Source organism: Crinia signifera, chromosome 2 (assembly GCF_055691185.1).
Source record: "Crinia signifera chromosome 2, ASM5569118v1, whole genome shotgun sequence".
Classification (NCBI taxonomy): Eukaryota; Metazoa; Chordata; class Amphibia; order Anura; family Myobatrachidae; genus Crinia; species Crinia signifera.
The window spans coordinates 348,766,239-348,838,327 of NC_139218.1; the positions used below are offsets into that span (position 1 = coordinate 348,766,239).

General features: G+C 44.4%; 2 protein-coding genes across 2 annotated transcripts; one reads left to right on the forward strand and one right to left on the reverse strand.

The window, feature by feature from the left end:
• Positions 1 to 11,589: 11,589 nt before the first annotated feature.
• On the forward strand, positions 11,590 to 41,845 carry WDFY2 (WD repeat and FYVE domain containing 2). Its single transcript, XM_083169709.1, has 10 exons — positions 11,590 to 11,682; positions 22,366 to 22,420; positions 23,386 to 23,536; positions 24,653 to 24,765; positions 31,737 to 31,863; positions 34,286 to 34,391; positions 36,455 to 36,556; positions 37,899 to 38,029; positions 38,163 to 38,271; positions 41,195 to 41,845. Exons 1-10 carry the CDS (start codon positions 11,623 to 11,625, stop codon positions 41,222 to 41,224), a joined length of 984 nt encoding a protein of 327 aa, XP_083025835.1. The 5' UTR covers positions 11,590 to 11,622; the 3' UTR covers positions 41,225 to 41,845.
• Positions 41,846 to 51,887: 10,042 nt separating this feature from the next.
• On the reverse strand, positions 51,888 to 72,030 carry DHRS12 (dehydrogenase/reductase 12). The gene is made up of 10 exons (XM_083169710.1): positions 71,866 to 72,030; positions 64,347 to 64,480; positions 62,970 to 63,052; positions 61,856 to 61,948; positions 59,703 to 59,784; positions 57,379 to 57,440; positions 56,779 to 56,883; positions 55,595 to 55,685; positions 54,737 to 54,874; positions 51,888 to 53,143 (listed from the first exon to the last, which is right to left on the reverse strand). Exons 1-10 carry the CDS (start codon positions 71,919 to 71,921, stop codon positions 53,025 to 53,027), a joined length of 963 nt encoding a protein of 320 aa, XP_083025836.1. The 5' UTR covers positions 71,922 to 72,030; the 3' UTR covers positions 51,888 to 53,024.
• Positions 72,031 to 72,089: the final 59 nt, after the last annotated feature.

Sequence of the window (72,089 nt, forward strand, 5' to 3'; positions counted from 1 at the left end):
AGGTTGACACAACACAAAAGCACATGAGCACACATGCTAGATAACATGTAAAGTGATATGCAATCCTGTCATAGGTATGTATTTAAACGTACACTCACATGTACAGGGAGACCTATGTCACAGAAAGCCTGTGCATGTAGGTTTAACATTGCAATGACTGGATTGTATATGACAATGCTATGTAACACACTAAAGTGACATACTAATACACTCCATATTAATAGCAGTAAAGCATTAGTTGTTTTAAATTAATGTGAACACAAAATTAGAATCAGAAATCATGGAATCATTCCTGTATCAGCATCGATTTATATTAAAAATCGCAGTCATTTCATATAATACACACACTTAGGAGATTGCCACATTAATATCCCCGACATTTGTGGAACACCTATTTACATTTACTTGTGGAAGTCAAACATTAACAACCCAATAATCAGGCATGTAATAAAGGTTAACAGAAAAGACAAGATACCCAGAGCAAAAGTCCTCAATGCAATATAGCAAAGAAGATATTTTTCACCTTTGGTGCTGCAAATGACTCGAGCAGCAATAAGACTATAAATGTGGTCACCTGATCACCAAAAGACAAATGGAAAAAACAGGAATAGTCTCACTTGCGCTATGAGTAAAGTCCCAATTGGAATTTTTATCCACGTGATAAAACACCTTCCTCTCCAATCCAGATGAAATAACATGTGCACACGTGACAATCCCTAGTGTACCTTGGACGTTTGGATATACCTTGGGAGCACCGTTTCCATACTATCCCAACACTGAGAGGAAGAATATAGACTTTCTTCTATTTTTGCAAAATTACATCGGTTTGCTATTTTTACTTTCTCCACATGTTATTTCATCTGGATTGGAGAGGAAGGTGTTTATCACGTGGATGAAAATTCCAATTGGGACTTTACTCATAGCGCAAGTGAGACTATTCCTGTTTTTCCCTCAATGCAAAATGTCCACAATGTCATTCAATGTGTGCAATCTTCTTCCAGAAGGATCATACCAAGATCCGAGTAGTACATTTGCAAAAAGAAACAGAGAAGAGACGCGACCATGAGCAATTTTACTGCCCAATAAGGCTCACGTACATTGAAAGTTTAAATGAATATGCTTGCCAGCCTAGTAGAAACTCAGTCACAGTGGACCTCCTCGAGACGTCCTTTCTTCCACCTGTGGTCCCGGTGATCCTGATCGTGTGTCGAGGTTTCTGCGTCTTGGTTCAAAGATCCTTGGGTCTGCGGCTGAGTGGCGGTACTCCTGTATATCTCGAGGAGGTCCACTGTGACTGAGTTTCTAGTAGGCTGGCAAGCATATTCATTTAAACTTTCAATGTACGTGAGCCTTATTGTGCAGTAAAATTGTCTTTAATTATTTGCTCATGGTCGCGTCTCTTCTCTGTTTTTTTTTTTTTGCAAATGTAATAAAGGTTAATTATGATTTTGAATTGGGGAGCCAATTAGTAAATTGAATCCAATAAACACCATGAAATGAGGGTAACTTGTTAATGGTTAAAAATTACTTGTGAGCGAATTGTTCCTGTTGTGAATGAAATCACCCGCAGAGCCTGTTGGCTTGCTCGCCCAATGGATGGCCGAGCGAGCAGGCCGAGGTACGTGCGAACAGTTTAGTGTGCGTGCCCTGTCAGTCCACTCCTCTTTGGCTATCGTTGCGAACAACAACATGAGTTTGCATTGGTTATAGGCGTGCCTTCGCTGCCGTGCGCGAGAACGAATCAGCCAGAATGACCCCCTATATACATTTAGATTAGTTATTACTGTATACTCATTTGTACTAATAGTGGGTAATTGTATTTACTAAACACCATTTTATATTACCCTTTTTGCAGACTGAGTGGGTTCCCGCCTCTTTGCTTGCTCACTATTCTGTTTTTGTTCTTTACTTATCTCATGTTGCCACAGTAATGTTCTAACCCGCTCCCAATGTCTCCTATGCCTTACCACTAGGGCACATGCCCAAGCTATTGTATTCAGACTATTCTCTCACTCCATAAATTTGGTTGGAGAGTTGTAGAATTAGCAGATTATGGGAAGGAGTCCGTGTCTCATGCAAAGTATTTATACACATACAGGATACCACCGCACTCGCCAATCCTATGAAGGGTACAAACAACACTCGCCATTCCCAGGTTGGGGTGCAGTGGCCTGTGACCACATGCTCTAATACATACAGATACAGGGGGCTCAACACTCGCCATAATTAACTAACCTTGAAATACAAATAATCAAATAAATAATGGGGTTTTAGTTCATGAATTAATCAATACATTTAAGCTTGCAGCCCATCGCCAAGGGAGCTCCTTTCACTGCAAGTCCTACACTAACAATCAGTCTATTAAGAACCTGTATATTAAGGTGATTTACTTTATTATGGTGAGTGTTGAGCACTACATCTATCTATCTATATATATATATCTCTATATCTATCCGGACAAAGGCAATGTGCACACTCCTTGAAAGTCACCGGGTGGGTGCTCAGACCATATAGAAAGGTTGTAGCTTGGTAATTAGAGGCAGGCACACTATATATATATATATATATATATATATATATATATATATATATATATATATATATATATATATATATATATATATATATATATATATATATATATATATATTATATATTGCTGTAGTGAGCCCGGCACTCACAATTAAAAGATTAAAAGCTGGTATACTTGCTGCGGTGCCAAACAAAACTCACGCCCACCCTCCGGTTAACCCTGTACCTGCCAAACAACACGTGCATGTAGATCTCCGCCCGCCATTGTAGAACTGGCAGTCCGCCTCACTGCACAGGCAGACGCCGGCGGAAGTCTATCTCACCTGACCTCTGCTGAGCGCCGCCCTTCTCACAGCCGGCTTCCTCCAGAGCACATGTCACCGGAAATACATCAAATCATTGACCAGGATACAGGAGTACAGTTACTACCGTGTTACCCCGATAATAAGACACTGTCTTATTTTTTTTTTTTCACTCAAAAAATACCATAGGTCTTATTTTCGGGGGAGGGCTTATTTTAAAAAAATGCCCCAGTCCACATCTCAAAATTCCCATCCCAGTCATCCATCTTCCACATGCCCCCACCTGTTTGTGTACCGGATCTCCGTACGGTACAGTACCAGTATTGATGGCCCCGTCGGCGCTGTGTGCACTGATCAGCAGCCTCGTGATGTGCGCGGCGTGATGTACGCGGCGTGACGTCACGCCGCGCCTACCGCAATGCATCCCTGGGAATGGGAGCCGCGATTTTACCGTACAGGCGAGGTGAGCGGGGCTGAGCAGGGCTTCACTTTGACAACTCCAAAAAAATACATGGGAAATTTCATAGGTCTTATTTTCGGGGGAGGGCTTATTTTGGACAAATGTTGGGTAGGGCTTATTATCGGGGTAGGTCTAATTATCGGGGAAACACGGTATGTAAATAAAAATAACGATAACATCATGTTATAATACAAATACATTTGTATTATAACATGATGTTGTTTTTATATATCTATATTTATCTTATTTTGAATGGGAGTAAATACAGCAACAAAAGAGCAACAAGAGTTCAATTCAAATTGAAAAAGAAAAAAAAAATTACCTCAAGGAATGACCAAATAGTAAACTAAAAGAAAACCACAAAAGACAAGTGATTAAGAAGAGTGAGAGGGGTGTACAGGGGAGTAGGGCCAGAGTATGATAGGGGGAGGGTTTACAAACCAATACTTTAAGGCAGGCATGTCCAAACTATGGCCCTCCAGCTGTTGGGAAACTACAAGTCCCATGATGCATTGCCACAGTATTGCTATCAGGGAATGCTAAAACTATTACAAGGCATGCTGGAATGTGTAATTTCACAACATCTGGAGGACCATATTTTGGACATGCCTGCTTTAAGGGTAAATACATGACCAGCATCCATAAAAAAATGAGAAAACATCAGCATAGGGCCTTGATGTCTAACCTTGACACTCCAGCTGTTGTTGAACTAAACATATGAGGTTAACACTGATGAGAGGGAGGGGTGGGGCCTACACTCTGCGAACAACCAGTGAGCCCAACATTGTTGAAAAACATCTCCTCGATTTGTGAAGGTTCTTTATTCATTTTTATGTAGAGACAGTAAACCTCTTTAGCTTTGACTATAACATGATATTGGGGAAGGAATAAGAGGGTCTGCAAGGGTATTTTAACTACCACCATACATACTACCAACGTATTTGGATATGCATCAATTATTGTTTCTGGTTCACTCGCAAAGGCAAATTGCGAGTGCACTGCAGGGGGGGCAATGTAACTTGTGCAGAGAGCATTAGATTTGGGTAGGATTTTACTTCAAAGTGAGATTATAAATTGCAGTGTAAAAATAAAGCAGCCAGTATGTTCCCTGCACAGAAACAAAATAATTAGCCCAAATCGAATTCTCTGAACCAGAATAACGGCCACTATGTAGCAAAGCAATGAGGAAGGCTCATCAGATAATTGGTTGCATAGGGAGAGGAATCAGTAGCAGAAAAAAAGAAGTAATACTGGGCCAGATGTATCAAGCCTTAACAAGAGATAAATGCAAGAGTGATAGGGCGGGAAGTACTAACGGGAAAATGCGGTAAAACACCCGTTTTACCGCATTTCCCTATGTATTAAAACCCCGCCGCCCCGTCAACGCATTGTAGGGTATCGCCACCCTCTGGGTGGCGATACCCTATAAAAGCCTATGGGCCTATGTTAGTACATATGCGGCAGCATCGCGGCGGCTGTTAGGCGAAGGGCGGCGATGCATATTAATACATCCCGCCCTCAAGAGATAAACATCCAGCCAATCAGCTCCTTACTGACTTTTTTCAAATACAGCCTGTAACATGGCAGTTAGCAGGTGATTGGCTGGATGTTAGTCTCTCTTTATCAACCTTGCATTTATCTCTTGTTAAAGCTTAATACATCTGCCCCAATTACACTTTATAGGTCATTGGTACGACCGCATCTGGAATACTGTGTCCAGTTCTGGAGACCATATCGTCAGACGGATATAAATACATTAGAGAGTGTACAAAGAAAGGCAACTAAAATGGTGCATGGCCTACATCACAAAACGTACCAGGAAAGACTAAAAGATGTTAATATGTATAGTTCAGAGCAGAGCAGCGAAAGGGGGACATGATAGAAACTTTCAAATGCATCAAGGGTTTTAACATGGTACAAGTTGGAGACATTCTTCACAGGAAGAGGAGCAGCAGAACACGAGGACATGCGCTGAAACTGGAGGGAGGTAGGTTCAAGGGAAATTTGATGAAGAATTACCTCACAGAAAGGGTAGTGGATAAGTGGAATTGCCTCCCATCAGAGGTGGTAGAGGCAAATACAGTAAAGCAATTTAAACATGCTTGGGATAAGCATATTGCTATCCTTACAAATTAATAAGGATCAAATATGGCTTGAGGTAACATGCTTAAAATAGGGGGAGATTTTAGTAAATATACCCCTAAATCTCTGTAAGTGTGGGGCTTTCACTCTCCTGGTTTTACTCCTAGAGCGGTCCAGATTTAGATTCAAATAAAGGTTTACATCTACTCCAGTACATAACTGACTATCCCCCACAAATATAAAACATTAATGTAGTGTATTTGCAGTGTTATTTAAAATACAGGTTGAGTATCCCTTATCCAAATATCCATTATCCAAATTATTCTGAAAAACTAGAGTTTCCAGAATGTACTATATATTTTTTTTTCTGAAAGCACTACTGGTACGACTGGGGACCCCTGTAACTGGCACTATTGGGACAAGATATGTAACTGGTACTAAATATGTGCAAGAAAATGATTGCTTGGCATTCAGTGCCTGAGATAGGACACAAACTTTGTTTCATGTTTTAAAACCTTGATTTTTAAAACACACACAAATAAAATATTTGTGTGTGCATTTCATGTGTTTGATGTCCTTATAAAACATAAATGCAAGATACCTCATTGAAACAGAAAAAAAATCCCAAAATACTGAATAATCCGTTATCCAAAATGCTTCTGGTCCTGAGCATTTTGGATAAGGGACACTAAACCTGTATATGGATCTATGCCTGAACAAGTGAGGATATAATGTATCTGTGTAGAGGTGAGTGCTGCCAGCCATATACAGGGTTAATGCGTAATCCCAACACACAAACATTGACTTGCTGAACCGGTTCTATTGTTCTTAATAAAGGAACAATAAAAGGACAACGTCGTTGCAAAAAGTGTAATCCGGATCTAACCCCTATAATATTCCTTGTACAGAGCGCTCCTCACAGCGAGTCATTATTCTGCAGCTTCAGAGGCCTTTTTACTGTCTTGGAACCACATCTAGATCATATATCCTATAGTTCTTTCCATTCATGTCTACATCAGAACCTTGCAGCTCTGACTAGTAGCATATGTCTTTATTCAGTTCTTTGAATGAAATACTTTTTTAGAATTTTTCTTACAAAACAAAAACTAACCACAGTATACCCCTGTACCTCAGTGCATGTGGTGTGGAAACGTTTACCATCATAGCGGGGAGGTGAGCAATATTTCTGAGAATCCCCCTTTCATTTCTGCTTCCCTTATGCTGCCCATACACCATGAGATACATCTCACAATCAGAAAGAGACCATTATCTGACATTAACAGACACTTCACTTTTTACTGTCGGCCTAATGGCTGGTGTTGTCATTTTGACCTTGTCGTCATTTTGCCTGTGTCAACCTAAGGCCTATCGACATTCATAGGTAGACCCAATGTATGTCGACACCATTAAGGTGTCGACCTTACGACTGTTTCCTGCTTTGCAGATCCATCTGCTGAAACAGCAAATGCAGAAGGCGTCACTTGCGGTCCCAGCACTGCGACCAAGATTTCCAGCAGATGGCCTCAGCTTATGCCGGCTGGCTGCCGCATTATGCCCCCAGAGACGCAGACCCTGGTCTTGTCACTCCTGGAAAATGGGGTGACACGCTTCTGGAAACAGTGGCTGCTACCGTCCCCCTGCACCACCCTTTAATGCTTTGAGCAAAGGCAGAAGGGGGGCGTGTGATCATTCAGGACCTGTTCTGCACAGATTCCAGATGATTGGGGATGGGCATTAGCATCTGTTGCTGAATCAGGCCCACTGTCTGATATGCGAATCTGCTTGATAAGTATACTGTAGGTATTGTCAAATGTGCTCAGACACAGGCTGTCACTGTACTCTTATAACCTGATTGGTCCAATAATTGCAGTTTATGGTTGCAACCAAGCACAGGTTATTGCTCTGACTAGCATGAAGGAACTTGCCATGAGGTGACTGTGTATGGCATTACCAGCAGAGCAGATAATAAGTCTCTGATGGGTAATTTGGTATGACAGTGTATGGCCAGCTCTAATAGGCAGAACATACTTAGGCACGCTTCAGGTTCTGATCTGGAAAATCTATTTCCGTGATCCCAATGTTCCATGCTTTTTTCTGTTAATGTTCTGAGCTTTTGACTTAAACTACGGTAATATATTCACTTTTTTAAATCATGAAATACTCCTCCTCCTCCTCCTCCTCCTCCTCTATAATAAATGTATTTGGGGTCTGTGCTATAATCTGTGTAATTTGAATTTCAGATTGTATACAAGGTTTTGTAGTAGTAGTAACGAGTTGTAATTTAGTGTCTAGGAATGTTAAAATAAAAAAGCAATTAGAATCACTTTTAAGTTTCCCCCCAGACCCGCAGTCTTGTCCCTAAATACTTAGTGGCATGTTTGGCACATTGGAACAGGACGTTTCTGACAACAAGTCTCCCCAGGTCCTTGTCCACGGAGCCATCTATAGCCTCTCCTTTGCATAAATGTAACTTTCAAATACAGTGTGCAGAATTCCTGCAGGAGAATAGAATAGACAGGAGACCAGGAAGTTGTTTATCTTCAGGTGCAGGCTCAGCTTATCCTCTACTGTTCTTTCCTTATGTCTTACAAATTGCTTCTGTATGAAGAGAATTCTAGACCAAAGGGATTGTTCTACCGGCCCTCATCCCAATCCTTATACAGTTGTGAGAGATGTTTTCTTTTAACGAAACCTGTAGGGAGGAATAGTGGGCAATGATCCATTGCCTCAGAATTCACTCCATGGAGGAGACTTTAGGGGTTATTCCGGCTGGTTTGCAAAGGGAAACTCTTTTAATGGGCAAAACCATGTGCACTGTAGGAGGGGCAGATTAGGGATGCCAATCCCAGGGCAATTTTTCAATCCAGGGATTGAAAAATGCTCAATCCTGGGATTGGCCTCCATGATTAAAAAAAAAAAAAATACCCCACGACCCTCCTCCCCAAACTGGCCGAACAAGGCAGACTAATCCCCAACATTTTCTCACTATCTCCCCGTCCCTGCACTGCGCTGTCACTTACATGATGGTGGTGACAGGCAGTAGCAGGACCATCTTCAGTGGACATGCGGCTTGGAGCTGCTTAGCAGGCGGGCGGACAGCTGGGTGCTGCTCGGCGGGCGGCTGGGAGCTGCTCAGCAGGCGGACGGGCGGCTGGGAGCACCTCAGTGGGCGGACATGTGGCCAGGCGAACAAGTTCAGAACAGTGTGCTGCAGTGGCATGACGGCGGCCAGGCTGTGCAGCGTGATGTGATGTCAGGGGTCACTCTGCTCAGCCCGGCCACCATCATGCCGCTACAGCACACTGTTCCAAACAGCTGTCTGCTGGCATTTTTACAATCGGGTACTAATCCCGCAATCCCGGGAATGGAAGGCTCGATCCCGGGATTGGCTTCCCTAGGGCAGATGTAATGTGCAGAGAGAGAGAGTAAGATTTGGGTCAGTTATTTTGTTTCTGTGCAGAGTAAATACTGACTGCTTTTCTCTTATACAGCAATTTAGATTTCAGTTTGAACACACCCCACGAAAAATCAAAATCTCTCTGCACGTTACATCTGTCCTAACTGCAGTGTACATGGTTTTGTCCATTAACCCCTTGAGTGGTATGCCCGGAAATTTCTCAGGGTCAGCTGCGCTGCCGCAGCGGGCTGTCCCGGAGAATTTCCAGGCATAGCACAAATATGAAATAGGTGCGCGCCAGTGGTGTCCAGGTGTGCACCACTGGCGCAGCACCTCTACAGCCCCCCCTCCCCAATCACTACCCCAAACCCCCATCACCTATGCTCCGGTGATCACACGCCGGAGCTCTTCTAATACTGCTCCCCCCGCCGCCATGCTTTTAGTAGCAGTGACGTCGGCGGCAGGCTCGGGGATGTTCGGGGCGTCTCAGGCACCCGAGTCCTCCCGAGCCGCCGCGAACATCCCCCAGCCTGCCGCCGATGTCACTGCTCAATGTGACAGAGGCAGCGGGGACGCAAGCGGCGGCAGGGAAGCTCCAAACTCCTGCGTACTAATGCCGGAGCAGAGGTGAGGGTAGGGTAGGCTTCCCACTGTGGTTGGTTTTGCTGGGGCAGGACAAACCTGCCCTGGTAGGTTTGTCCTGCCCCAGCAAAACCTACCACTTAAGGGGTTAAAGGAGGAGTTTGGTTTTATTAGGAAAATCAATGTAAATAGACCAAATGTATACGATCTACCACTTATGACCTGCACTCTACTGGCTTAGGGCCAGATGTATCAAGCTTCAAAAAGTGATAAAATGGAGAGTGATGAGCAGACAGCCAATCCACTTCTAACTGCCATGTCACAGGCTGGGATTAATAAATGACAGGTAGGAGCTGATTGGCTGGTGGTTTATCACTCTCCATTTTATCACTTCCTGAAGCTTGATACATCTGGTCCCTAATCACCAAAATAGTGTCACCCATTGTGTTTAGAAAATGTGTGCTTGCATAGGGCCTGACTTTGTTCTGCGCATGTGAAGAAGAAGGATGCTCACTGACCCCCCCCCCCCCTCCCCGACCACATCTGTGGTTGCCCTGCATTTCCTTAAATGGAGGCATGATGCCCCCATTTTCTGGGAGAGTAGACCAGCCAATGCTTTTTCTTCATCATGGACCACTCACATGATAGGGCATCCTCCTTTGGCATGTAAGGGGTTTGGGTCTCTTTAGGGACTGTCTGTGCTTGCGTGGGTTTCCTCCGACAGTCCAAAAAAACATACGGGAACTTTTTAATTAGTTTCTAATAAAATTGAGGGGGGGACGGGGACAGTTCTGCATTTTTTCTCAGCACTCCCACTAAACAGCCGGTCTCCACCCTAGACGCCTACTTACTGTAAATTACCACACGAACAGCTTACAAATAGAATAAATTGCAGCAGTTCATCCCAGCCGGGCATCGCGCATGAGCATTGTGGCTTATAAGCATGCGCAGTTCATTGACAATTAGCCACCGTGTGAATTCGCAACTGTACGATCAGGACTGAATTATCTCCCATGTCCGTTTGCCACACCCCCTTTTTGGAATGCATGCTTATGGCACAAAATTGTGTGTGTTTTTTTTTTTTTTTTGTTTTTTTTACTATGTCTGTGTGACGTGGTGCATCTTTAACTACTTGCACTGGGAGACATGACCCTGTTTGATATACAGGAATTCTAATTTACAAGTAAGACTACTAGTACAGAAACATTACTTCCCATGCGGTGTGATATGGGAGGTCCATGGGGGTGGGGGGGTGTGACATCAGCGATGCCTCTGGCTGGGTACATATCGTGTAATGTGAAACAAGCTTAAGCTATGAAATCTATATGAGCACATTAAAAGGGGGTGGGGGGTTATATTGCATAATATGATATGTTAAAATTAGTATTTTTGCGTATGTGTTTTCTAATAGAGGTTAGAGAGTATTACAGATGAGCTTAACAAATGTAAATCAAATACTCTTTGCGTAATTTTATACAACATGTCAGTCTGTTTTCTGTCCTTACAAGCCATGGTTCTATATTCTTGTAGTGCAGGTTTGTTCTCCAAATGAACAATGTGGAGTATAGGGATGATCTGCAAAATCTAGCTGCAACTGTGAAGCCATTTACAAATGTTCCGTGTTCTGGTGCCCATACACGGTGCGATGGTCGCATGCGCTTTAAACCTTTTAGTTCAAAACGCATTGCATGTAGTTCAAATTGCACCGTGTATCTCTTTGGCTTGTAATGCGATGTGTGCTCCCACGCATTGCATATCGCAAAGTACAAGAAGTATGTGCAGGCAGTACTTTTTGTTCTAGATTGCATCACATCTAGTTTTAAATTGCACCCTGTTTTAGCATATTGTATGTGATTTGAACTAGATGCGTAGAGATCTAGTACAAAATACACATTGCACATATCGCACCGTGTGTGGGCACCTTTTCTTTAATAGATTTGATTTCCTTCTATTTCTTTGCCAAGCCATAATGCAACCTAGCGGTTGGGGGGGGGGGGGGGGGGGTGGCTACTGATCACTGCCCTTGTCCCATTAATCACCAATGGTATGGATGCTGTAATCAGGAGATGTTACAGTAAGCTATACAGCTGTAGCACATAGAACTCCCTAGGATACACGGACAGGAATGTTTAGAAAGCTACTTCTGTAAAATCCATACTTATGGCAGAGACACTTCAGGTTTCTCATCAGTTGGCATTGGGCATCTGGGAAACCTCTGCCTTGTTAACGTCACCACATGTTCATATCTTTCAGCTCCATGTTCATGCATGTCTTTTAACCCGGAAACCCGGAGGCTGTCCGTAGGTCTAGACAATGGTACAATCTCAGTAAGTACTATGTTTATTCGTTTTCCATGTAAGCTGATCAATGTAAATGTACACATTTAAGTGGAGTTTGAGGAAAAAGAGGGAACACGTACATGGGTGTCCCAATTATTGCAAATAAACATGAAACCTATCAGGGTATGGTATATTTTGTCAATGTTCGTGATGACGACATGGTCATAATGTTGACATGCTTGGCTTTACAACATTGACCACATTGAACCTTCATCTTGTCAACACTGAAGATGTATCCACATGATTTAGAATGATAAAAAACATCCTTGGTGGTCTAGTGGTGAGTTACCTGTTACGGCAGCTCCAGCGGTATCTTCAGGGGCCAGCGGCTGGTGATGAGGGCGTCCATGTGTGTGTAGTGCCAATCGTAGCTCTAACCTCCCCTAATGTAGCCTTACCCTAACCCACTCCGTAGATCAGGGATGAGAAACCTTCAGCCCTCCGGCTGTTGAGCACATCCCAGCATGCCCTGCTACAGTTTTGCTATTTGGCCATGCTAAAACTGTTGCAGGGCATGCTGGAAAGTGTAGTTCAGCAACAGCTGAAGGGCCAAAGGTTCCCTATCCCTGCCCTAGATAATACCCCTACAGTCCCCTCCAATAGTTTTACCCTAACCCACCCACTAGTACTTAACCTCCCCTTCTGTAGTCTTAGCCTATCCCCCGTAGTATCTACCCCTAATCTTCCCTCCCGTAGCCGTACCCTAACCTTTCACCCTAGTATCTAACTTCACCTTCTGTTGTCTTATCGTAACCTTCCCTCTCATCCCTAACCCTCTCCTCCCATATCTAATGCTGGGTACACACCAGGACGACTAGGGCCCGATCCCCTCAATCTAGATCCAATTCCGACCAATTGGATGTAGATTGTGTGGTGATTGGGCCCTTTTCTGTCCTGGTGTGGACCGATACCGATCCGATGCGCGGTCCCGCGGGTCGGTCGGTCGTTATTGAGATCCTACCTGCTGCAGGTAGGATCTGAATGACGACCATACAGCCGGGTGCGGGTCGCCATCGGATCGGACCCGCTCACGGTGCACATCGTGAGCGGGTCGTGCCCCCCCCCCCCCCCCCCCGCGTCACCGTGAGCGGGTCGGACGAGACACTGACGACCCGCTCACGATGTGCATCGTGAGCGGGTCGTCGTGGTGTGTACCCTGCATAACCCTGCCGCTATTATGATGTTGACATTGACTTCATCCCACCTACCATGCGTAACAACAGATGCAGAGAATTACCTTCAGGACCTAAAACTGATAAACCGGTGCTACTGTGTATTGTTTGCCATAAATACTGCAGCACAGAGAACAATGAGCACAAACTGTGTCACGTCCGTACATAAAGGATAAGAAGGAATATACTGCGGTTTCTCAGAAACTGTTTTTCTTAGGAGAACAGAATAACCACAAATTGTACTTGTAATGTTTGCCCAATGTCACTTGATTTCTGTGTCCCTTAGTGGCCTTGGTTAGGAATAGGTTTTGTACAGTGGAATAGTCAGGGAAACAAAGATGCAAACAGACATGGAAACAATGCAGGCAGCCTCTTGTTGCAGGCAGCGTGACCTACATGGGAAAGTAACCCTTCCTCTGTGTGCCGTGTGTATTACTGAGCCAGCCTGTCTCACTGGGTGAGCGGTCCTGCATGGAGCACTAGGAGGATGCTTTTTATCTTTGTTTTACCACTCTCTTGGTAATAAGAGGTTCTTTATGAAGTCTGTGAGTAAGAATCAAGCACAAGGCATATGGCTGTTCTTACAGGGGAGAAGGGTGTGTGCTGGAATATTAATTACTAAGGGCCTAATTCAGAGTTGATCGCAAAGCACTTTTTTTCTTTTCTCAAATGGGCAAAACCATGTGCACTGCAGGTGGGGCTGTTATAACCTGTGCAGAGAGAGTTAGATTTTGGTGAGGGGTTTTCAAACTGAAATCTAAATAAAAAAATAAATCGGCCAGTATTTACTCTGCACAGAAACAAAATAACTCGCAAAAATCTGTGCTCTGCGATCAACTGTGAATTAGCCTAAACATGTACCAAAAAATTGAAACCGTGGAGACTTATCCCATGGCAATTCTATGTCTCCTTTTTATAAACTGCTTTTCTTTCTTTCTTTCTTTCTCTCTCTTTCTTTCTTTCTTTCTTTCTTTCTTTCTTTCTTTCTCTCTCTTTCTTTCTTTCTTTCTTTCTCTCTCTTTCTTTCTCTCTTTCTTTCTTTCTTTCTCTCTTTCTTTCTTTCTCTTTCTTTCTTTCTTTCTTTCTTTCTCTCTTTCTTTCTCTTTCTTTCTTTCTTTCTTTCTCTCTCTTTCTCTCTCTCTCTCTCTCTCTCTCTCTCTCTCTCTCTCTCTCTCTCTCTCTCTCTCTCTCTCTCTCTCTCTCTCTCTCTCTCTCTCTCATATGAGACTGATTTATCTGGTATGTGTCACAATCCATTAGCTGTTTGGGTACTCTTTACCTAGAAGGGCGCCCGTCGTGGTGATCGCGGGTACATTTATGTCTGGCCGCGACGCGACCGACGCGATGCCCGCGATTTCCCATTGAAACCCATGTTAAACATGGAAATCGCGTCGCGGCCGTCCATAAATGTACCCGCGATGCCCGCGACGCGATGCACCCGATTTCCCATAGGAATCAATGTTAAATGGCCCGACCGACGCGATTTTACTGTTAAATGCCTCAATGGACCCGATTTGGCCATAGGAATCAATGTTAAATGGGCTACAGAGCCCAAATAGGCACAATTAACCCTTAAATGTCCCCCCAAATTTTTAACGCCACCCCACGATCCACGCCAACCCGAAGCGTGGCGAGCGCAGCGAGCCCGCGAGGGGCGGCGGTACGCGTCCTCCGACCTTTTCATGCCCTACTATCCACTAGCGACGCGGACACCTGTGAAGCCCGCGAGGGGACGCGTTTACCTGTGAAGGTATCCGCGTCCCCTCGCGGGGCTCGCTGCGCTCGCCACGCTTCGGGCTCGGTGGCTCGCTGCGCTCGCCACACTATTCTATTCTCACTCCACGCCCTAGTGGATAGTAGGGCATGAAAAGGTCGGAGGACGCGTACCGCCGCCCCTCGCGGGCTCGCTGCGCTCGCCACGCTTCGGGTTGGCGTGGATCGTGGGGTGGCGTTAAAAATTTGGGGGGACATTTAAGGGTTAATTGTGCCTATTTGGGCTCTGTAGCCCATTTAACATTGATTCCTATGGCCAAATCGCGGGCATTGAGGCATTTTACATGAAAATCGCGCTCAATCAGCCTTTTTTTAACATTGTTCCCTATGGGAAAATCGCGGGTAGCAGATTTTTATGTACCCGCGATTTACCCGCGATGGCCGCGATGCCCGCGATGACCGCGATTTTTACCCCCGACGCTTCCAATCGCTGGCGCCCATCTAGGTAAAGAGTACCGCTGTTTGTTTCTTTTAAATATAGCATATATAGGTGATGAGTGCCAATGTTGCTGTGAGAGATCCACTAAAAATGCCAACATCGCTCACAGCAATTGTTTTTTTGCTCACAGCAATTGTTATTTTAGTATAAATCAGGGGTCCTCAAACTATTTGCTCTTGGACCCCATCAGACAATGACAATAATTACAGGACCCCAGCAAGTTACTGCAGAAGGTCATCACGTCACATGTGTAGTCAGCAGACAGCACATACATGACAACATTGTGGAGCCACAAAATGATGGGAGGAGTCTAATATACCATAACTCATCACATCACACATGTAGTCAGCAGACAGCACATGCATGACAACATTGTGGAGGCACAAAATGATGGGAGGAGTCTAAAATGACAGACAATTCAACACTTGAATCACTGACAGAGATTAGAATAGTCATCAGCCTGATGGTCAGCAACATGGGAGTCATGACCCCATGCTGAGAAGGTTGGGACCCACTTTGGGGTCAGGACCCACAGTTTGAGAACCACTGGTATAAATAAATACAGACACAGCCAAGTGAATTGAAGTTTACTTAAAAAATATTGCACCCAAAAAAAAAGAACAGTCTCTTTGGCACAGGCATTTTTACAGGATATTTTGAGGATCTCTCACAGCAATGTTGGCACTCAAAGGGTTAAACCTTCTGAAGAAGGTAAGTGAGAAAACAGGTTCAACACCTCTCCCCCTTCTTTCTTTGCCCAATATTTTAGACCAGGAGTTCTCAAACTATTTTGCTCTGGAACCCACGTCAGACAATAAAATTATTACACATGTGTGGTCAGTGAAGTGACGCTTTTGTGACTGGGAGGCAGTGGGTAATGGGGGGGGGTGGAAAAGAGTGACAGGTGGATGGAAGAGGAAAGCAGTGGGTGTTTACTTCATGAGTTATACTATGTCCCCCCTCCACAGACACATTAGCCTGATGATCAGAAACCTAGAGTAGTGACCCCATGCGGAGGTGGTCAGGACCCACAGTTTGATAACTGCTGTTTTAGACCATTCACTGCTTTGTTTTGCTATTGCATGAGCATTGAAAGTAATGGCCAAGCTTCCCTATGTCACTGCAGCTGTTCAGCTTCCACTTGACCTTTAATCTGGCATTGTGCCCCGATGCCTGTGCACTGCACCCCCCTCTACAATGCTGTGTTTGTTACCTCTGTTTGAGCTACTGACCTGAGAAAGTAGACGTCAGACGCATGAAAACAATGTGCGCCCTATATAATAATTTTTATTTATAATATGTTCTTTTTCCAACATGGAGCTTATTTGTCCCATCCTCTTTTTATACATTTGTACCAGCATACACTATTGTACTAGTAGCATACGTTAATTAATGAGTATGTCTTGATGTGTTGTCAACCATTGCATTTGCCATCTGTGTGTAAATTCCCTGAGTTTCATTTAAATAAATAAAAAATACATCCGGACTCTGCCGTTTTGCAAGGCAGCAGAATACAGATTTCAGTGATGGAGGAAACTTGAGGCAAATCTTTTACGGATGGACATGTGACCGCAAATGCAACAACTGATTGGATAAATGTGGCAAGCAGGCTCTAGGACTCCACTTCTGATCTCTCCTACCTCCCAAACTACTGTGTATTGGAGAGCTGCTGTAGATGTAGTTAGAATCTTGGATTCTAACTAGTAGTTAGATCGCTCAGCACACATCACTGTGCTGAGCGATCTTGCAGAGCATCCTGAGCGATCTAGCATTACAGAACATCCCCCCCCCCTTGTGTAGGTCCCTTTCCACTTTTACTGCAGGTTCCCTAAAAAAAAATCCTGCCAGCACAATGAGGTAACCTATGCACTAAACTTGGGTTTGTCATATGGCAAAAGAATCTAGCAATTTGTGTCCTGTTCTTTTCTGTTTTGCCTGTTTCTTTGCAGCTTTCAAGATATGATGCCGTTTACAGAAACGGTTGAAAAATTCTTAAATGAACAATTGAATCTTTTTCATCTCGTTTGATCTAGTTACAGAGCGAGACTGAAACAAATTTAAACTGAAAAAACATATCGGGCCTAGACCAGTCTATTGTGTAGCTGACGTGTGGGGGGAGAACTGCCAAATGGAGCCGTTTCCTGTAGCAACCAGTAACATTCTAGCTATAATTGTATCTAGTATTAAATAATTCGTTGCTATGGGTGATAGCGGCATTTGACGTCTTCAGAAGGTTATGCCTTTGGCAGTCCATATGCTCGGCAACTTAACCACAGCCAATTATATATCCGAGCATGTGATAAGGAGGCGCAGATGTACACATAAAATGATTTATTCGCGCACATCTGGCTATAGCTGTTGTGTTACACCTACATTTCTGCAATCATTCCTGCTATTCTTATTACTGAAAGCAATTTATTATAGAAAATAAACATTTAATAGCGGGTTTGACAACACAAAAAGCGGCATTAATCCCCCGGAGGGCAGACTGAACTAACAAAGAGTTCCGAGTAGCCTGAGAGGTATGGTGACATGGATTTCGGTGTTGGCAGGGTTACAGCTGTTCTGCCTCTGCTCCTATATGCATGCCTTATCTGTGTAACACATCCCATTGATAGTGATCATTGATTTGGTATCCTAGGATGACTGTGTTGTCATTCTATCCCTGTGTTGCACAGGACAGTAATATTCTGTAATGTCAGTTGCAGTACTCGCTGAATTGTACATTCAGTAGTTTAGATGTTTGGTCAATAATAACTTTATTTGTCAAAAGCTAAGTATATAAAATTGTATGGATACATAGAAACCTAGAATTTGACGTCAGATAAGAACCACTTGGCCTATCTAGTCAGCCCATGTATATACTAGGTTTTTACATTTTGTGGTACTTGTGTAGTATCACGGCGCCCGTCGCATTGCATACCACTAATTAAGGTATGCGATGGACCCGATTTGAGGCTTTTCCCGGGAAGAGTGTACAATTTTAATATCGCGTCGCATCGCATGCCATTATAATGGCATGCGATGCGACGCAACGCGATTTCAATGTTAAATACCCATCCAGACCCGATTTTTAATTGTATCCCCACCCTGATGGGTAATGACAATGTTAAATGCCCCCCCCATTGTTAACGCCATCCCACTATCAGCGCTAACCCGAAGCGTGGCGAGCGACGGCGGTACGCGTCCTCCGACCTTTTCATACCCCCACTATCCACGTCAGCGTGGAGTTGATTTTATATAGTGTGGCGAGCCACCGAGCCCGAAGCGTGGCCAGGGGACGCGTAATACTTGTGAAGTAATGCGCGTCCCCTCGCGGGGCTCGCTGCGCTCGCCACGCTTCGGGCTCGCTGCGCTCGCCACACTATATTAAATCAACTCCACACCGACGTGGATAGTGGGGGTATGAAAAGGTCGGAGGACGCGTCCGCCGACCTTTTCATACCCCCACCATCCACGTCGGCGTGGAGTCGATTTTATATAGTGTGGCGAGCGACCGCACCCCTCGCAGGCTCGCCACGCTTCGGGTTGGCGTTGATAGTGGGGTGGCGTTAACAATGGGGGGCATTTAACATTGTCATTACCCATCAGGGTGGGTGTACAATGTAAAATCGGGTCTGGGTGCATGTACAATTTAAAATCGGGTATAATCGCGTCTCATCGCATCCGATCATATGGCATGGCATGCGATGCGATTTTTTTGGTTGTACAATGCCATGCAATGGAAATGGGGGGCACCGTGATGATACACAAGTACCCATTTTGTTTTTGGAGACAATTAACCTACCAGTATATCTTTGGATTGTGGGAGGAAACCGGAGATCTCACAGGTAACCCACTCAAGCACAGGAATGATATGCAGACTCCACACTGTGCATGGTGCCTTGGTGGGAACCGAACCCATGATCTTAGTGCTATGAGCAAGTAATGCTAACCATTACACCAGGCATGTCCAAACTGTGGCCCTCCAGCTGTTGTGAAACTACACATGCCAGCATGCCTTGCCATAGATTTGACATTCCCTAATACCTAAACTGTGGCAAGGCATGATGGGACTGTAGTTTCACAACAGTTGGAGGTCCATAGTTGGACATGCCTGCATTACATGATCTAATATCCCAGCACACAGAATCCCAACGGCCAGAATGTCGACAGCGGCATCCTCACAGTCAAAATCCAGACAGATTTAGTAACTTTCACCCTAACCATCCCCCTCCCACAGCATAACTCTAATGCCTGTTACACACCAGAACGATGCATATCATAAGAGGATGTGTGGGAGCACATGATCTGCACACAATCTGAATCCGATCCGATCTCGACCTGTGCCCAGCTGAATGGTCGTTTCCAGATCCTACCGAACTGCGGGGCCGCACATCGGATCGAAATTGGATCAGAAATGGCCTAAAACATGTACATTTTACATACAATCGGTCGAGATTGTATCTAAATTGGGTGTTTTGAGGCCAAATCGTTCTGGTGTGTACCCTACATAAGTCTGCCCCCAACCCCCAGTACTTTACTTCAGAATCCATAAGGCTAATGCTGTCGGCATTCTGACTGCCTGGATTTTGTAAAAAGGGAACATGTTGCTAATCCTTTCCAGTGTCATTTCATCTGCCCCTGCATAAACTCTTCTTAACTGTACAAAACGTTGATATTCAGGATATCAACATAGTGAGATGTGTCAACATTGTGAATGTCGACCTAGTGTATTTTTCAGCCCTAATTTCAACCTAACTCCAGTATCATGGACCTTCTAACAGTGGGGTAGATGTATTAAGCAGTGGTAAGGGAGAAGTGGCCAATGGCAACCAATCAGCTGCTCTGTATAATTTTATATTATGCAAAAGATAGATATTACTTCAGTGCTGATTGGTTGCCATGATAAACTTCTCCTCTGGCTTACTTCTCCTCCCTTATCACTGCTTCAAACATCTACCCCTCAGTTCTGGCATACTAGAGATGAGTGGGTTCGGTTTTACTAGGATGTTATTATTGCAAGTTAGAATTTTTCTGATTGGCTATCGACTGTCATGTGTTTTGGATAGCCATTAAGAGATTCAAGTAAAAACAAACCCACTCATCTCTATAGCAAATATGTGGCTCTCCAGCTGTTGTGAAAGTACAGGTTCCAGGACACCCTCCTACATGGTGTGACTCAGTTTCACAAAAGCCATGTGTTGGCCAGGCCTGGTTTACATTATCAAATGTCCCCATACTAAATGTTGTAATTTAGCCATTGGTGTTGACCGTTTAGCCATTGGTGTGGACATAATGACTGTATGTTCAGTAGACTGACATTCCCCATTCACTAGTGCGATGTTGGCCCTTTTCATCCAATTCGAAGGCATTGGGCTGAAGAGTCAGAAAAAAAGGGCCCGAATTGCATGTGTTTAACATCCGATCCAAAGAGTGGTCCCGTGCGCATTGTTTTGGAGCCTTTTGCCTTCTATTTATATTACGTAATTTTGCCACTCCTATGGGCCAGATGTACTAAGTGATAAAATGGAGAGTGGCCCCAGTGATTTGTAGAGTCCTGCCCTAATGAGTTTATGTACTAAGCCTAGGAGTGGATGAAGATAATGAACCAGCCAATTAGCTCCTAACTGCTAAGTTACAAGCTGTGTTAGCAAAAAGACAGGAGCTACTTGGTTGGTAGTTTATCACTCTCCATTTTAACACTTTTTTACATCTCGCCCTTTGCCCTCACTGTGTGACATTTTATAAGGTTTTGTTTTTTATTTTGAGTCCTTTTAAACTATTTTTTTATGATTTACTGCAAATTATTTATTTGCCCTAAACAGGGTTACCTACCCTCCCAGAATGGCCGGTAGGGGGATCCCTGATGGTAAGGGAGCCTCTCGGCCATTCCGGTAGGGTAGGCAAACCCCACAAATGTGGGCAAACCTCCCAGATTCCCACGGACCCCTCCCCCAGATCCCCTCCATTTCCCCGGCCGTGACTTTTAATTATAGCCATTTGCAGCTTTTGTGAGTGTGGGGGGGGCTAATGATGCAAATCGATCCATTTTAGCCACGCCCCCTCCATGAGGGCCCACAAATTGCCGGGCTTCTTCAGGAGAGACTTTAAAAGGAGGAGGTTATATTCTCACCACTGTGCCATCATATGCTTGAGCCTCTGTCTGTTTAGCTATTAGACTGTGGCAGGCAACTATACCTGCTTTCCCTGCAGAGGACTACAGGGACATGATACATGGTTAAATAGTGCTGAACTTGCTATTTAACAAACAAAAACTGCTGCTTTAATTGTTTCCTGCTGCCAGAGAGAAACCATTGTGCAAATGCTAATTTTATGGAGGAATAAAATAAATTTATTGGGCAGCTATAAGGTTCTTATACAGTTCCTTTTCGCACTATGCTATAATCAGTATGCGTGTAACACAAATCTCTGTGCCACTAAGAACTTATGGTATCAGCATGCAATGCAGCTAAACACTGATCTCTCCTAAACAAACCAATATCCACAATGACACCATTATCCAAGCCAGGGTCCGATTGGCAGAGGCCCCCATACACTAGTGCGATTTGGCCTGATTCCACGCATTCTGACGCATCATGCTGTGAAATCGGGTGTTTTCGTATTTTTGTCATTCGCTAATGTAAAATAACATTAGTATTTTGTGTTTTATGACCATAACAACCTGTCGTATTTGTATTTTTACAAAAATACTAATTAATACGCCATCAATAGAATACGCAGAATTACTGCAATGTCATTTTAAAATTTACTATCAAGTCATATTTCAAAATAAGGACGTATACTAGGCGTATTCTGGTACAAGTTATAAAATAATACGACATCGAAAAATACGAATCTCAAAAATACGACCCCTCTGTAAATTATGCTGGGTGATCTGGAAAACATGAATTGTTGAGGGTACTTGAGGACAAGGTTGGGAACCACTGCTCTGACATCTCCACATTCTGAATTCTGTGGAGCTTGGTGCAATCCCACATTTAGGATACTAATCACCAATATTGGCTTTGTAAATCCATGGAACCTTGATATGCAGTGTACTGGGAGGTGGTCCTGATATGTATTTGCGCCCCTTGTGGTAGTCTGTGCGCAGTGCAATGAAGTTATTGTGTGGTAAATCAATGTAGCAGTGCAGGATGGAATGAGGCCGGCACTAGTGTGTGGATGGGCATCCTACCCAAGAAAGACCCTGCAGAGAATCATGCAAAGGCTTTTGTGAAGTACTCTATGGCTGTGGTGCTATACACATCTGTCACATAATAAACCATGTTCTTCTTCTTTCCTCAGGAGTTTATTTTAGCTGAAGATTATAACAAAATGAACCCATCAAGAACATACCTTGGTAAGGGAGCGGCGATATTACTGCCTGTCTGTAGTAGATATAGTTTGCTGTATTTGCAGTGAATGCAATGGGCAGATATGATGTATACATACATGGGAGACCACAGATCATTGGTCCATAAATTGACCAATCCATTACTGCCTCTGTCCGCTCCTGGAGCCACTGGCTAGGTGGACTGATTTTATTTTTTTTGCTTCTTTCAGCCACAGAATGTTTCTTTCTATTATGGTCGGCTTAGTTACAGTGACCTGCTATTTGCTAGCCTGTTTCTTATCCTAATTTCTACACCTGCATTCACTGGTACTTCGCAGTAATTCGATTGGGTATGGTTCCTTGCTCGGCCCTATTGAGGTCATTGGGTCGACCACTGAAATACGTCTTAGGTCGACATCTGAAATAGGTCGACGTGGACAGGGTTGGAAGGTCGACACCAGCATTAGGTCGACAAGGTCAACAGTCAAAAGGTTGACATGAGTTTTTCACGATTTTTATCCCAGAAGTCAAAATGGACAACGTGAAAGTGGACCGCGCCCACTGTGCCTCGTGCATTTTATTCTCCCACCACGCGGTAGTGGATTGTAGGGCATGAAATACCGCCTGTCCACATGTTGGCTTAAAAAAAATCGGAAAAACTCATGTTGACATTCCAACCCTGTCAACCGTAGCCACGGTGACCTATACAGGCCCTGTCGACTTCAGTCCTAGTGACCCTGTCCCATCAGATTATGCTTTTGGAAAATGTCACCCCCAGGCCATATTTTTGTTCCTTTCATTTGGATATATTCATGAATCCCCCACATTGTGTTTCATCCTCTCTAACGACAGACGCTCCTGCACATCATAGCAGATAGACAATGAAACAGTAGTTCTAGGTTTTTCTCCAACGAAGGGACTCTAGCCGTAGAGATGACTATTGTCCACCAAAATGGTAAGTGGCAATAACTGCCCGTTGTGTTTCAATGCAGCGCACCAAAGCCGGGTAACCATGGTCCTGTTCATCCTGGAGATGGAGTGGATGCTGAGCACAGGTCAGGACAAGCAGTTCACCTGGCACTGCTCGGAGACTGGAGAACGCCTAGGGAACTACCGCACAGCAGCCTGCGCTTCATGTCTACAGTATCCTTTCACGTTCCTACAGGAGTACCGCCGTTCTTACTGGAGTACCACCCATCATGCCATTTTGTTTCCATATGTGTGGTGCAAGTTTTATAGAGGGTGTCCTCCTATGGTTAATAGTGTTGTGGACAAGTCAAACCAGAACTACAGAGTAGTGTGAACTGCACAAATGGTTTAATTTTTAAGAGAACTCGAATCGCAAAAATATTCTTATTGTGGCGAGTGTAGAGTGAGGAAGAGCTACCGGCAGGATTCCTCCAGCACACGGCAATCATTCCGGCAAAAGAGACCTACATCCTACATAATAATAGGATGGCAATCCTACATTACCGGGGGAGTCCAGGAACGGAGCATTTTCTACCTGAAGGAGAGGGTCAGGTAGACAACCCTGGGTTATCCCCATATATTGTATGGATGTCGGACGGGGTCCCGACAGGCATTCACCCAACGTCGGTATCCCAACTGTCAAAACACAGACAGCTGGGTTCCCAATGGCCACCCACGATTTTCCCTCATGAGGGTCCATGACCCCCATAGAGGGAGAATAGAATAGGTGGCTCGCATATCACAAATTCAAGTTTGGATGCAATTTGTCTCTTACGTTTGATCCCAGGCCAGGAGTGATGCTGAGCTGGACGGACGCGTGTATAAAGTTATCAGCTGTATGTACAGTTCACAGTTCACTGCAGTGGGGATCTGCTGCAGCTGGGACACCTGCTCATGTACTACATTCATCCATTATCCAATATAATAAAAGGCTAACTGTGCACCTCTCCTCTGTGGGGAGAATGCAAGTGTTGTGCATGCTGGTAGCCCCTAGATGGCACACATCAGTGCAATTAAACTTTGGGACATGCCTGAATTGTCGCTCCATTTGTGCATTCACAGCCAGGTTTGCGCACATTACGGTTATGATGTTCCGTCATTTTGACAGGCTGGTAAAAAGTGATCTTTTCTTTGTGAACCCAACGCATGCAATTTACAGCTGACATGTGATAGTCTGATCTTCTGATTGCTGTCACTTAAGGGAAATGTTATTTGTAATTAGAGAATTCATGTTTAGAGTAAAGTCAGCGTTTGGCTTCATGAGTTTATTTCTTGACATTGGCCTGATAGATTTGACGTGGAGACAAGACATGTGTTTGTCGGAGATCATTCTGGACAGGTTACGATACTGAAACTTGAACAAGACAACTGCAGCCTCATTACCACATTTAAGGGTCACACAGGTAAGCTGGCCGGGCAGTTGTATGGAGTTCCGATAACTCATGCTGGTGTTCTCCCAGTTGCACAATGAATGGTCTGGCCAGACAAGTTGTATGCAGTTATCGGCCAACTATGTGGTGTGTGAGGTTCCTTGTATGCAATCATCTATGTGCAATTTGGTCTATTACATAAGTGCATAATATTTACTAATCGTTACTTGAACCCTTTGTGAGTGTCAGGTCATCTCGGAGCTGCACTAGCACCTATGAAATTCTTTCCTAAAGTGCCCCCTTCACCTAGCTAAAGCCCTGGGCCTGCCCTGTGCAGCTGTGTTTCCCATGGCTCCTGCGGTTCTCTCCGCTATTGACAAAAGCTTGTGATCTCCCATCTCCCCTCACTGCCATTGTTATTATAATTGTATTTATAAGGCGCCACAAGTGTTTCGCAGCGCCGCACAAAGGAACAGTACAGGGAGACAAAACTTAGCATTACAGTAAATAAATGACAAAAATAGAGTACAGGTAAAAAGAGCGCCACAGATCAATACACATTACAGCTTAAATGTAAGTAGTGAGGACCTGATCGACGTGCTACTAGGGGCTGGTGGCCAAAGATGGAGATGTGTATGTGGACGAAGATGGTCACTGAGTGTTGGAGTACGGGAGAGCTGTGAGTGAAATGTGATGAGAAGAGGGCTTTGACAACAGGAGGGAAGAGGGCCTTGCTCTGAGGAGCTTACAATCTAGTAGCCATTTACAAAAGGCTACTAGATTTAGGCAGTTTCCTACCCTCCTGCATTCAGCAGGAGACTCCTTGAAATAGCAGCAATCTCCCTCATGTCACCTAGCCCACATTACACTGTTAAATTTTTGGGGAAAAAAGAAATGAGAGACAGATACATTTACATTAAATCATCAGCGTTATTTCCCAGCACTTTACCAAGTACAGTATCTCTTACTAACTGCTCTGGGGCTCATTTACATTTGGAGCAAAGTCATTTTACAAGGTTCCTCTCAGATGTAGCAGCACTCACCCATGTTTCTAGGTGCCACGTTCACAATCTCTTTTCACAATCTCTCCATGGAACTAGACACACCCTTTAGGTGGAGCATGAAACGCCCCCTCAATGGGGTGCTGTGTAAAATTCTGCTACCAACTATAATCTCCCTGAAACTAGTTTTCAAAAGTAGGCAAGTATGGGTATAGGACACCTTGTCATTAACTATTTTGAGGTAAGATTTATCAAATCTTGCATAAAGGATGTATTACCCACAGCAATCCATTGCATTCTAGCTATAATTTATTCAGTGCATTCTAGAAAATAATACCTATAATCTGATAGGCTGCTGTAGGCCACACCTTTATTCTTCTTCTTATTTTATGTTTTAGATCCCTCATCCTATTGGCGAGATTTATTGGATCTTGAAAGTAGATAAAACACCAACTAACCAACATAATCATTTCTGTCCTAAACCATAAAGTATCACATTTTCTGCCTCTTGCAGAGTTTTACAGGTTTAAGAACCCAATCGGCTTCTAAAGGTCCCTATACACTAGGCTGAGGTATTGCATGCAGCCTCACATATGACGCCTCCACTCCCTGGTGCTAGATTGCATGCAATATATCGTATTCGGCCATTGCGTACAGTATATCGATATATCACTGCCTGGGATATAATTTATCCTTGGTGCATCAGTGACAATCTGCAGATCCGATCCAATGCACACGGAACCACACATCGGATCAGAATCCTAAGTAAATGACATTCAGCCAGTGGCATAACTACTGTAAGGCAGCCCCAGCTGCTGCTTGGGGGAGCAAGTGGCAGCAGAGTCTGTGTGGGCGCCAGCACCCGCTCGATGCGCTGACATGCTGCTGCCTGCCACTGCCCACTGGCCGAGCACCGGAGGCGAGTTAGTCGCAGCGCAGGTGCGGCCATGGCAGAGATGCCAAATCCCCCCCACTGATTCAATTGACTGTACACAGAGCCGGCTATTGCATACTGTGTACAGGATGGGCATTCTAGGGTGGCCTGGGATGCGTTGGAGTCAACGGAAGCAGCAGTGTCTGCTGGCTGCTTTTTTCCTCTCACCTGCTTCAGCTTCTCCGTTATGCCTGGGGGTGGGGGGCCACAAACATTTTGGCAGGGGGGAGCAAAATGTATAGTTACGCCACTGCATACAGTTGTACACTTTTCACACAATTTATCTGCTGGATGCGTGGGAATGGTGCAGGGTCCTATCAGGGAAGTGTATGGCCACCTATACTCATTTCATAGGCTTTGCTAGACAAAAACGATAGAAGCCGATTGGTTGCTCCAGGCAACTTTTTCCACTTTATCCATCTCCACAGCATAATACATTCCCCCCTTTAAGGTTTGTTTTTTGAAGGTTGCTGAGAATGAAGGAATTAACACTGACCTCTAATTACTGTATAACCATCTGGTAGTGGAGATGTTCTGTTATAATCCAGCTCTGTCAGCGATTGGGTCGTTACATAGCGAGTAAAGTAGTGGCAGCCGTCTAATGCTGGCCATACATCAGGATGATCTTCCAATGGGTATGGGTCATTGGGTCAACAGCACAAAGGTCGACCACTGAAGGTCAACATGAGCTATGGGAAGGTCGGTAAGTCATTAGGTCGACATGGGCTAGGTTGACGGTCAAAAGGTCGACATGGGGTTTGTCGACATAAACACTAAAAAGTGCACCGCGCCCCCTTACATGGCTCACCGCGCTCACCATGTTTCGGGTTCACTATTTCATTCTCCCGCCATGCCCTCGTGGATGGTAGGGGATGGAATACCGTCTTTTGACTGTTGACCTAATGCTTGTGTGAATCTAATGACATGTCGGTCTTCCCATGGCTCATGTCGACCTTAGTGCTGTCAACCTAATGACTGTATACCCTTTCAACAAACCAACTAGCGCATTACTGCCACACAGTGCTGATGTCATCAGTTCGATTCCCACCATGGCCTTAACTGTGAGGAGTTTGTAAATTCTCCCTATGCTTCTGTGTGTTTCCTCCGGGTGCTCCGGTTTCCTCCCACAATCCAAAAATATACTGGTAGGCTAATTGGCTTCAAACAAAAATTAACCCTAGAATGCCTGTGTGTGCGTGTACATGTGGTAGGGAATATAGATTGTAAGCTCCACTGGGACAGGGACTGATGTGAATGTTCAACTATACTCTGTAAAGCGCTGCGGAATATGTACAGTTGTCTTCAAAATTATTCAACCCCCACTGAAATTGAATGTTTTGGCCAGTTTGACATTGATTTTGATCATTCAGTCATCTTGCTTACATTTACATGAAAGAGGCACTTGTAGGTCAGAGAAATATAAACTTAAGTTTATAATGAAATAACCACAAATGTCTTTTCTGTGCTCACATCATTATTAGTTTTTATTCAACCCCCAAGTGACATTCAATCTTAGTACTTAGTACAACATCCTTTTACAGTTATAACAGCTTTTAAACGTGAAGCATAGCTTGACACAAGTGTCTTGCAGCGATCTACGGGTATCTTCGCCCATTCTTCATGGGCAAAAGCCTCCAGTTCAGTCAAATTCTTAGGCTTGCGCACTGCAACTGCTTTCTTTAAGTCCCACCAGAGGTTCTCAATCGGATTTAAGTCTGGTGACTGCGATGGCCACTCCAAAATGTTCCAGCCTTTCCTCTGCAACCATGCTCTAGTGGACTTGGAGGTATGCTTGGGATCATTGTCCTGTTGAAAGGTTCAACGTCTCCCAAGCCTCAGGTGTGTGACGGACTGCATCACATTTTCATCCAATATCTCCTGGTACTGAAGAGAATCCATGGTACCTTGTACACGCTGAAGCTTCCCTGTACCTGCAGAAGCAAAACAGCCCCAAAGCATAATTGACCCTCCGCCATGCTTCACAGTAGGCAAGGTGTTCTTTTCGTCATATGCCTTGTTCTTCCTCCTCCAAACATAGCGTTGATCCATGGGCCCAAACAGTTCTAATTTTGTTTCATCAGTCCACAGAACACTATCCCACAACTTTTGTGGTTTGCCCACATGACTTTTGGCATACTGCAGTCGACTCTTCTTATTCTTGGGAGACAGCAAGGGGGTGCGCCTGGGGGTTCTGGCATGGAGACCTTCATTACGCAGTGTGCGCCTTATTGTCTGAGCTGAAACTTCTATACCCACATCTGACAAATCTTTTTTCAGTTCCTCAGCAGTCACACGGGGACTTTTATCCACTCTACGCTTCAGGTAGCGCACAGCAGTCGAAGTCAGGATCTTCTTTCTTCCACGACCAGGTAGCATTTCAATAGTGCCCTTTGCCTTGAATTTGCGAATGATGCTTCCTATGGTGTCTCTTGGTATGTTTAACTTCTTTGCAATCTTCTTATAGCCATTGCCCTTCCTGTGAAGACAAATCACCTCTTCTCTTGTCTTCCTGGACCATTCTCTTGACTTCACCATGTTTGTAACCACACCAGTAAATGTCTAGAAGGAGCTGAGTATCACAGTCATTTTAAAGCTGCCTAATTGGTGCTTATTATGCTTGATTGGTGCTCGGTGACATCCACAGGTGTTTTCAATACCTGATTGAAAACAACAGAATTAACCTCTCTTCTTCAGAGTGGTAGTCTTTAAGGGGTTGAATAATTGTGGCAATGAAGAAACCACAAAATACACATTTACTACTGTGTTATATAAACAATTGATGTCAGTTTAGTTGCATTTGGTTCTTTAAAACGTCCTTGTAGGATTTCATTCTGAATACAATTCCAAATGTACACTATAGTCCCTAAACCCCTTTACAGCATTGGGGGTTGAATAATTTTAAACACAACTGTATGCGCTATATAAGAAACTGTTAATAAATAAATAATAAATAGTTGATGTTGTGAACTAATGGATAGTGTTTGTTGAAGCAAATGATAATCATTTGTTTGCTCCCAGACACCAGAAAGCAAACACATTGTTTGTTCCAACTAGTTTGAACAATCCAGTGTTAGAATTTTCAGAAATGATTGTTCTGGTGTAGGGGAACTGGGTGAGGAGTAAGCGGACGCTCATTAGCAGTGTCCGTCTGAAATGAATTGGAGGAGGTGGAATTCAAGCCTTACTCCGGGTGTGATCCCTCTCCTTAAACTGTCTCAAGTCGACTTTTTCTAGTAGACGTTTATTCAGACATGAATATTGAATTAAAAGGTGAAAGATTATTGTATTGAGCTTTAACAATGTTAGTGTCTATTTTTGTTTTTGAGCCACCACTCCTATATTTGAAGAGAATTCAAACCGTGGTCCAAATGTAATAGGGTGTGAGAACCAGAAAGTGAGAGATTCTGGGAGAGTTTTCTCATTTTGTTAAAGCGGCAATCATTCACACTGAATAACCAGGTGGATTTTGCCATGTAAATGATTACCGCTTATTCAAAATTGGAAAACTCTCCCAAAATCTCTCACTTTCTGATTTTCACACAATATTACATTTGCCCCCAAGACTGAAAACGTACATTTGTATTTAGCGCCTGTGAACTTGTCAGTGCCTTTTTTAATTCTCTTATGTATGTCTTTATCATATTCTAAAGGGGTGTAAACACGGGACTCAGTTCAGGCGATTTGGACTGAGCCCCGTGTGTTACCAAGATGTAGTTATCCGTCAGAGATTAGACCGCTTAACTACCTTCTGCCCTCCCCAGCTCAGTGGTGTAACTACTAATTCTGCTCCCCCCTGCCGAAAATGCAGGGGGGCGCCCCCGCTAGGTTTACCAACAAACGCCCCACCCCCCCAATGCGGCCGTTACCTTACCCAGTGGAGGGGAGCCGGGGTGCGGTGGATGGGAGCCGGGGTGTGCGGAGGGGAGCCGGGGTGCAGTGGATGGGAGCCGGGGTGTGCGGAGGGGAGCCGGGGTGAAGGGTGGATGAGATGTTACCTCCTGTCGCATCTGCGCCTGGTCCCCGCTCTCCAGTCTACTGCTGCTAATCTAAAGTGACACTTGGAAAATGGCTGCCTACAAAAAGCAGACAAAAACTGTCTGCAGTATGGGGGCAGCCATTTTCCGAGTGTCACAATTTGTATTAGCCGCGCTTCAGCAGCAGTAGCCGGGACTCGGGAGAGCTGGGACCCGGCACAGGCGCTGGCGGCAGAAGGCAGTGAGTAATGTCCCGCAGCCCCCCAGGCGCCCACACCCGCTCAGCGCCTCCCCGCCACCGCGGGGGCTGTGGGACGATAGTTACGCCATTGCCCCAGCTGCTGCCAAATACATAGTGCAGGCGGCGTCTAGTGATAATATTCTTGCCTGCACTGTCTATTTGGCCGGGCGATGGTGACGCTGTGGGGCCACGCATCGCTATCGTCCTCTGTGTTACTGCCTAACCTTCTAGGTGATTTTGACAATGTAGTCACAATCGCCTGGTAGAATGGTGTTCACGGCTTGAGTGTTGGTGACACTCGCACTGGTCTAGTACAGTGCGCTGCTGTTGGGGAACTTGATCTATTTTATATTTTTCCTTTTGACACACCACAAGTGCTTAATGTGTGCAGGATGCATGCGCGATGTGGCCGTCGTGGGGGGGGGGGGTGCTGCCGGCTCACTCCCGGCGGGGGGGTGGGGTGTCCCGCGATGTGGCCAACACGTTGCTGGGGTGGGGAAGGGGGGGATTCGCGATGTGCTGCTTGGGGGGGTGCGCGTTGTGGCCGCCGGGGGGGGGGGGTGGTGCGATGCTGCTGGCGCGGGGTGCGGGGGGGGAAGGCCATGTGGCCGCCGTGCTGCCGGGGGGGGAAATGTGATGCCGCTGGATCACTCACCGAACACCTGTGAGTTCCTTCCTCTGGCTCTCCTGCTCCTCTGCTGCGGCTGACCTGCAGCTCACTACCGCCCTCCAGTGGCCGGTGCCCTAGGCAAATGCCTAAACCTGCCTAGTGGAGGCGCCGGCCCTGGATGCATGCAATTGTTTAGCCATCATGACTGACTTTATAACTCTGTGTCCATTGTTTTCCCCCACAGCCGGAGTCACTGCTTTGTGTTGGGACCCTGTGCAGAGACTTCTGTTTTCGGGCAGTTCTGATCATTCCATTATCATATGGGACATTGGGGGAAGAAAAGGAACTGCACTAGAATTGCAAGGACACAAGTAAGGGATGTGCTTCAGTAATTGTTAGTCATGCCCTATGTATGTATGTATGTATGTATGTACAGTATGTATGTATGTATGTATGTGGTATACTAGTTACTGAATGATTTATGACTGCAGGTGCTTTTATATGTAAGTATATGTTCTGAGATGTTAGCTACCTGTACCCAATCCCACAGAGACTCATCCTTATACACAGGGAGGCCCAATAGTGACAGTTGCTTGGAAACTGGTTATGCAGCATTACAGCTACTTGTGGAAACACATGTCTAGCTGTGTTTTCAGTCACTTCTTCCATTTAGCAGGATTGCTCACTGTCTCCCAGTCAGCTGGAGTCCAAAATACACTTGCCCAGTTCTTCTAGTATTTTCAGCATCTGCATCCATGCTTTTAGTTATATGTCTGTAATTTAAAATAGTGGATGCTAAGCTCTGTCCTCAAAGCACACGGTCCAGGTTTCAAGATCTCCTGATTAAGCACAGGTGAATGAATTGGTACCTCGGTCCTCCTTGAATTTACCATCTGTACACAGCCATTAATATACTTCAAACCTGGACTATAAAGCTGGATACACACTGGTAGATATATCTACAGATGGATCCGTCGGGACTGACCTCACAATTGGGAAATGTGCCTGTCCACTGAGCTGTCCGTTACTGGTGGCTCCCGGTGCGGCTGTGCGGGCGGTCGGCGGATCAGCCTTACGCACAGCACAATGTGCCAGTATATCTTTGGACATATAGGGCATCAGCTGTGGTGTACAGCCGACGCAATATATCTGTGAACGACACTGTTCCCAGATATATCGCTCGTACACACACTGGCCAATGGTGCATCGATATATCAGCCAGTGTGTGTACGCACCTTTTAGGCTGCCTTAAAGACCATGTTTGGAAATCACAGATCTAATACCTTTTTTGTATACTTTAAACCAAAGGTTCTCAAACCCCAGCAGTAGTCCAAGTTTTGAGTATATCCATACTTGACCACAGGTGACTTAATTAGTTCCTCCTTCAATTTGATTTCACCGTCTGGTCTCGAGTGTGGATATCTAAAATACCTGGGCTCTGTAGTAGCAGTGTTTCAAAAGCTGCTTTGGAACAATGGGGCAGATGTATGAACCAGCGTTAAGTGCAAAAATGCTCTTAACGCTGGTTAACTGGGGGGATTACGATTCTTCCAATGTATTACTAGCGCACCTAACGTGCGCTAGTGGCAGCCCACCGAGTTACGCTCGGCGGGGCTGTCCCCTGTAATCCCCTCCAGGGATTAACGGCCGGGGCGATGTATTAACAGCCTTCAAGGCGTTAATTCACCCCGGCCGCTTCGCCAGCTCAGGGCTAGCGTTGTCCTATCCCCCACTGTGGGGACAACGCTAGCCCTGCGTCTGGCTTGGGCTGCGCTGGAGCGGTTTTAGCGAGATCTCGCGCATGCCTAGAAAGCCGGCCGGGGGGGGGGCGGCGAGTGCGCATGTGCGGGGCAGCGAGGGAGACGATAAGGAGAGCTGTTCACGCTGGGGATAACGGCTCTCCTTATCAGCTGGGATGGGGTTAATACATCTGCCTATAACGTTTGCCCGCTTCTCCACGTTATGCTGGAGAAGCGGGAATCGTTATTCGCCAAACGTTATAGGCAGATTAATACATCTGCCCCATTATCTGATGTGACGTGTTTTGGTAAAAAGAACCACAGTAAGAAAATGTGACCAGTGGTGAAATATCCATCAGAGGGCCCACATCCTAAATTATGCCTCCTCTTTCCTATAGTGTTTGTATGATGTCTGATCTGATAATTTCTCATGGAATATTAATTAACACGGCCACTGGACACTCGATATGCTTTATTTTGGCAGGTATTCAATGCCGGTGCGAGGGTTAAACTGCGAGGATCACAGAAAACCAGTGATCCTCGCAGTTTAACCCCCGCGCCGGCCGCTCGCACTATGCAACGTTCCGGGGGAATCCTCGCAGTCACAGAACGGCGAGGATTCGCCTAAACTGCGAGAGCCGCGGCTAGTGCAGCAAACTCGCTGTAATTAGCCTCGATTCTCGCAGCTTTTGGAGGCACATTCGCAAATTCCCCCTCGCTCAAAAAACGGAGCGAGGGGGAATTTGCGTATGAGGGGGGTCAGTTGAATACTGACAAGGTGAGCGGTGACTGCGAGCAAAAAGTCCTGCTCGCAGTCACCGCTCGCCCACGGCATTGAATATATGCCATTGTATTTATTTTTTTGTTCATTTTAAGTTATTTATATAGCAAACACTTGGTGAACGCCACAAAGATAAGGCTTTAATGGAATGCTTCTGTTTAGAATAATGTATATTATATATGATTTTTCTTTCTTTGTCAGTATCTGTGCTTTAGGCCTAACTGTAAAAATGTCTAATAAAATATTAGATTTTGTTTTCTCATTTTTCGGCAGTGATAAGATTCAGTCCATCGCCTACGCACACCACTCCAGGCAGCTCATCTCCTGCAGTGCTGATGGTGGGATAGTGGTGTGGAACATGGATGTTGAAAGACAGGAGGTTAGTGGGTTTAAAAAAAAAATAGGTACTTGTGTATTATCACGGCGCCCATCGCATCGCAGATCATAAGGCATGCGATGCGATTGGCACCCGATGGTATACAATTAAAAATTGTGTACCACTGTATATGGCATACAATGCGATGCGATTTTAAATTGGGTACTTGTTTCCTAGCACGGCCACAATCGTTGGGATCGTGTACCTTTAAGTTAAGGTACACGATCCCAACGATGGACCCGATTTCCTTTGAAATCAGGTCCATTTTGCCGGCAAAGGTAAAAAATCGGGGGCATCGCGTCGGTCGGGACCATTAACATTGGTCCCGACGCGATGCCCCCGATTTTGCCATAGGCTTCAATGTTAAAATATTTTTTAACATTGAAATCGTGAGCATCGCGTCGGTCTTGTGCCATTATAATGGCACAAGATGAGATGGACTTGATTAAGTCCATCTCACATTGAAAAAAATGTGAAATGGGACAATATGACCCATTTCACATTATATATGGCCCCGTCAGGGTGACCCATTAGGGTGCTTATACAATTTAAAATCATATAGGGGACTTATACAGTTTTAAATCGCATTGCATCGGTGTGTATGGCATGCGATGCGATTAAAAGTCATACGACAAAAAAATATATTTAACTGAATCGTGCAATGAGTTTTTATACTGCTTATCTCCCTCCTTATTGTTGCCCGTGAAAATTCAGGCTCTGAAAAGGGCCGCGTGGACATCTCTATCCTGTATTTAACCAATCGCCAGCAGGAAAGCAACATTTGTGCAACGGTTATATTTATTTATTCATTTTCTCCCGTTTATAATTTTTTTATTCAATTGGTCATTCTGGCCTTTCTAAATTTCCCTTGTGAAGACCTATTATGTGTGAAGGAAACCGTTTCTCAGCCCAGAATTCCCGGTGCCGATAAGCCGGATGGTAGACTCAGTCCTACTAATGGTTCCTTTGGTGATCGACAAAATACAATATTTAAAAAATGCCTGACTTGCCAATTTACATTTTTTGGGTAATCCAAGGTTGTCCAACATGTTGTCCAGGCATTGGCAGAAAGGAGACTTTTACAGTGCAGTAGCAATATTTCTAACTTTTTGTGTTACTGTTATTCTAATTGTTTATTTTTGGTTTGATCTAGGTAAAATCTGATTGTACCCTTTTTGTAGTGTGTTTTGGCCATTACAGCCACCCCTGTCATTAATTGTGCAGATAATCTAGCATACAGCCCAACATAAGAAGAGTTCAGTGAACAAGTCAAGGTGAAAGTGCCAGCTTTTTCAGCTAACCCTTCTTTATATTCCTACACTCCTGGAGCTGCCCCATTCAACTGCAAGATTGATTAGATAGACAGTGTCTAGATAGACATTTAGGGGGATATTCAATCTCCGGGGAGATGCCCGCCGGGCCCTATTCAATGCTGTCTTCCCCGACAGCATTGAGCAGGGTATCTCGGCAGAACGAGCCCAACATCACTAGCTGTCGGGCTCGTTCTGCTGGGAAGTGACGAGCTGCTGGCTGCAGCTCGCCACGCCCCCTTTTTGCTCCCCGGCAGGCGGGACAAGGAATCCCGCCTGCGTGTTCTCGGTCGAGCTGACCGAGAACGGGACTGGGTCACGGCGGTCGAGCAAGCTCGACTGCTGTGACCCTGACATTGAATACCGCCCTAAATAGGGCAACCAGGTCAAAATGTCGACACGAAAAGGTAAACGTGAGTTTTTCGCAATTTTTTTTTTGTCACTGTCCACATGGATCCCCAATTAGTGTAATGTGTACCCTTGCTGCACTCGCCATGCTTCAGGCATGCCTCTATGCCAACATGGATGGTGAAGTAAGAACAAGCCGGGTTAAAAAATAAATACTTTTTGACCCTGTCGAACTATTGCATGTCTACCTTTTAACTTATTGTATGTCGACCTTTTCGGGTAGATCTATTGACTGCCCATCTAGACACTGTTGATCTATCAACAGGAACCAACGTAATGCATAGGGACATGACAATTGAGTGTTTGGGGGGTTTATTTGTGACTGTTACTGTGTCTGTCGTACCCCAGACTCCAGAATGGTTGGACAGCGACTCCTGCCAGAAGTGTGATCAGCCTTTCTTTTGGAACTTCAAGCAAATGTGGGACAGCAAAAAGATTGGCCTCAGGCAGGTGTGTATGTATTCCTGGATGTCACTGTGGGGAGAGGTCATTCAGTTAAACTGTCTATGGGTAGTTCTGTTACCATGGCAGCTTTATAAGGTCCGTTACGCATTTGTGTTATTACAGCATTTGCTGTTCTATATAACTTCGGTAGCTAGTAGTTGTGAGGATTAGACAATAAATGGGCGCCTATGATTATGGTATATCATCTTTTTACTGTGCACCAGTTTTATGTTCCTCTGTGCGACTCTGGATGTGGTAGGCAGCTTCTACTGTATATCAGAAACTAAATAAAAAATGGTCGCAGGGTTTTTAAAGCTGAAATCCATGTGCTGGGAGTTTAAAAAAAAAAAAAAAAAAGAAAATATACTCATCCATCCAGAGGTCTCCAGGGCTGCTGGGAGATGTAGTTCTCCCAGAAGCTGTCTTCAGTGGGAATTACACTGGACACACACACACACAAACCCACCTCTGCTATAGGAGCTACAAGTCCCAACGTTTGATGCAGAAGACAACACTTCAGAAGGTGAGTCATTACAGACCAATTAAGCTAAATAAAAGCTTCCAATTGCTTAATTAGTCTGCAGAGGGAGTGCCGCCGTGGTTCCAGAGCGAGTCCCGGTGTTTTTTTTTTTCCCTAAAATTTTCGACTTAAAAAAAAAAATCAGACTTCCTTTGGAGATATGAGAAAAGATGTATGATTTCCAAACAAATCTCTGTCACATTGTTAGTCCCCTTATCGGGTAGCAAAATCTGGCAGCTGCTTGAAGAACCCTGTTCAGTGGGATTATTTTTAATTTCTTGCTTGCAATTTAATCTGCCCCTAGGTGGCAGTACTAGACCAGGGCCTGGTCATGTGAAGTTAAAAAAGATCAGTTGTGATTATTCCCAGTGCTTCCAAAACACTTTTGAATCATGGAACCTTGGAGCATCAGAATTTTTTATTTTTATTTAAATTAGGTAATCTGTGTTTATATTCAGTTATATGTTGAGGGCCAGCATTCAGTTATATGTTAAGGATTCACTTGTTTGTTACATATTTTATGACTGGAATAAGCAAGCACCGGACTTGTCTTTTAAATTGACCATACATAATTTTAAATGGTCATGGACCACCAACCCCCAAGTCCCTCAGGGTGCCATGGCACACCATTTGGGAAACACTGGATTATGCTATTTTTGAAGCATGTTTGTAAATGTTGTAAATATAAAAATAACGGATGACCAGAATGTGAACTGCACAATCCAAATTGGTGCTGACCCTCACTGTCTTGTGGTGTTTTATCCAATGGATTTTAGGTGTTGTTCCATTTCAGAGGTGACTCAGAATTTCCTATTTTACCATTTTCAGCACCATTGCAGAAAATGCGGGAAAGCGGTTTGTGGTAAATGCAGCTCCAAGAGGTCCACCATTCCTCACATGGGCTTTGAGTTTGAAGTACGTGTGTGTGACAGTTGCATTGAGACCATCACAGATGATCAGTAAGTGAGCAGGAGCACAGATCGGAATCTAGATCTTTATGTATAAAGTGAAATGAGTTGGACCCTGAGCACCATAATTTACCTGCGACTTCTTTTTTTCTTTCTTTCTTGTCTCCTATATTCTCCATGTTAGACGTGCACCAACTGCATCTTTCCACGATAGTAAGCACAATATAATCCACGTCCACTTTGACCCAACAAGGATCTGGTTACTGACATCAGGAACAGATAAAGTCATTAAGGTTAGTAATTTCCCAGCTTCCTACTAATTGTAGACTTAAGGCCCCCATACACTACTGCAATTTGAACCGATTTGGATGGATCGGACCAAATCACATGTTTGACATCCCATCCGACCCGATACTTGGTCCTGTGCACATTGGGTCGGACCCTAGAGATTGAACATGCTGCACATACTGTAGGATCTATTGGATCGGACCCATCAGCGGCAACCCGTGTGCAATTTGTCGCATGTAAAAATGGCACATCAATGCCAAATTGTAAGTGAGCTTCCAGGGGATAGGGGGTGAGTGTGGATTGGGGTGACACCAGGATGGATCACTCCGAGACACACCTCCTGGCGCTTAGTCAGTTTTAATTGGTTCAAATGAACTATATTGATAAATAATACGATTTTACAGCTGCAGCATGCACTTCTGTGAGCCCGTCTCGACTCACAAAAAAAGAGAGACAATTGGGGGGGGGGGGGGTTGAAGTGAATTGCGCTGCTGATTGGAAAGAATACTGAAACAACACACTGATTGGCTGAGTAAAAATGGATGCTGGACACACTGTTACTTTTATAGATTTTATATGGAAAAGATATATATCAATAGTACATAAACATACATTTATGACATAAAAACAATACTAAAAAGCAATACTAAAAATATCTCATGAATTGGGATCCCATTTAGGTAAGCATAAATAGCTTTAGCAAATTTTCAGCAATGTAGCTTGTATCAGCCAGGTTGTGCAAACATATGCATAAGGTGGTAATTTGTAGTAACAAATAGGGGAAATTGTCCAATTTATACAGAGTCTGGTTTTACTGTATGTGGACTGACCGGTAATATTTGGATCACAAAGAATAATGTGCAGTCACAGGTTTTAGATTATGCTCACCCTGAAGAATAGCACTTGCTTCGTGCTGGTTTGCGGGGGTCTCCAGCGAGTGGTCCCAGTTGTTATGGGGGATGTTGCTCCTTCCAGATGTAGCTGTCACTCCTCTCGGCAGCACGCCGGTGTAGCCTGCCTGTAGTCAGAGACGAAATCCCCGTACTGACCACGGCGGTATAAGGAGTGACTTGGACAGTGGATAGGATGCTCCGCTCTATTGTGAGTCCAGGCTTCCTTGGTGTAGCGACTGATGAGGACAGCTGATTGCCGGCAGCGAGGAGGAAAGCTGCACTTCAGCTGGGGGTAGGAAGCAGAGTCAGCGGTGAGCTGGCGGGTGAGCCTGTGCTGCGGTGAACACAGTCAGCATGGAGCGGCTGGTTGCCGGCAGCGTGAGATGGGCTGCGCCTCCACTTTGAAACAAGCTGGAGGTTTGCTGAGTGGATCACCTATTCAGGTGTGTTGATGACGTCAACGCGTTTCGTTCCCGTAACTGGGATTTTTTCAAGACCCAGGGTGAGCATAATCTAAAACCTGTGACTGCACATTATTCTTTGTGATCCAAATATTACAGGTCAGTCCACATACAGTAAAACCAGACTCTGTATAAACTGGACAATTTCCCCTATTTGTTACTACAAATTACCACCTTATGCATAGGTTTGCACAACCTTGCTGAAACAAGCTACATTGCTGAAAATTTGCTAAAGCTATTTATGCTTACCTAAATGGGATCCCAATTCATGAGATATTTTTAGTATTGCTTTTTAGCATTGTTTTTATGTAATAAATGTATGTTTATGTACTATTGATATATATCTTTTCCATATAAAATCTATAAAAGTAACAGTGTGTCCAGCATCCATTTTTACTCAGCCAATCAGTGTGTTGTTCCAGTATTCTTTCCAATCAGCAGTGCAATTCACTTCAAACCCCCCCCCCCCCCCCAATTGAGCTTCCAGGGGAGCTCAAGGGGAATCCGGTCTTCGGACAAGTCGGACTAGTGTATCCTGTTAGGTGTGATCCTTTTTCGGATGACAATAACCTGTTGGTTCAGTGTTTTTTGAATGATGGTAATTATTGTGCTATCCAATTACAAGCCATTTTTACTGCCTGGAAAATGATTCCTGATTGTACCATAACATCTTAGGGTGCCCATACCCATTGCGATAACAGCGTGCAATGCAACGTGTTATCGGGCGGATCGCAACGCATGCGATTTGCGTGCAATGCGATTCGCGTTCAGTACAAAAAGTATGTGCAGCACATACCTTTTTGTACAGTGTGATGTGATGCGATGCCCATGGGAATGTGTGTCGCATTGCATGTTGCTTATCGCAACATGTATGGGCACCTTAAGGTGGACCTTCTTTGTAGTTGTCAGTGGTTGAACAACACTCAGGAATACGTTTCAGTATCTCAATTTATGCGCTTTTTTACAAAGTTCACTCCCGATTCTTACTGTGTTAGCATTTATTATGTAGGTTTGGGGACCTTGGAATTGTTATATTGTCCTAGCCATTCCTGTGGCACCTAGCCTGTTAGCAAGCCTATGAAGTTATTATTTTTCTTCCCTCTAATGCAGGCATGTCCAAACTGTGGCCCTCCGGCTGTTGTGAAACTACACATCCCAGCATGCATTGCCATAGTTTTAGCATTCCCTAATAGTAAACCTGTGACAAGGCATGATGGGACTTGTAGTTTTACAACAGCTGGAGGGCCATAGTTTGGACATGCCTGCTCTAATGGAAGTGAAAGAAGCCCCAACATGACATCCTATTGCAATCAGACACCCAGCTGATAGTGGGAAGGAGAACAAACCTCTCTATGGGGATTATTACACTGTGTCTTCATCAGTGGTGGATCCCTGTGCATGGGCTTTCCTTGGGCAGTGGCAATCTCTGCTCTCGCCCTGTCTATTGTGACGCTATCCATTATCATTTTATATTTTATGTTCTTTCACCTCCTTATGTCTTAAGTATGTCCATTTTTATAACCCTTTTATTTAATAATAATGATATTGTTTATTATGTATCTATTATGCAACAGCTCTGGGATATGACACCAGTTGTATCTTGATGATATCCTACATATGGGTCATGAAGCCAGTACCACACGGTGTAGAAGAATCAATGCCGATTCTGAAAAGGAGCGCAGTAGCCGGAGGACCTGGAAAGGCGATACTGTCATTTTTATTATTGCTACTTTAAACGAAAAGTGTTGTTAACTAATCTGAGCCTGGGCGTACGACCGTCCTCGTCCTTGTTTGAACCTCCTCCATGGGTGATTTGTTTGGTTTGTCGTTACTATGCAGACGTTTCTATGCTATATACTGGAGTGCGTAATTTTAGTTGGTGTCCCAAATTGAGGGGACCCTTCTAGTTGTAATTCAATCGGTTTGGCTTTCTTTGCATTACGTCTTCCTGCAGTGTCGGTTCCTGTGGAGATCCAACTCCTGTATTGGTTCCTTTAATGGCAGCTAATTCATTCTTTCCCTACTGTGGCTTTATACATCCTTACAAGGAGCAGAACTGCTTTTCCGATTACTGATATGATAAATACCAGTGCCTGTAAATGGAGGTTACAAATTGGGATAAGGCTCAAAAATGTGCTCTTAAAATTCTGTATTTTTCATGTGTATAGATTTTGCCCATAGGTTTTCCAGGAATCTGGATGCAAGAAATAATGGTTCGCTTGTAATCTGTATTGTTTTAATAGGTTAACATTTAGGTTGGATCTCTGGTCTTACTATATGGGGTGACATATAGTTATTACCATCTAGTTTGGAGGCTTTAATAACCCTAGGACATTAATAAGAAGAGACGTAGAGTTTGATAGGATTATGGACCCCAGGTTGGTGATTGCTCTGGAAAATACTCAGATCCAGAATTAAGGGTTATTTCCAGTTTATAATTTAGGGGAGCACAGTAGTCACTTGGGGGTAGATGTATGAAGCAGTGATTAAGGAGAAGTGGCCCATGGCAGCCAATCAGCCGCTCTGTATAATTTTATATCATGCAAATTATAGATGTTCCTTCAGTGCTGATTGGTTGCCATGGGCAACTTCTTCTCTGGTTCACTTCTTCTCCCTTATCACTGCTTCGTACATCTGCCTTTTGGCATTTTACAGCAGCAATCCAGAACTTATTGATGATGCCGCACAATTTCCACATTTGCCAAATAATATATTCTGTTTTGGCACTATTTAATCGCTACGTTGGAATCCTCGAATCTTGAAAAAGGATGAATACATTTACATACAAAGTCAAATCCTAACCAAGTTTCAGTTGTGTGCCCTCCACTGGGGTGCTGGGAATCAATTATGGGGGAGTAGGTAGTAAAGTGAAAAGCTTTGGCCTGGATAGTCTGTTTAGAGGAGAGGTGGAAAGCTAAGACTTATTACTTGTTATAGGAGTAGGTGGGCATGCTGAGATTTGTAGTGCCACAAGTTTCCGGCTTACCCCGATCTCTCCACGTTATTGCATCTGTCCCATGATCCGGGCTGAGCTACGGTTCCTTTATAATGCTAACAAGTGGCTCAGTGGCTGGATAGGTGATCATGGGAGGAACGCCTATAACAAGTTACATTTCTTACAGCTGTAGATATTTCTGATTCTTCAGCAGCCCATACACGCTGCTATGAGGGCGTGCTGTCCATGCTGTACTAGCACAGATCACATTGCATTGCATTGCATGTGCACCCGTTGTGCATGCAATGCGATGCAATGTGATGAAACCTAAGTACAAAAAGTATGTGCTTGCACATACTTTTTGTACTTAGGTTTCATCACATTGCATCGCATTGCATGCACAACGGATGCACATGCAATGCAATGTGATCTGTGCTAGTACAGCACGCCCACAAAGCAGCGTGTATGGGCTGCTTTACTGCTTGTTTCTAGATTATACAAAGCATATAGTACCAACATGCACATGTAGTAAGCACTATAGCAATATAATAAGACATAAACACCAAAACCCTATCCAATAGAATGCAGGTATACACACAGAACCAGGTGACCTGTACTGGTATGGAGTATAATTATAGGTGCAGTAGAACAGGGACACATTTCCTCATGGTTTGCAGACGCTCCTGACAATGTTTTATCATTAAATACTTCATTGATATTTGTAATGTGACTGGAAGACAAAATGATAATTGTGCAGAATGTTGTCCTGTTACAATTGTGTAAGCTACTCTTGTGGCTGAGTGCTATTCCGTCCACAATACATTATGCCCTCCTCAGATACTCCTAGCACACCGTGTCTCTGCGGAGTTTTCTGTTTGTGATTTTCATTGGAGAGTGAGTGAAATTGGTCGATCTCATGTAAACAAATTCTAGAGAGATTACATGGGGAGAGCAGCTAGGTTCTATAGTAACAGTGTCTTCTTATATTGTCTCTTACCCTATTTTAAAGTGCAATTACCGGTTAGGGCAGTTTTTCCAAACACGGTCCTCAAGGCACCCTGTACCATAACATTCCAGTTTTTAGGACAGATTGTCATTAGAACCTCAAGTCCCTTTCCTTGCACCATATCTGCACAAGCATAGATGTATTTTAAAACCTGGACTGTTATGGTGCTTTGCGGACAGAGTTTGGGAGACCTGGGTCCAGTGTAGGTATGTAAAGCTAAAGATAGGATGCAGGGGTGGTGGTGGTGGTGGTGGTGGTGGGGAGTTTAGGGTTAGGCACTTAGAAGTGGGGGCTTACATTTAGGCTGCAGGCTTGGTAGTTAGGTTTATAAGAAGGGGTACGAGGGTTAGGGGGCAGACGGGACGCAAGTATACTTGACCTTTGTTGAGATGCTGGTATCTGTAATCCGACCTCCTCACCGACAGTTATCCCTATGTATCCCGCAGCAACTAATCAGATGAGAACATTTTCAAGAATGTCCTGGATAAACCATAAATTTAATCTGATTCCACTTTTACATTCTGAAAGCTTTAGTAAACCTATCTGAATGAGGGCTGCGCTTATAGGTATAAAGGATAGGCAGCCATTTGTTGGAGGTTCAGCATATCATCATTAATGGGAATTAATGATTGGACAGGATACAGGACTTGGCATTGACAAAGGCTTTATTGATCAGCGCGTCATTCTTCTCCAAGCCAATCCTCATAATAGTCATTCCTGATTAGCTTACCAGTTCCCAATGACATCAGGAGACAGGAGATTCTACATGGATTTTGTCTAGCCTGGACTGTAAATTCATTGTGTGAGGTTAGGGGAGGACCCATATGTGACTGCTGAATAGCAAATAGGATTATAAAGCTTGACCGATGCGGAGACATCTATTCAGTATGCAGAGTGGGAGACATGGCACTGTGCAATTGTGTTCTGCAGATATTATGGCCACAGCAGATGTAAAGACTTCTCAGGTACGCAGTATTAAATCCTCTCCTACCCAGAATCCTCTACTGCTCCCTGTCCCCACTCCTCCAGCTATTCCCCGATTTTAATTTTATCTGTCTCCCCCCTGGAATCCCATTTATTAAATGCCATCTTGTAATACCTGTAGCTCATACAAAGGAGGCAGCACTGAGCTGGCAATGGACTCTGCCTCCTAGAACATTGTCTGCCCACATCGATGTCCCGTAGCTGGATACTATTCCCCCGGCCACTCTAGTATGACCGTATTCCTAACATCATTCAGTCCAACCCATTTGTGCTAATGGCTTCCTATTATTACATATAAGATCAGTCCTTTTTTCTGTGTTTCCCAACCTCGGTCCTCAAGACACAATATCCATACTTTAGAACACAGACTTGGCTCGAAATAACTGATCTAATAGTAAACCACCTGTTCTCAAGCATGGATATTCTTAAAACCTCGTGTGTACTGAGGAACGAGGTTAGGACCCCACTACCTTACATGTTGGGAGTAGTACTCTGTATAGGTTTTCATATTGTGCTGGGAGCTGGGATTTATAGTGCGGCTCATGATAGTGAATGCTCAATACTGTAGCTATTGCAGTCAGTGTAAAAGTTGCAACATGTAACCCACTGGTGTCATAGCGTTATATTAAGTATATTAAAGTGCATGTAAGCGGATATAAAAATGAAAATGATCCCAAATCAGAGCGCATATATTTGCGTTTTATGCAAGCTGGATTTTGAATACTTCTTGTCCCATTGCAGTGTTTTTCTCCTGCCAAAGCAGGTAAACTTCAATGACAGAACCTAAATGCATACGCAATGTGCGTGTAAATGCATTGCAGGCTATGTTTTTTTTTATTGTGTACGTTCAGTAATGTATTGCAAATTCCAAGATCCACATTGTCTTCTAGTTGAGCAAGTGAGTAACGCAAAGGCAAGCCAGTCTCTGTATGGCACTTAGACTTTTATACGTGGAAATATTTCCTGCTGGATATTACAAGTACGCTGGACGATGGCAGAACACAAGCCGCTGGTTATCAAGAATGCTCAGAGAGCAAGAATAAACAACGGGAAAAAATGACATCTTTATGATTTCATACTAAACTTCCAATGATAAGTTTTGGTTTTGTTCAATATAGCGGACTGTACAATAAAGGTAAAAATAAATAAATTATATTATAGTGTAGTAAGAAAAAATAAGCATTTTCTCAATTAAAGTCAACTGTCAATTGCTGACGGTATTTGGCACAAGCTAAGTGCGTGCAGATAGCTGAGCTTTAGGGGACAAATAGAAGGGCCCTTGACCAGGAGCCGGTAGGCTGCCTCTATCCTGAACATCTGTTAATATTCAGTTTGTATCCCAGTGTCACTGTTATTATGGACCAGTAACTCTTTGAAGGTTTATGGCCTTTATTTGTCATTATGACATCATTGCTGCTATGTACTATTTTGTTTTGTTTTTTAATAACATGATTTATAAACTATGAGGGACCAGATTTTAATTGATTGATCTATGTAACTTCTCATTTTAATATTGATGTGCTCCTAATTAGTTGCACTTACATTGTAATTACTGATTATTTTCTGTATATTCTGATTTAAGACTGTTTTGTTAATAAAAAGAAAAACTATTTGCAATTGCCGATCATTGCTTTGGTTTCTTGTGTTTTCCAGTGTTTATTTTTGACTGATCACTTGATGCCCCAAACTAAGGGACTTTGCTCGGTGACGGCCATAGGTCAACGGGTGTGGTTCATAGGATAGACAGTGTCAACAGTCAATAGGTCGACACAGAGTTTAACATGCAAAGGTTGATGCATGAAAAGCTCAACATGAGTTGACCCTCATTTAGTGTATCGTGTACCCTTGCATGGCATGCTTATTTCCAATCGGGGTCCAAGTTGATGTTGAAGTATGGAAAAAGTCCCCAAAATATAAATATAGTGAAAACCTCATGTCGACCATTGCCATGACTGTTTTACTTTTTTTTGTCAATGTTGACCTTGTGCATGTCGGCCTATCATCCAGTCACCCGTGCTGAATGGCCTGCAGCTTCATTGGTAGGTGACAACAAATGTCTAACCATCCAACTCTTCATGTACTGAACTCACACCAATGAGGCTGCATCTAACAAGGGCAAAATGCTCTCTGTTCCTGCAGGACCCAGAGAATGACAGATTGGTGCAGCAGAACAGAATCAATAGTAGCGGTGATATGTATTAACCAGAACCACTTTACATAAAAACTGCAGCTAAGCCAAATAACTCCTGACTATACATATATAAAGTCTAATAATACCACTTTCCGACAGAATAGCCCCTAAATCCCAGCTTTTAATTGGCATTTGAGTGCTGCTTTTTATTTTTATTTCGCAGTTGCTGGTCCCAGTCTAACCCCCCCTTTCACGGAGAAGCAAATTACCAGGTTAACATTTCTACACAGTAATGGGCCGATTTAACACTTGTTTTTCTTCTGTGTGATAGGGTCAACCCCGGAAGAAATTCCTGGGTTGCAGACCCGGAATGATCCTTTGACAGAAGAAAAGGATCCGTGTTGAACGGAAAACTACCGGGTAGAAATGTTTAACCTGGCAAGTTTGCTTTTCTGTGTGAAAGGGGTAAAGTTTAAGTAATGTATTTGTACTGCTGCTTCTGAAAAGAAACGATCAACCTAAAAAATACACTGCTATTGTTTGCTTTCTCTTTGACCAGGAGAAATTTGGGGTTAGACAACTCGGTCAGAGCATCACCAAACCGGTCCGGAACGTCTTGTGGGGTTTACTGGTATGTAGTGGGTGGTACTGAGGGGCAGATTTATTAATTTCGGTGAAGTGATTAAGTGTCTGGTTTTTATCACCGGCCAATCAGCTACTAACTGTGAAGTTACAGGCTTGGTTTGAAAAATTACAGGTAGGAGCTGATTGGCCGGTGATAAAAAACAGACACTTAATCACTTCACCAAGCTTAATATATCTACCCCTCAAAGTGGTCCAGCCTTGGGTACCCAAGGCTCATTGATAAACGTTCGGAGTGAAGGCTAGCCTGTCAGTCCTTTCCTACAGACCAGCTATTGTAACACATAATTCTCAAATGTTAAGGCTTGCTTTTGATAGGTGTCAGAATGCAAGGAATGCAAACACTGGCTAACATTAAGAGGTTATTTACCAAAAGACGTAAAGGAGAATTACGTGATTCCTCCAGGTCTAAAAAAATAATACAAATACATGGGGCTGGTGAAGGCAAGTTAATACCCGTAATACATTAGGTAGCAACCACCCCAGGTCAAAAAGGGGCCACCTAGCACAGGTTCACAGAAGATGTCAGTAGAAGGAGACATACATTTAGGATACAGGTCAACGGAAGAACCACCACACCCACATAGGTGAGATTGGGAGAGGTAGACCCGATACAAAAATATATAACTGTTGAAAACAGCTGCCGCGGCACGGGGACGAGTACCCAGTATAAAAATTCCAATTACATTTTCATTTACAGCGGAGTGCGTGTGTGCAATTTACCTGGAGAAGAGATGGCACCAGGATGCACTATGGGAAGCTGCCAGCTGGCAGGAGCAGTGTGACGCTCTGGGCAATGTTCCACTGGGAAACCTTGGGTCCTGGCATTCACGTGGATGGATTCAGTATGAAATCCCGGCGTTCAAAATCCCGACAAGGGGGGGGACGTGGATCGCCCCCCCTTGTGGGCTCACCACGCCCGCTAATTTATTCTCCCTCCAGGGGTGTCGCGGACACCCACGGAGGGAGAAAGTGAACAGAAATTCTGCTGCGCATACGCAAAACATCGGTCCCCCATGCGAATTTGCGCCTGACTGAATCAACCGGAATAAGGGCCAATATTAGAAAGGAGCTTTTAATGTTATGGCTTATGAGTGTGTGTGTGTGTGTATCTATAGTGGTAGAGGTTTAAAATGTAGATGCCCACTACTTAGACAGAAGTTGTATTTTCTTTTTACTAGGGAATTTGTACCTATGTGGAAAACTGAAAAAGTCAGCCAAGAGGTAGGATCACTATAGATTGTGTTTAGTGGTATCGCCGCAATTTCAGAAAGTTCACAGTGTCGGTATCTGAAATGTCAGCATTCTCAAAATGTCAGATGGATATACACTAGGTGGAGTGTTAGGGACAGAATACTTACCACTATGCGTCACGTAACCACCAGGACCTGGCAAGACACCACTAAAGATGAGTTGTCAGCAATTTATCATGTCGACCTATCCAAGTAGACTTGAGAAGGTGATGATGATGACATACGACCGAACTTACCGCGCCCATCTCTGCTCAGTAATAATTCAATAGCAGCCAATAGTATATAGAAATTTAGAATTTAATGGACCATTAAACTCCAACCTTAAAAGACAAATCTGCACATCTAGAGCAGGGATGTGTGCCAGGATATTACCAAAGCAATCCATTGTGTAATAATTTCATCATACTCCGTCCTTTACTAAAATGCTGAGGAAGCAAAATTCTGGCTACAGGAAAAGACCTTTATTACCATGTGTGATTATGTTGTGGTAAACCACGGTCCTCAAGGCACACCAACAGTGCAGGTTTTAGTGATAGCCAGGCTTCAGCACAGATGGTTTAATCAGAATCCCTCAGATACTAATTAAGTCACCTGTGCTCAAGCCTGGATATCTACAAAACCTGCACTGTTGGTGTGCCTTGAGGACCGTGGTTGGGAATGCCTGTGGTATACCCTTCTTCAAGGTACATCAGACATCGCATCTTATGACCGTCTTATGATGAGGAGACCAAGATAATGCAGCCAGAGATGTTTCAGCTAAAAACCCTCAGCAGCTGCACAGAATAGGTTTCCTACACTAATAAAAGGATGATAAACTTGCTGTATAAGAAAATGGGAAGGAGGAGAGCGTTAAATTACAGGAAGTAGGATCATGTGGATTTGGAAACGAGCCTAGAAAGAGAGGGTGGGATGCAAATTCTCTCTGGTACTGTATAGAGCTCAGCATGCACAATGCAATTATGCCTACCGGATCCAAGGAGGGTCAATCCGGCACCCCCACGCTCTCCCCCTGAATCACACACCATTCTGCCATTAAAATCGGAACCCAGCATGATTCAGCTATGTCCCCATTACACAGCCGCTGACCGCCGAGGTGCTGCTGAAGTCACTCTCAGCCTCTCACAGGATTTCAGTCACTGCTGCAGCCACTGGGATTTCTGTGACACTCAGGAGCTGAAAGTGAGGCAGTACTATTTCACTCAGTCTCAGCTCGTTCCTCAGCGGTGCCAACAGTGTACAACAGGCTGGCAGCGGGCATAGAGCTGTGTGGTAACAGATATATCCGTTATTGGGAATTATTCATAGACAATTGTGTTATTTTTTATGTTATGCAAGATATTTGTTACATTACATTTTCTAAAGTGTGATTCTCATTTTGGTATAAAAAAAAAAAATCTATATCTTTAAGGAAGTGAACACAATCCTGATTAAATTATATTTTATGCCATTTTATCACTTTTATTGATAGAGGCTCTCAGACCTAAACCTAGCCCTGCAATTATACATACAGCATATAAAAAAGGTGTACACTGTAGTGCCCCTAGGTCATTATTCCACATAAACCCCAGTTCATATATTCCACAGTGCCCCCCACCGGTGATGTACTGGAGCTCTGGGAGGAAAACGTTCGATAAGGACTTGCTAATATCTATCCAGACAGTCAACATTTTAGTGTGGAGACTGACGAGACTTTAGCCTACTTTAGTAAATACAGAGGAAGATATTGCATCAAGCTGCTAATTGTAAAATGTAATTATTTTTCACACTATGGTCCTAGATCAGTGGTTCCCAACCCCGGTCCTCAAGTACCCCCAACAGTGCACGTTTTCCAGGTCACACGGCAGGTGCACTCATTATTCAGGCACATTTGAAAAGATCCACAGGTGGAGCTAATTACAGCACTTGTGATTCTGTGTGGAGACCTGCAAAACATGCACTGTTGGGGGTACTTGAGGACCAGGGTTGGGAACCACTGTCCTAGATCTTGACTTTGAAATTGACCAAGGAAGAAGGGGGGGGGGGGGGGGGATTTAATTAGCTGCAGTAATTTACTGCAGGTGATTGATCAGTGTTCCATCTAATTAGCCTAGACATGAACATTTATCTTTGAGACCCGTGAGGTCCTGGATAAAAAAAACAACAACAAAAAAACAGTTAAGTGTCCTGTTTACATGGCAGCAAAACCACATAGGATCAGGGATAAATTCCTGGACCTGTGTTTTCAGCCGAAATCAGGACACTTTTTGACCCAAATATAGACCCACGTAAGAAAATGCAGAGTGTGTGTGAAATATATACTCACACACACGTTGAGTATCCTCTATCTCTATATAAAGTTGAAGATCGTGTGTGCGTGTCTGTGGCATTGCGAACACACCGTGGCACTCAGAGCCGCCAAATTCGGCAACAAGGTACCTCTGGATGGAGGTTTTAACAAATAACAATCTTGCGCCTTTGGAACAGCATAAGACAAAATTTCACAGCAATTTTAGCAATTAAAAACCCCCAAGGTATTCCCCAGGAAACGCCTCGATCGAGAGATAGATTTACTCTCAGCCTTGAGCAATAGACGAGAGATATATTCATTCTCTGAACTTTTTTGAGTGACATTTCTATGATGCCGTTGTCTGCAAGACGCATCATATGCCAAATTAAAGGTCACAGAAGTATACTGGCATTGTAATTGGTTGCTTTGTTGTTAAAACATCTACCTTCTATTTACAATGCATCACCACTGTGACAGATAACTCTCCCTATGCCTTACTGGCTGACCTGGAACATGCGACATGCTGGGAGGATTGGAAACTGTGGCCCTTATTCAGATCTGATTGCAGTACAAATTTGTTCTCAAAATGGGCAAAACCATGTGCACTGCAGGTGGGGCAGATGTAACATGTGCAGAGAGTTACATTTGGGTGGGACGTTTTGAAACTGAAATCTAAATTTCAGTGTAAAATTAATGCAACCAGTATTTACCCTGCACAGAAACAATATAACTCACACAAATCTAACTCTGCACATGTTAAATCTGCCCCACCTGGAGGGCCCATGGTTTTGCCCATTTTGAGAACAAATTTGTTCTGCGATCAGATCTGAATAAGGGCCAGTGACCGCTATATGCAGCCACCCACAGAGCAGAGATTTACCCCGAAAGGGGTGAAAAGATGTAAAAGTATACTACCATCAAACCTGTGACTGTAGTTTACCTTATTTCAGCAGTTACAATTAGAACAGATCTGAAGAGCAGGAAGAGGTCACTGCACAGTAAGAAATATATACATTTATTGAATATACACTGCTTAAACATTCAAGAAAAATGACACTCAGACTTGTATAATTAGGTGAACATTTATTAGAAAGTGCAAATGTAAATGCAGTGATAACCTCACTATAAGCTCCAGTAAGGATGTATAAATGATACAATTTGATGGGCGGGGATTGAGGTTTGTTTGGACCTATGGGACTGCAAACAAACATCAGTAGGTACGGCTTTACCATAAGTGCAGGGTGACCACATCACTCCTAGTTGAATTTCCATTGAGTCACATGATTGAACTGTAATCAGAAGAATTATAAAATGGAATTCTGCATACAATATATTAGCTGTAAAATACTAAGGATTGTTGAGGACAACTGTATTTGAGCATATAAAGCTGTCATGGCAGTCAATGAATGGGACTCACTGTAGCTGAAAGCCATATTCCTTCTGAACACAATGGACAGTCGGCTCACTGAGGAGGTAGTTATTGTTTGAGTAAACGCTAGCATTTTGTTTTTTTTTGTAAAAAAAGCTTAGTATCTATAGTATGAACACATTATACAAATGTATTAAGCACCAATATAGTACACAGAGGCCTTTAGCCATCAAGAAGCTATAGCCTTGTATATGCAATTATCTGTGTCAGCCACAACAATACACCAGTGTTGGAGAGCTAGAGCAGGCATGGTCAACCTATGGCCCTTAGACTGTTTTACAAACTACAAGTCCCAGGATTTCTTGCTTTTAGGGAAGGTTAAAACTCTGGCAAGGCATCCTGGGATTTGTAGTTTCTTTAACAGCTGGAGAACCACAGGTTGACCGGGCCTAGCTTAGAGTACTATCCTATTAGCAAGGGAGACACCAGCTAAACTTAAAATAGTGGTTGAGTCTTGGGGCCAAGTTCACATTCAGAAGAACAAATATCTAATATAGACAGTGGTGGTCCACTATCAGACATTTGCAAAATATCAATGTTTAAGTCATCAGTCTTGAATGTCAATAAACATAACACAATAGAAGGGATTTGTATATAAACAGGAATAGAACTCGTTGGTATAAATGAAACAATTTTAGTATACACATTATTCTGTATACAGTTATTTATAATCTTGTCTGCGATGACCATCAGAGAACCCAACTTCACAGCACTAAAGGCCAGAAGCTGTCGCACCAGCATGGGAAGAGTTGGGTGATTTAGGCTGCTGGTGAAAACCTTTGAAACATGTCCTGCAAAATTTGTAGCAGTTTGTCTTCATCCCCAGGGGAGGAGTGTGTGCTCGCCAGGGGCAAGTGGGTAGAAACAGGTTTCCGGTCTACAGGGGAACACACAAAAAAAAAAAAAAAAAAAAAAAAAATTTTTTAAATGGATTAGTCTGAAGCAAAGTTATACAACTGGTTATATTTGTCTAATGAGGTATAATTCTGTCTGTTAGGCATAGCAGTACAACCGCACAGCTACAGTAGTTGCATCTGCCAGAGGTATAATGCCAAGGTCATTAAAAGGGTGATCAAATCACATTTTATTTGTCACATACAGAATCACACATAGTACAATATGTAGTGAAATGCTTATTCTGCAACGGTCCCCAATAAAAATCAGATGCTCTGCATTATTAGGTGATCAGTCACAGCACTGTCTTCTTCAAGTAATCATCCAGGCATTATAAAAGCAATACACACCAGGAAAAACATGGAGCAAACAAAAAGGCACATAGAAATGGCCCTAAAATCGCCCAGGTTGTAAGTGTTTTGACTAGATCGCTTAGAAATTATGTGCACCTAGCGTGTATATTCCCCAGTGATGCGCGGTCACGTGCGTCGCTATCGCCCGACTAGATCTTGATTGCATGCAGTCAAAATCTAGTCCTCACCAGAGAACACTGGATCGCTCAGCACACATTGCTGGTGTACCACTGGTGTGCAGCGATGTGTGCCGAGCGATCCGTGCATAAGAATGTCACTGAGCTCCCTGCACCCGTTGCCCCATGTGTACAGGGTTTAAGGCTCTACTGTAAAAAAGTAGACTACAAAGTGACATGGTGGCATCTCTTGGTGTGTTCATACAGTAATACCTATGCAATCTAGTTCAAAACGCATGGAGTTTATCGCTCTGTGTATGGACGGCATCATTTTCTGCCCCACCTGCATTGCAGCATAGTTTGGCCCATTTTGAGAACAAATCTGTCCCACGATCAGGTCTGAAGGCCCAATAGAACATCTGTCTATGGGCCTTATTCTAGTTCACTCTCAGAGGCAAATTCCTTCTCAAATGGACAAAACCATATGCACTGCAGATGTAACATGTGCAGAGAGAATTAGATTTGGGTGAGTTATTTTGTTTCTGTGCAGGGAAACTACTGGCTGCTTTATTTTTACACTGCAATATAGCTCTCACTTTGAAGTAAAAACCCACCCAAATCTAATTCTCTCTGCACATGTGTGAACCAGAATAAGGCCCTATATCTTGTTGGTACCGCCCAAAAAGCAGTTTTTTGCTAAACCTGTGTTACTCTATGGTAATATGTAGTTACAATGTTGACAATCATAAGGGGGGGGAGCAGTATATGGAACCAGACATTCCGACCATCTAGTACTGCGATGTAAAACAACATAACAGCCTCAGCTTTGTAACTTTAAACTTAAGGCTTTACCATCATTTAATCTTATCAGGCCGCCAGAATTACGATTAGCACACCATGAATGTGCTTGTCTACATTCTGACAATCAGCCATACAGATCACTTACTATGGCTACATACCAAAAGGTGAACACTTTCCTACATAGATCAGGAGATGGCGGCCGGTAGACACCCAGCCATTTACAGAAGGCGTACCGCTATTCCTCTGGATTCTGTATTTGTCAACCAATGGTCTCCATTACAGCTCCAAGAAGTAAAGAGTTTGTACCTTGGAAGAAGAGGCCACTTGGGAGCTTTGTTGCAGCAGAGGACACCGCCAGCCAAACCACCGTGTCCGCTCCTTGTTCTTCAGTGCGTAACCGGTTCTTCATTTTCTCATAAAAGTCTGGCATGGATGACCGGACCGCTTATTAATGCCAAGAAAAAGTATTAGTGACATGACACAAATTTGTAAGGTTTCCTTGCGATGTTTATCAGTATGGCGATCGGATATCCCTTATTCTATGTACAACTGCAGCGCACACACTCGAGCAGAAAGTATTCATGGTCTTACTCTGGTGATAATTAATGGACCAGATTCTGATTTGTAAAGTTTAAAGACACTTCCACGTAATAAAATACAGCGCCGTTAATGCTATTCAGATACACAAGGGTGTATGTAGTCTATTTATTATAATGGCGCTTTATGGCAACAGCTGATTGGTGCCTTAGACAACTAGAATTTCCTTACTGGGAAACATGATTCAGTCACATTCATCATACGCTCTATAATTGTATCACGGCTTTAGAATCTTGCCGCTTCCTGACGGTCATAATTACAAATGCAGATGTATCCGCAAGAATAGGAGTATCAAGGCTAGAGTTAGGCAATAGGGAGGGGAAGGTTAGGGCTAGGCTTTGAATACTAACAGGGATGTGTCCACATTGTGACTGTCAGGATCCTGACCATCTGCATTCATATCCAACCCTCCTAGAAGTAGATTTGCACTCTAACACAGCGGCTTCACACTAACCGAGACATAACCAGAAAAACATTAGTCTAAGATTGTTTAGACAACTTACAGTGTACGCACCACTCATATTACCACCAATAATACTATATAGATCAACTCTGCATCAGGTTTACCTGGCGTGTCGGCCCAGCCGGGGTGCATTACTGAAAAATGGATTTTGGGGTGTGATTTTGCCCAATGTTCAGTCAGTATTACTTGCTGTCTCTGAATAAAAAATAAATATTAAATTATAGAATACATACAATCTTAGGAGTACAAAACTAAAAATGTAAAAAAAAGAGTATTAGTGAAGTAAATCTACACACATAAAGTTGGCCAATGCCGTTGTTTAAGACAGAACAGTTGACAAATGAATGTATACAATTTCCTTTAAGGCGCGACAAATCCAACAACATTCAATTAGAGGCTGACATAGAACGTTATATAATCTAGTCACCCAACAACTGGTATACAATGAATGTATACAATTTCCTATAAGGCGCGACAAATCCAACAACATTCAATTAGAGGCTGACATAGAACGTTATATAATCTAGTCACCCAACAACTGGTAACTTCCGTCAGATGACAAACCAATCTGACCCAGTAATCTGGTCACTGAACCTCAGGGATCTCTGTACGAACTACATGTTTGTAGCCAAAATGGCCACAGTCTGGTAACCTGGACGCAAACTAATCAGGTGATACTATATTGTACGCCAGTTGATTTTCTCCATTGTGCTGTATACAGTACTAGCAGAGAACGTACAGAGGTGTCCTGCTAGATCTGTGCTGCAGTTGTGTTAAGCAGCCCATCTAGTCCTGACTAATACCCAGCGTCTTTTTTATGCAACTTTGTCCATTAAAATGTTTTTTGTTCACATGGATAAGAGAATAGGATGCACAAGCAACTTCTGACTAAATTGATATGCAGAATGCCTTTTAGTGTTTGACTATCAGCAGACAAAACAATAGGTTTAGGTACGCTCCCACAAGTCGTTGTCAGCCTCTGCCATCTGTACATTCGGTCAAATCCAGACAGACAATGACAGCATGCTCCTTTAATGTGGATGTACTATATCATTTGCTCAGGGAGTTCCATCCAACGCATTTGAAATCGTTAATGCTTGACATTAGCAGAGCTGCCGGGTAACTGCCAGCATACTGCCGCCAGGCATCTAGCAACACAAGTCATATGGAGGATACATCTGTATATAAATGTGAAAACAATTCAGGTGTACAGTAGCATTCGAGTCCATATTAGACAGATGTGTGTGGGTGTGTGGTTAAGAACACTTCATGGATAGAAAGAACAGACCTTGTTCTGTGCATAGACCATTGTCCCATCAAATGTGCCTTTCTCAAATTGAAGGTCCGTCACATCTAGCTTCTGTACCAGCATCCCGCCTGAGGAGACCATTACCTGTAATGTGCGAATAATTAGTGACACAATCACCACACTCCAGGCAAGAAAGCTCCGAGCAAACGCTAGTAATCATGACACACACACACACACACACACACACACACACACACACACACTGGGCAAGTAAGTGACTGCATTCATCATACTCTGAGGAGACCCAACTGTCATCACAACGGTGGCATTGGGAAAGGAACGCATCAGCAGCTGTACACAAGCAGCTGCCACATACAATGGGGGGGTACTTAATGCTGCCAGCGAGGGGGTTTCTGAGTGGCTTGTTTTTGGCGAGGGGGGGGGCAGGGCAGATCCAAAGCAACCAATGGGATTCTACTGATCATTTTAAAGAATGTAGTAGATAAATGACAGCTAGGAGCTTATTTGTTGCACTAGATATGGCCTACTAAAGGGTATGACACACCTATCATGCAGGTTTATTCATTGTGTCCCCACACTCCCGAAAGCCAAGAACCTGTGAAGGAACAGGGGACTTACCACTCTGGCGTCATCTTCTTTTTCCAAGGCAGGTAGCAGAGCACTTGTTAAAATGTATGTACCTAAGGCCAACAACAGAGAGGTTACTAAGCACATGTGGGGTCTGGCTATAATCCACCAGCACCCATCTAATGTGGTTTATTACATACTACACACAATCTGTCTCAGAAACTCCAGGTACATGAATATTCTCCACTAAGTCAGATAAGTACAGAATTAACTGAAGTGTACATACTAATCAATTATGCAAATTACTAACAATGGGGCAGGTGTATTAAGCCATAACAAGAGATAAATGCAAGGGTGATAGAGATAACCGTCCAGCCAATCACATCCTAACTGCCATGTTACAGGATGGGTTTGAAAAAAAAAAGTCAGAAAGGAGCAGATTGGCTGGACGTTTATCTCTCTTTGGGCAGTATCAAATGAGAAATATCGCCGCGTGCAGCGAATCCGGTTTAGGATTCGCTGCACACTCGCTGTGTTCCGGAGGGCTGACTGCCACTCGCTCTCTCCGTATACAATGTCGGAGGGGCGAGTAGCCCCTCGCGGCGAATCTTAACCCCTGCAGCGGACGAGCGTCCACGGCAGGGAGCCGTGGCAGGCAGGGAGATTAAAGTGTGGGGGGGGGGGGGGGGGAGGTGGGCTCCCCGGGACCCAGGCAGCACAAGCTGCCCCCCCCAGAGCCAGCAGGGGACCGGGTATATTCACTGCTCCCGATCGTGCATATGTAATGATCGGGTGCAGTGAATATATGAATATCTAATGAGCGGCTCGGCTCCCGGCCCCCTGCTGGCTGCTCTGTGTAAAAAAATAAAAAATAAAAAATTTTTAAAATTAAAATATATTTTCATGTGCTATAAGCACATGAATAAAAACAACATGCCCCTTCACAGAATAAAATTCCTGATTTTTTTACACCAAAATTAAAACAAAAAAAACTTTTATTTTAAAAGTTCACATTCCACTTCTCCATGAAAAGATGGAGAATTGCTACATGGAGAGACACGGCGAAAATCACTTAGAAAGACGGCGAGAAGTGCACATTGAATAGGGTTGCTCACTTTTTGAGAGCAAATGTTTCCGCCCAACGCGAAAAAAAGCACAAACCCGCCATAAAACACGGCAAATTTTTCTCATTGAATACTGCCCTTTATCACCCTTGTATCATTTTTAAGGTTTCACGCAGATGCACTTCAGAAGGGGCTGACCAGCAGGAGTATTCAGGATGTGGATCCATAAAGAAGCACACAAGTCTAGTCCTCCAGGAGCCCCCATGATAATATAACATATTCATCATGTAATTAAAAAGGTTCAAAAACACAATTTGGATTTTTAACAAAACCACTGAACTGACTGCGCCGAGAAGAACCCGTGGGAGCCGCAGGTTATGTTGTGGGGTTGCCCACTCAGTGTCAGGCTGTTCATTAGACTGATCAGAATGACAATAATGTACTAAAACCGCAGCATCCAGCACATCGTCCTCTACAGAGCGCTCAGCAATGAGAACAATAGCTTCCTCTCATCTGCCAGCTAACCCAGTGGCACTTATCAGGGAAACAAAGACTTGCATTTAGCAGCAGTCACTGTTCATGCAATGAAATCTTCTTTCCTGTAACGGGCTGCCAGCATGGAGGACAAACTGAGTTAGTATTTTCCCGTCAGCAGCAGGCCAAGAACCAGGGGTGGGGTGGGACACTGTGGCATATGCTCGCTCCGTCAGTCCTGTACAGGGACTATAAATGGGGCAGAAGGCCACCTATTAGATACAGAACTGATGTACACTGTAGTGCAGGGTAATAATTTGCTCTCATCCATTACCAGATATTCATTCCGACCAACCAGATAATTGTATAGTGTATGCCAAGGCATACCGTTGCCAGTCCCTGACTAAGCAAAGTGCTTATACAGAGATTCTGCAATAGAACATCATTATTGTGCACGGTGTGTGGGTATGAGACCTATTCGTGCCGGAGATTGGCATGGTATCATTATTAATATTATTATTCCTAGCTTAAAATACCACTGCCAGCATTCTGACTGGCAAACTTCACAATGGTGACATTATGTCAGTGTCCACAATCTGGATGTCGACAGCATAAAAAAAATTTGACTGCAGCTCCCTCTGAAATAGCACGGCCTCCAGGGTCAGGATGAAACAAATCTAGGAAATACAAGAAACAGAGGGGCGCTCCATGGTGCATGTAAAAGATATTTAATGAATTAATTAAATATCTTTTACATGCACCATGGAGCACCCCTCTGTTATATATATATATATATTTTTTTTTCTTCAGAAACTTGTCAGAAAACACATAATTCACCCAGAACATTTGTTGCAAAGTTCTTCTCTATGCCGTCTTCTGTTAATTCTCGTTTGTTCACCATACACCCAGCATTGTTTATCTACAGATAGAGAGAAAACAAAAAGTAACTTACCAGAGGAAGGGAAGGTGTGACCCATCTCTGTACTGTATGTATACTTACTTGACCGCTGTTGGGATTACCTCCATCGGGATGCTAACATCTGACCGCCATCATCTCCAGTGTCAGTCAACTTGCACTACGGGCCACATACAACACCCAGACTTGTGGTATTCCCACTACTGTATTATATGATGGTACTAGGTGATTCATCGCACCCTACGGGCGCTGTTCACACCGTCGTAAGGGGCTGCGCCCCCTTAATTTGTGAACGTTTGTATTGTGAGAAATATGGTTAGAATTGTATGAAAGATTTCCTGTATTGCAACTTGAGTTATAGGTGAAGGGTAGTGATAGGGGTGTGTGGGCATAAGGGGGACTAAAGAGGAGGGTGGAGGACACTGTGCAGCTTCTGCCAGCGAGTGAGGGCCCAGCGTGGCAGCACAGGAGTACAGGATGGTGCCCCTGAGTCAGTGTCTCCTCCTACTGGGTGGGAGTTAGGATGCATGAGAGCAGGAGGCTGGGTGGTAAAGCATGATAGGAGAATGTGGGCAACACAGGGTGAGCGGGTCCCCACTGGCGGAAGTTACGGGGCAGGAGAACAGGAGGCAGGGCAGCGATAGAGGTGTGTGGGCATGAGGGGTAGTAAAGGTTTTTGGCTGTTGCAGAGTAGGGATGGGCATTGGTGCAGACGCCATCGATGGTTGGCATTGATGGTGATTTTGCACCCGGTCATCGATAGTAGTAACATATTACTTGGATAATCATCGATTGTTGTAGCTATCGATGGTCATCCATTATATCTGACTGAATAGGCCTTGGGTCAATCAGAACTCGTGGCGGGACTTCCGGGTGTGTGTGTGTGTGTGTGGGGGGGGGGGGGGGGGGAGGGGGCGGCGGAGCTATGCTCTGTGTCCCGGTACCTTAAAAAAATTTGAAACTTGATCGGTTCGCCTTTGCCATTGATGTAGGGAAGCCATCTGGTCCTCTCACATCAATGGCAAAAGTATTCAACATTGGCCATAAACCATCAATGATTTGAAATCATTGATGGTCGATGGGCATCCCTAGAACTGGAAGAGGGTGGGGGACAGTATGCAGCTCCCTGCAGTGTGTGAGCGTCTCCTCCCACTGGGAGGGAGTGAGGGTACATGAGAGTAGGAGGCTGTATAATAGTGGTATGCGGGCAAGACATTGATAAAAGTTGTGGTGCTGGTGCAGAGGACCGTGGGGACACTTCTGGCAGTGGGGGAACCTGCAGCACGGCAGCTAGGGACGTATTTCCCACCTAGGGGTGACACCTGCTTGTGGCGGTACAGGATCCCCCATTCTCACGGGGGGTAGGTGAAATGCAGGAGCAGGGTCGAGGGGGTCCGTTGGGGGGGGGGGGGGGGGGAATGCCGGAAGGGGGTCAGGGGGATCTGCAAATTGCGGGATGGGGGGGGGGTTTGGGATCTGCGATTAGCTGGAGGGGGTGGGGTTATGCAAATCATGGGTGGGGCTTGAATCGCGGGAAGGGGGGGGTCGCAAATTGCGGGAGGGGCAGTTGTGGGGGTCCGTGAATCGCGGGAGGGGGCGCGTGGGGTCATGAATCATGGGGGGGGGGGTTGTCGCAAATCACGGGAGGGGGGCATGAATCGTGGGGGGGGGGGGGGGGGGGTCCACGAATCGCGGGAGGGGGGTTCTGTAAATCGCGGGGAGGGGCGCGAATCGCATGAGGGGGGGTGCCGTGAATCGCGGGAGGGGGCTTGGGTCCGCAAATCGCTGGAGGTGATGCCAAGGGGATGGGGGTGAGTAGAACACTTGTCTTTTCCCTAGGGGGGGTTTGTGTATAACACTGGGCGGGAACGTTATACACATAAAACACTGGTTTTTTCCCTAGAGGGGCGGGTTTGTGTATCCCGCTGGGCGGGAACATTATATACACAGGGGATGAGTGACAGATCTGGCTAAATATATAAGAGATTGCACTAGGATCCAGCACTTACTGCAGAGCTATATACTGAGTAAGAGTATATGAGTACAGTTATACCATGGATGGATAGAAACTCACCAATACATTTAGCTTGTGTTCAGTCTTAAACTTCTGAGCAAAGTCAAAGATTTCTTTTGGATTAGACATATCCAGTAAGTGTATCAAAACACTCTGGTAAAAAAATAAAAACACAAATCAGAAATTTCTGACACCTCTCTGTACATTAGAATACAAATATGTAAAGATCATGACAAACATATAATAATATTAGGCTGGTGAAGTGCATTTCAAATACAGACTTCCCTCCATTAGAAGAGTTCTGGGCCACAAGACTCTGGTCACACTTATACCCCTTTTTCAATTGCAAGCCAGGTCGCACCTGGGATTTTGTACTCTGGTGCGACACAGCCTGCAAACTAGGGTGGCCAATCCCGGGATCGGGGGGGGGATCCCGGGATTTGGCCCCAAAATGTCCAGGATTTCAATCCTGGGATTGGAGTATTCAATCCCGGGATTAGACTGCGCATACGCAGTCTAATGCCGGGCAGCTTCTGAGCACCCGCTCAGAAGCTGCCCGGCTGTTCCCGACCCGGCATGCGGTCTGCGCAGCGTGACCTCTGACCATCATGCTGCGCAGGCCGCAGCGTCCTGCTACAGATCCCCTCCTGACCAGCTAGTGCTGCCGATACCTGCCCAGAGGCACCAAGCAAGCACCACGGCAGAGCTGCTGTCTGCCCCGCATCCGCCTATGTAAGTAAATCTGCGGGGAGGCACCAGGCACCCCCCGCAGCACTGCCCTGCTCCCTGCTGCCCATGTAGGGGTTGACAGGGCGTGTTTTTCTTTTAGGGATGCCAATCCCGGGATTGAGCATTTTTCCAATCCCGGAATCCTACTGCTAACCCTTTTCCACTTGCGCACCGACATGGCATAAAGCCGAGCGGGTGACGTCATCGGGAGGCGGGCCCGGAGCGGTGCTGGGAGAGGAGACCATCTCCCAGTGGTGGCTTCTGTACGGCAGTGAACGGGACCCGGTTCAAATCGACCTGGATTACCCGTTTCCACTGCCCCTGGACACGGGAGCATCCCGGGTCCTGACCACTAGCACAAAATCCAGGTCGATGTGCGTCCCCGCGATCGGCCCGGGTTATTTTTGCTAGTGGAATAGGGTTATTATACATACAGTGTCCTCACCTCACTCCCACTAGTGGTGATAATGTCTTTTTTCGCTTCTTCAGCCCGGTCTTTATTTCTGCACACTAGATGAACAATACCACCTAAAATAATCCAAATCATTCAATCAATTGGTGTAGTGCAACTCATTCTCTCCAAAGTAATAATCAAAATAAACAGTCACAATTTTTGCAAAAAAAATAAAAAAAATTAAATGTACTAAGGCTTGGAGAGTAATACAGAAAAGAGAGCCAACAGCTCCTAACTGCCACATTAAAGGCTGTATTTGAAATATGACAGAAACTGATTGGTTGGTAGTTTCTCTCCACTTTATCTCTCTGCCTCTTAAGGTGCATACATACTATATTGGCTGTTCAATTGAACAGCTGACATTCAATAGAACATTAGCCAATGTGTACCAGAACTATATCTGAACAGCAACAACCTTGGCGGTACTTTGTGCACGGTTGATCTGCTGACCGCCCATACACCCGCATAGGAGCATTCAGTGATTGACAGCTCAACTGGGAGGGCGCATGTGAGGGTGCGCACCCAGTTGTGACGTTAGACAGAACGGATCAGACAGTGTGTATGCGAGATCCTGTTCCCCGATCCGACGAGAGAGAAAAAAAATTGACCAATGCAGATATGTGAATGAATTGCAAAACTTTTGCCATCTGCTATCCTGTCACACATCAATACGCAATTCATGAACCATCATCCCATACACACGGGATGATTGGTGCAGGGAGGCTGAGCGACATGCTTAAGCACACATTGTGATACACTCTGTAGGGGCGCACACCGGCATTGCAAGCTGTATACACATGTTGCGATATGTACTAGGCTTTCTGATGATATGAACTATACAGTCCATATTGCACCATGCGTTTTTCCCCATTAAAGGACATCCGCAGTGATTACTTGTCCCCACTAATGACTGATCTTGTTACTATCAATCACAAACTAAGTAGTGGGAGCTGATCTCTCAGCTTTGAGAAGCGGCCTGCATTCTCCCAGCTTGCGGGTTCTCATTTCTAGCACAACTACAGAGGTTGCAGCCCTCTATAGCGCACACTGGTGAAGGGCAACAAGAATGGAGGGATCAGCCCCTGCTCTGCCTTACCACGAGTGGCTGTCTCTCCCAAGACAACACATGGGCTTAATTTTGCACCAGTGTAGTAGTAGTGCGAGATGGACAGCAATAACAAAGCACAAAACGGACCCAGGTATGAGGTTGCGCAGGAATTCTCCTTTCCCTGTATATATGTTTATCGAGGGTGTTTTGTATAGAAATTCCAGCAGCAACCTCATCTAGAAACCACTAACTCAGCACAGTCTTAAATTCTACGTTAATTGCCTCATGCGTAACCTACATGTCAGTGCCCATAACCTTACCCTTCTTAGCTATTGCCAGAGCAGCTGCTTTGCCAATGCCACTGTTTCCTCCAGTGATCATATAGGATTTCCCAGTAACATCAACTTGCAAATCCTCAGCAACAAAGTGTTTGGCTGCAGCCTCATATCCACCTCTATAACAAAGACAATTACAGAATAAATCGATCAATTATTCCATATAACATTCATATAGGACCACAAGATAGTTGATTAGCTCCTCAAACATACGGACATATTTCTTTGTACTGTTATTTTAGATGTGGTTTTATTATGCACCATCCAAGCAAAAAGTTGCCAATTCTTTTCAAAAGCTATTGCAAATGACATAACAGTCCATAGCTGCTGGCCTCCGAGTCCACAAACAAGGAGGTTGGCCTTCGGTTCTTTAAGTGTGGTTAGTCACATGTGTTTCAGATAAATACGAGTTATTCATTAAAAAGAAAAATTACCATTTTAGTACATAAAGTGGTTGTTATGACTTTAGAACGATCTTTGATTTAAAGATAACAAGTTATAACCAGTAGTACTTACCCTGACGATGTAGCTTTTGTGCGCACGTCTATAGAACAGGCCTCTCCAGCTGTTGGGAAACTACAACTCCCTGCATACCCTCCCACCAATCAGCTGGTGAAGCATGCTGGGACTTCCACAACAGTAGAGAGCCAAAGTCTGGCAAGGCCTGCTGTACAGTAATTGACTAGCCCTCTCATGGTCATAGCATCATCAAATTAGGGGGCTATGGAAAGAGCAGACAGTATATCCTGTACTAATGATTTATAACCCAGTTCCAAGGCTAAACAGGGAGTGCCTGATATACTCTTAATATCAAACCCACTTGTTTTCGGTTTTGTTTTTAAAGTACTGTTTGGTCACGGGGCAGTCATATTGTAGAGTTCATTATTGCTCAGCTTCCAGGGGTGAATACTACCATAGTGGTGTACGTTGCATTTCCAGTGTGTTTGAAGGTAAAAGATAGGGCTGAGGCACTGGTCTAGCACAGAAATATCCAAGCACGCTCATGCTGAAGCAAACAACAATAATGCTGTGTACACACGGGGGAGATATATTGCTAGCAATATATTGCTTGCAATATATTGCTGAGTAATATATTGCTCAGTGTACTTGCAATATATCTCCGCAATATATTTCTCAGCAATATATTGCTCAGTTTCCAGTTTTTCAGAGGGACCAGCAATTTTCCCTGAAAATTGCTAGCAATTTTGACTAGATTTTTTTTACCCTCTATTTAAATTCATTTATGATTGACATGGGTTGTGGGAAGTCCTTCTGGAAGGGAATAAAAGTGTATATGGTGTATATACAGATGTAGCAGGGGTCATCTTTGTAGGGGCAGGATAATCTAGCGGCAGCAGCCGCTAGTGCCCCACTCCTGCCAGGGGTGTGGGGGCACAAGACGGCCGTGCGGCCCCTGCCACCCCGACACCAATGCCCCCTTCATTTATATTGAGCCCACATACTATTGGTGTGGGGCAGCATGGTAATGCTCATGCTGCCCACCGATGGTGCAAATCACCATCGATGGGCAGCATGAACATAATCATGCTGCCCGACACCAATGCCCCCTTCATTTTTTTTCATGTCACATACTATTGGTGTGGGGCAGCATGGTAATGCTCATGCTGCCCACCGATGGTGCAAATCACCATCGATGGGCAGCATGAACATAATCATGCTGCCCGACACCAATGCCCCCTTCATTTTTTTTCATGTCACATACTATTGGTGTGGGGCAGCATGGTAATGCTCATGCTGCCCACCGATGGTGCAAATCACCATCGATGGGCAGCATGAACATAATCATGCTGCCCAACACCAATGCCCTCTAAAGACAGCCTATGCACTGACTAGTGCGGCTGTGGGGCGCGATGGAGGTGTTGGTGCTGGCACAGTGGGGGGGAGTTTTGCGCAGCAGCTTCTGTGCTGTATGCGCGGGCAGGGACGGAGGAGGAAGCAGGGGGAGGCCGTGTATGTCACGCTGTGACAGGGAGGGTGGGCGGGTCCCGGCCAGCGTGTCACTCTGACAGGGAGGGTGGGCGGGTCCCGGCCGGCGTGTCACACTGTGACAGGGCGTGTGGGCGGGTCCACAGGTCCCGGCCGGCGCTGGACATAGTAGGTGTCGCTTGTCGCTGGTGCACAGTGCTTTGTGCACCAGCGACCTGCAATTTTGTGCAGAATCTGAGGAGCAAGCTCCTGCGACCAGCGACCATGAAGCGCTGGCCGCGGGAGCGCGCTCCCAGCCATTTATCGCTGGCTGCACATGAAATCACTGGCAATATGGTCACTGAGCGACCATTTTGCCAGCGATTTCATGACTAATTGCAGCAGTGTGTACGCACCTTAAGAGGTTTCATCTTGGAGTATGTTGTGGGGAAGTGTTGGTTATGTAATAATGTGTGGCAAATTTGAAAGAGGAGCAATACATGTTGGCACAATGTGAATAAGAAACAGTACAGGGTTGGCATGAATGAAAGACACTATTGTGTGATACATTAATAACAGGCACTACTGTGAGGCGGAACGTGTACAAAGTCAAAGGGTACTATGTGATGCACTGTGAATAACGGGCACTAATATGAGGAGTAATGTGTACTACTATGTGACGCAACATGAATAAGGTATGCTACTGTGTGACAATTTGAATAAGTGACAGTATTGTGCATAGTAATTTTATTTACGGTTTCTTATAAAGCGCAGCATATACTGTTGTGCTTTACAATTGTAGACAAGATAGAACAAACTGGGAAAAAATACAGACTTGGAGGTAGGAGGGCCCTGCTGCAAGCTTACAATCTATAGCAGGGCTGGGCAATTGCAGCCCTCCAGATGTTGAGGAACTACACATCCCAGCATGCCTTGCATCAGTTTCAGCATGGCCACATAGCAAAGCATCACAAGCATCCTGGGATGTGTAGTTCCTCAACATCTGGAGGGCCGCAATTGCCCAGCCCTGATTTATAGGGAAGTAGGAGGGAAACACAAGGACAGGCACCAGTAATAGCATAGCAGTCCCTCCAAGCTGCAAGTCCAGAAAGAAAGCTATATAATAAAGAAGTGCCTTTGGGGTTTATGTGTGCGGTACCTACATTTGATAGGCTTGCCTGAAGAGGTGAGGGAACACTTTAAAGTTTGGAGGCTAGTAGAGAGTATTATTGTGCATGGAAGGGCATTCCATAGGGTAGGAGCAGCCCGATGAAAGTCCTGTAATAGTGAATGAGAGCTAGTGATCCACGCAGAAGAGAGATGCAGATCTTGTGCAGAGCGGAGTGGTCGAGTTGGGAGATATTTTGAAATAAGTAAAGAGGTGGTGTAGTAATGCTGGTGCAGTATGGTTAATAGCTTTATATGTGAGTAGAGGCATTTTATATTGAATACGGTAGAATATGGGCAACCAATGAAGGGACTGGCATGGATCAACAGACGAATGCGTGAATAAGGTTGCCTAATATATAGTTACATAGTAGGGAAGGCTGAAAAAAGACTTGCGTCCATCTAGTTCAACCTGGTATAGATATCCATTGCTGATTTGGTAGGTTCTGATATTTTACAGACAGATTATATTTCTTATTTGTACCCATGGATGTTTTTCTCCAGTAAATGTTTGTCCAACTTTGCCTTGAACGCATTTAATGAGCCAGCCGTTACCACCTCTCTGGGAAGAGAGTTCCAGAGTTTGACTGTTCTGACCGTAAAGAAATTCTTTCTACTAGCTGAATGAAATCTTTTTTTCTTCTAATCTATACTCATGCCCTCGTGTCCTATATTCCTTTCTAGTAGACAAGAGGGTGTGTGACAGTTCCTTATATTGGCCCTTGATATACTTGTACATGTTGAGCATGTCCCCCCTTAAACATCTCTTTTCCAATGTAAATAGTCCCAAATTGCTTAATCTCTCACCATAGCTTAAATTCTCCATTCCCCTAATAAGCTTTGTTGCTCGCCTTTGGACTTTTTCTAATTCTATGATGTCCTTTTTATAGTGTGGGGCCCAGAACTGCACTCTGTACTCGAGGTGAGGTCTCACCAATGCTTTATACAGTGGCATAATTACCCTTGAGTCCCTAGTTTCCATTCCCCTCTTAATACATGCCAGAATTTTGTTGCCCTTTTTTGTAGCTACATTACAATGGGCACTACATCCCAGTTTGCAGGGATACTACATTCCTTCTGAAGAAACCGCCATCTGTTTGCAGCGGAGAAACGCGTCAAGGAACTTTTCTGGGCACCCACTACCCTGGCTCCCACTTGATACACCCTTTCATCACCCCGAGAGATCGCACAGAAGTGCCAACTATCTCCAGCACACAGCTTAACTACAAGCACCTGCAGTTTCCGGAGCTGGACACGGAGTCATGGTCACCATACACAGGTCAGTGAGGCTTGCTCCCCGCAGTACTACCAACAAAGGCTCGCGTCATACAGCTAGAGCCTGAGCGGGTAGAAGGTATTGTGCCATCAATATCTAAAGGAGACACCGCTGACTAAATAGCGCAATAATCTCTTGGGTGTCTGAAAATTTTACCACTTTCCAACCCAACAGTGGATCCTGTTACTTATATCCTAAAGGGAATAGAAGGACAATTATTCCTTTCACCAACCCTAATTTCCCATACTTTGATGGATACAGAGATCTTTTTTCATTGACTCTTTTTGATACCGGAAGGTCTGGTCCAGATCTATTAATATTAATTTTAAGCAGTCAGGGGATAAGTATTGTACATTGTGTCACTGTTAATTGTTGTGTGATTTTTTTGCCCTTCTATTTATTTTATATTTGGCATGTCAATTATACATGTCCACTGTCTATCATTTTAAATAATAAATTGATATAATTTTTTGCAGATGTGTGGCGCTCTCTTGTATCTTGATTTAGTGAAACGCATAAACCTACTTTCTACAGATTACCCACTATCTTTTTTGGCAATCTCCAGAATTGCCTTTGGGAGCAGCCAAAATTTATATACATAATTTATATACATATTTTAAATTAACATATATCAGTGTATATACTTATATATGCACTGTCTAGTGGGGCAATTACTTAATTATCGCGCCTGATTGTTTTCTTTCCATATTTATCCCAGTTTGCTGTCTATTTGGACTCCTAGATCCTTTTCAAGTATGGAATTACCCAGTTCCTCTCCGCTAAGGTTGTAACTTGCACACTGGTTGTGTCTCCCAAGGTGCATAACCTTACATTTATCTACATTGAACCTCATCTTCCATTTTTTTGCCCACTCATCTAGAATTGCAAGATCATTTTGAAGCAATCACGTTCCCCAAACGTGGCTGGGACTCTTCACCTTTTGGGGAGAGTCCCGGTCCCCTCGAGGGCAACCCCGAGCCGCAAGGCGGAGGGAAGCCTAAGCGGGTCTCTCCAAACCTTCGGGTGCGGAGGACCCACCGCCCAAAACCCTTCCGGGGGTGGAGGAAACGCGGGTCTCTCTGAGCTTCGGCGAAGAGGACCCACCGATCCCTTTTTTCCCTTCCTCGGCCTTATGGTTGAGGGGGGTTAGGGGAACCATGGGGCCTTTCTCCTTTGGGAGAGGGTCCAAACGTTCGTACGGCTGCCCCCTTTGCACGTGTTTAGGCACAGCACTGGTGGTGGTGGGAGCACACCTCGGGCTCCCTGAGTTTCTTCAAACTCATGTGGTGCAGTTTGCATTTGGTGGTACTCTGGTATTGCCTACACCCTTTCCAACAAAAACGCACCTTTTGGGGGGGGGGAGGGGGATGCTCTTGCTGGTACATGGCATCCAAATGAGGATGACTATGGGTGAAGATGCTGGCAGAGTGTTGCTGGGTCAGAGGGCCAGATTCATACCCAATTGCAGGGCTGCTAAAAATTATAGCCCTGCGATCACATAGCCACCGCCCCTTGATAGTGAAACCCTGCCCATGTGCAAGGCTGCAAATGGCATCGTAGCCTTGTGAAAATAGGCAAATCACTCATCGAATGATTGCCCCTGTGTGTGTAGAGGCTGAGTAGCCAGGGACTTACCTGGCTGCTGTGAAGAAACTGGCTGATGGGGCAGCAGCTGATATCAGTGGTCCTCCGTGAAAACAGCTGGGTACACCTGCATTTTTCCTTGGCACTCCCTGAAAACGTCCATCTGCCACCCCCAAACCCCAGCTGCCTTTTAATCTCTCTGCATAGGCCAGCAATGAAAAGCCTACGCTGGCTTTTATCGCAGGAACCTCGCGAATGCCCACTTGCTCGATAATCGTACGGGTCTGAATTGCCAAGTGTACAGGTCTGAATTGGGCCCAGAGGCAGTGCTATAGGGCATCAACCAAAATGCTGCCTAGGGTAGTGGTTCTCAAGCTTGGTCCATAGGACCCCACCCAGTTCACATTTTCCAGGTCACCCGACAGGTGCAGTTATTACTTACTGACAATTTAAAAGAGCCACAGGTGGAGCTAATTATTTCACTTGTGATTTTGTGAGGAGACCTGGAAGCTGCGCACTGCTTGGGGTCCGGAGAACTGAGTTTGAGAACCGGGTCTAGGGCATCAAATTGGTTAGGGCAAATGCTGGCTCTATCTGAGCCAGGAAATCTAGCTTACATAAATTCAAATAAATGTTAACTTAATTGGTTGCCGTTTTAGGTGCTGAATGATAGAAGATCATTACATGGCTATAGAACGGTGCTTAAATATGTATTTGAAGTTCCCTATAACCTATTAATAATAAAAAAAATCCCAGTCAGATTTGAAAAAAAGTGTAAGCCATATATTATTTTACTGCTCACAATTGTAAAAATGTATGTGAACCTAATAGAGCATTAACCCCTTCAGTGGTGTTTTTTTTCTGGGGCAGGACATACCTACCAGGGCAGGTTTTTCCTGCCCCAGAAATACCCACCGCAGATGGGGCATATGTAAGTGACCCCCTGTGTGGTTTAAATTGTCAAATCAGTTGACCAATGCTTTTTAACCCTTTCAGGACCCAGCTTCTTATTCATAATGATGAAATATGTGTCCTATGTCCCTTCGCCAGACTATTTCATGACTAAAATTGCATTGGCACTGGCAAAATACAAAAATTTGTGTCAAGGATATTTGTTTGTACAATAATACATTTAATGATCCTGCTTAATTTAATTGTTTTTAGATCAACATTTTCTGAATAAGAAGCTGGCCGAATAAGAAGCCAACTTCAGCCTCAAGATGGGGATGGTCTCGTGAAGTTTGTCCTCTCAGCAGAAGGAAACAGTAACTGCACTATGTAACAAGATTATATCACACACCACACCCCCTCAGTGTGTTACACAAACTGTATAGTGCACACACTGCTGGATGGAAATACGTCCTATGCCCCTATAGTGTTAGCCCATGAGAGGACTATGACATAGTATTAGCACATAGAATGTTATGACATAATACATAGTCAGGAATATCTCCTCTCATCAATAATGCATATGGCATGAAGAAGTGTCAGCTGCAGGCTCCTACTTCCACAGCCTGGGAACAGCTGGCTGCCCCCCTCCCTTGCACTTACTTGGTATATTCCCGCAGCCCCTTCAGGAACCAGACGGTGTTTCTGTACAGAGACATAGCAGTGCTTCCCCCAGCGCTACAAGCAGCTCTGCATGACCTGCAGCAAGCTGCTTACTCCACATAACCGGGGACACGCCCAGCACCGTGACGTCACCGCCGGCTCCCGCGCTAGGCCCCACCCATAGTTGTGTATGGTTGGTGGGGCCGGGGTGGGAATAGAATAGA

Excerpts from the sequence above, each read along its gene's own strand:
- WDFY2 (XM_083169709.1), top strand. The coding sequence starts at position 11,623 with ATGTCTTTTAACCCGGAAACCCGGAGGCTGTCCGTAGGTCTAGACAAT. Across the intron at positions 11,683-22,365 it reads TAGACAATGGTACAATCTCA|GAGTTTATTTTAGCTGAAGA; the intron begins GTAAGTACTATG and ends TTCTTTCCTCAG. Across the intron at positions 34,392-36,454 it reads TGGATGTTGAAAGACAGGAG|ACTCCAGAATGGTTGGACAG; the intron begins GTTAGTGGGTTT and ends GTCGTACCCCAG.
- DHRS12 (XM_083169710.1), bottom strand. The coding sequence starts at position 71,921 with ATGTCTCTGTACAGAAACACCGTCTGGTTCCTGAAGGGGCTGCGGGAA. Across the intron at positions 55,686-56,778 it reads TGGTCTATGCACAGAACAAG|AGACAGCAAGTAATACTGAC; the intron begins GTCTGTTCTTTC and ends TTTTTTATTCAG. Across the intron at positions 53,144-54,736 it reads AAGTGGCCTCTTCTTCCAAG|ACCGGAAACCTGTTTCTACC; the intron begins GTACAAACTCTT and ends GTTCCCCTGTAG.